Here is a 66,338-nt window from a genome sequence, read left to right on the forward strand (position 1 = left end):
CGAAAAATCATCTTGATCTGCGGCGCCCTCGTATCTCAAACTTGTTGTCAGTCAACTGGAGGAAAGGATCAAGACGGTGGTTGGCGCTTGCTGTTGAGTGAGATGATTTTTAAAAACATCACAACATCCGGAGAGGCAGAAGTAAGTAAACCAAGCTTGGGGTCGTCATAGATATAGATGTGGGATTTGTTCATTTTCATAAATTAGAGTTACAGCACGTTGCTTGAATCAGCGGAGAGTGCAGGGCTTTGCTTGACTGAATTTCCCGGTGTTCCGCGGTTTTCTCTATTCATTGTCCGCCGTTTGCGACACACTTCTCTTCATGTTGTAGTGTCCCGTTTCTAATTTAAAATCCCCAGACACATCGCCATTCCTTGCAGTATACTTGTTTTCTTTTGCCATGGCCGAATAATTTTAGTTTGAGTAAAAGGCGATTTCACCTGAAGCTAAAAATTAAAAACTAAAAGTTCCGCTCAAATAGAAGAAGTATTGTTACTTAGACAAAAATGTTCTTAAGTAAAAGTAACTGACATGGAAACTACTTCATTAAAAGTTGGAATGTACAGTCTTGGGGGAGAAAAATACTCAAGTAAATGTACAATACAAGTACTATAGGAATAAAAATAACCTAAATAAATATCCTCGGGTATACACGTTGTGATTTGGAAAGCATAAACAGAATATACATAGCAGCAATACAATAGATTTTATTTATCAAAAGTCATGTCATATCCATCCATCCATCCATCCTCTTCCGCTTATCCGAGGTCGGGTCGCGGGGGCAGCAGCTTGAGCAGAGATGCCCAGACTTCCCTCTCCCCGGCCACTTCTTCTAGCTCTTCCGAGAGAATCCCAAGGCGTTCCCAGGCCAGCCGGGAGACAAAAGTCATATTCATGACACAAATGCACATACACACAGAACTCGAAGTAGTGTTCTGAATATGGGAATTACATTTCAAAGTCTAATTATCACGTACATTCCTAGAAAAAAATGTCACAAGCAAGCAGCTAGTCTTAATTACCCGTAAATTAACAATCTGGTGAATAGCTATCCATTAAAATAATAATAATAATAATAATAATAATTTGAGACAGCAGAGACTTCAGTGGAGAGAAAGGAAAAGCTTACAGTCTTGCAAATAAAGTCTTGCAGTAGGAGACCAAAGAAGTGAAAGCTGCATTTACATATACTGTAAACATATAAAAGGCTTTTTAAGTTTGTTGACATTAGACTAGCAGATTCGACACAGCACCAGCATACAGAAGCAAATCTGAAAAACGCCTGTGATTGTACCACAGTCCGTCAAATACATGAAAGTACTGAAAAATAAAAAAATAAGCATGTAAGCATCTGGAGCAGAAGTTTTCTCAAACACACTGCTGATCTGAAGCACCTGTTTACAGGTCCTGTAGAGTTTGTCAGGTATTACTTTGATGGACAAGTCCAGCGTGTGTGGGCTGCTGATGATGTGTGTTGTCAAAACAAATTCACTTTTTAAGACAATGTGGTTGTTGTATTTGCTAAATGCACCTCACTTATGCATTACGCACTAAAGGGGGGGCATCTTTTTTTTTTTTTTTTTTTTTTTTAAACGGTGCCACCTATTATCATAACTTATCCTTTCATACAACTGGACACTAATTTAATCGCAGCAATACTTTATATGTCATGAGGGCCCATGTTCAGACCTTGTTGAGCCCTTTTACTAAAATAAATATTTTAACAGGTAAATTACTGGCAGCTAAGCTGTCAATCATTAAACATTCAAAAAGGGGGCAGAAGCAGAGATGACCAAATGTTTTAAATCAATACTCTTGGTTGGGAATTGGGATGCGATTTTTAAGATTTAGACATTTTCCATCATACTGCATCAAGTAATGTTAAAATCAGTTGTTTTTCTCCGATTTTTGTACAATTGAAATGACTTATATATGGAAGTTTGATAAGTTTTTTAATAGCAATATAAAGCATAATACCTTGCACTTAATGTGATTTGTTTTCATTAACTTTAAAAGGCTCAGATGTGTCAATTTTATTTTCATTTCTGCATTTAAAGCTGTTTTTTAATGTTCACAAATTTCAGTTGTATAACAAATATCCATTAAAGTGCATCGTGTTAATCTTGTTTTTTTTCTTCTTTTTGATTTATACACCTGAAATTGTTTAGATTACATAAGTTTAAGAAAATACACTAAAGATATTTTTATTATTTAATGAACATATAACAAATATGCCACACATTTCTATTCAAATAGTTATTTATAATGTATCAGTATAATTACAAATATAGAAGGCAATTTTATTTTGGATGATTGTACTTTCTGTGCAGTCTTAGTATTGCTTACTCTGTAATATAAACGGCAAAGAAAAAGATGTTTTTATAATGTGGGGTGGGAAACAACATCAGGAGAAAAAAAAAGTATCATAAATGTGCTTTCACACCCACATATAAACGACAATTTTAAAAATCCTGGTTCTCTGATGGCACTACATGATTCTTTATTGGGTTGTATGGTTTCATGTGGAATGATTGCTTGACCAAGCACCATTTCATTCTAGGAAGGGTGCTTTGCATATGAAGCTGATTCTTTGCGGTTTACCAAATTTCCTAATATGTAGAAAGAAAAAAAAATCTTAAACAGGACCCTGACAGATTAAGAAAACCTGAACTTAGCCTGTGATATTTTATGCAGTAAGTATGACCCATTGGTATTTCACCCATCTGTTCTTACTTATTTAATGTATTGAGCCAGCTACAGATCTAACTTAAGAACGGTTCTTTACGGATGGGTCTTTAGGGAACTTAAAATGGCTCCCCTATGGCATTGTTCTGAAGAACTGCTCTGACGAGTTTTATTTTTAACAGTACAAGTTTTGTAACAGTCACCCCTTCAGTCTCTAAATTCCGCACATTTCCATTTTTAAATCTAAAATCCGTTTTTATGCGTTAATTCCGTGATTCCGTCCGTGTTTTCCACATCTCAGAAATCATAGGACCCTACTTGTCGACCCCAAGGAATTGGTCTAATCACGGTGATTTCATCCACAAATTTAATAATGCTGGTGTTTTGCTGAGAGGCAACACACACATGAGTGAAGAGCATGTAGGACTCCAAACGCATTCTTGTGGGGCTCCTCTATTTATGGTTATTGTTTTGAAAATGTTGATCCCCCAGCCTGACTGACTAGAGTGGAGAGCTTAGCTGGTATCCGTAAACCGCAATCGGACATAGCAGTCCTTGTTCTGTAAGTGTGGAAGAACTGTATGAAATGTTTGGTCTATATGGAAACTGTAGGGGGTCCGTTGTGTCGGGTGTGACTGTCTGAATGTGGCTCATAATGATTCTCTCGAAGCATTTCATCGCTATAAGAGTCTGTGCAACAGGCTGGTAGTCATTTAGACAGCTAGCTTGGCCCTTTTTTTTGGCTGTACTGGTTTTGTAGCAGGTGGGGATTGTGGCTTGTAGAAGGGAGATGTTAAATATGTCCACAAGAACATCAGCCAGGGTTTGAAGCACAAGCTTTGAGTGCACGTCAGGGCCGGCTGCCTTCCGGGGGTTTATCCTCCTCAGAGACTTTGATATTGTGAACAGGGCAACTGGCCCCCATCCTGCCCATTGACTTGTGGGGCTCAAAGCAGGCATAGAATTTGTTGAACTCATCTGGAGAAAAATGGCTGTCTCTGGTCAACCCTGTACTTCTGTCTCTATAGCCTGTGATGTTTACCAATCCCTGCCACATACTTCGAGTGTCAGCAGTAGTGTAGTGACCTTCTAGTTTAAGTCTGTATTTCTTCTTGGCTCCTCTAATAGCTCTGTGTAGATCGTATTTGTTTTTTTTTTTCTCTGCTCACTGTCATTGCCTGAGGCATATGCCTTGGAGCGAGCATAAAGTGGTGAGCGGACCTCTGAATTAATCCATGGTTTACTGATTGGATATGACCAGATCTATTTGAGAGGCCCAATAAAGTCAGTGCAAATGCTTATGCAGCCGGAAACTACTAAAGTGTATTCCTCCAGATTAACAGTGTCACCCTCATTCATAGCAGCTGCCTTGAAAACATTCCACTGAGTACACTGAAAGCAGTCCTGTAACATTTTTTAAAGTTGCAAGCCACTATAAACAGTGCATCGGAGTGTTTTGTTTTCTTGTGCATTTAAAACCTCATACAGTAATCCCTCCTCCATCACGGGGGTTGTGTTCCAGAGCCACCCGTGAAATAAGAAAATCAGCGAAGTAGAAACCATATGTTTATATGGTTATTTTTATATTGTCATGCTTGGGTCACAGATTTGCGCAGAAACACAGGAGGTTGTAGAGAGACAGGAACGTTATTCAAACACTGCAAACAAACATTTGTCTCTTTTTCAAAAGTTTAAACTGTGCTCCATGACAAGACAGAGATGACAGTTCCGTCTCACAATTAAAAGAATGCAAACATATCTTCCTCTTCAAAGGAGTGCGCGTCAGGAGCAGAGACTGTCAGATAGAGAGAGAGAAAAGCAAACAAATCAATAGGGCTGTTTGGCTTTTAAGTATGCGAAGCACCACGTGGCACAAAGCAGTTGAAGGCGGCAGCTCACACCCCCTCCGTCAGGAGCAGAGAAAGAGAGAGAGAGACAGAGTTTGTTTTTCAATCAAAAATCAATACGTGCCCTTCGAGCTTTTAAGTATGTGAAGCACCGTGCAGCATGTCGTTTCAGGAAGCAGCTGCACAAAAGATAGTAACGTGAAGATAATCTTTCAGCATTTTTAGACGAGCGTCCGTATCGTCTAGGTGTGCGAACAGCCCCCCTGCTCAATCCCCCTACGTCAGGATCAGAGAATGTCAGCGCAAGAGAGAAAGAGAAAAGTAAGCCGGGTAGCTTCTCAGTCATCTGCCAATAGCGTCCCTTGTATGAAATCAACTGGGCAAACCAACTGAGGAAGCATGTACCAGAAATTAAAAGACCCATTGTCCGCAGAAATCCGCGAACCAGCAAAAAATCCGCGATATATATTTAAATATGCTTACATATAAAATCCGCGATGGAGTGAAGCCAAGAAAGGCGAAGCGCGATATAGCGAGGGATTACTGTATAACGTACCTAGTGCTGCTATTGGGTTTGCATACAGAGGAATGTAAACCACAATGAACAGAGTGGTAAACTCCCTCAGTAAATCAAAGGGTGTGCATCACAGCATTTGGTACTCTGCATCACGCCATCAGTGTTTTCTGACAGTCTACATGTCTGAGCACCATCAGCCATTAATTTAAATACAATGTCTTCAGCTTTGATTTTGCCAGATGCTGCTGTGCAGTCCCCGTGATGAATGGAGTGAGTGTGAAGCTGTACAGCTAATTCTGGGATATTGTCTGATAAGCTTGTTTCACTGAAAATCAGGGTGCAGCAGTTGTTTCACTTCTTGCTGGGACTAAATCCTGGTTCTGAGTTCATCCATCTTATTTTCAAGAGATCAAATGTTAGCAAGCAGATGGCTATGGAGAGGTGGTGTGCTCATCCGAGCATCTAACCCTGCAGCCCCACCCCGACTCCCCCCAGAATTTTGCTCCTTCCTCAGTGTTTTGTTAAAAGAAAATAGCAAAAGTATGTGTGTGTGTGTGTGTTTATTTTACTTATTTTTTTTAAAGAATTTCAACAAATACAAAATGGATGTCCTTTTCAGTGAAGTGGAGACACAAAAAATGTAGTAATTGTTGGCTTAAGCAGAGGTGTAAGTAACAAAAGGAAACTGATGGAGTGGTATAGCGTGGTGAAGGTTCTCCAAGTTCAGAAAGTCGCATAGTGCCCAAAATAAAAAAAATAAAAAAAGTGGTCAGATATCAAAGTTGATGTGAGAAGGCGAGTCGCAGCCCACCGTCTGAGTGTCGTAAGGAAGCGTTTTAGGGTCACAGAGAAGAAAAAAAATAAATTTTAAACATGTAGAGGAACCTCAGGTCATGACCGTAATTCGTTCCAAAACATTTGATCATGACCTGAAGTAATTTCCCCCATAGGATTGTATGTAAATACAATTAATCCATTCCAGACCTTACGAACTGCATGTAAATATATTTCTTAAAGATTTTTAAGCACAAAAAATAGTTAATTATACCATAGAATGCACAGCGTAATAGTAAACTAAATGTAAAAACACTGAGAAAACCTTGAACAGAGAAAAGTAACATTGCAAGAGTTCGCGCTATAGCGCTATGAACCGCTTGCTGTAAACACTTTTTTTTTAATGAGTTTTAAGCACAGGGAAAACAGGAACATTTGAAAAATCCGTAATTTAATCAACAGCCAAGAAAAGTAACATTGCAACAATGCACGCTACGAACCGTTTGCTGTAAACAGAAGTGAAGTGGAGGTTAAAAATCCAATAGAAAAAAGTCTTCATTAAATACAACGAGGTTAAAACAATGCTTGAATCAGTCTCTTTAAAAGCAAGCCTGATTCATTCTTTAAGTGCCTTCTCGGCCTTACGCGGCCAGCCCTCTCTCGCTGTCTCTCTCGCTCGCTGCACAAGGAGAGACTGAACACGTGCGGAAATCATCGGCACGTACGAACCGGAAGGGAAACTTGCTTGTTCGTCAACAGAGTGTGTGGTCGTGAACAGATGCAAAAGTTTGGCGAACTTTTTGGTCGTAACCCGATTTGTACGTAGTCTGAGACGTTTCTGACCCGAGGTTCCACTGTATAACAAAGATTTTTCTGTGTTTCTTAAAATTTTTGAACATTTAATGTTCTAGGTTTATAGCTAGCTTTACTATCACAAATACGCTTATTGTGTGGTGATTGGTTATGTGGAGAAAGAAAAAGAACTGAGGTTTGGTACATTTGATAAAGACAGCACAGCTGCAATAAAGAAAGCCCACTCAGAAGAACATCCATTGAAGTCTGTGTCTGTGATCTTGACCACTAACTAATGAACCAAACATTTACACATTATTTCAGTTAAGCTAGTGGGATGCTCATACATCTAGCCTGTTGGAGCCTTGTCACAACTGCCATAAAGGTTCTCTACATTGGAGGTAAAGCACTTTTTAAGAGATTTTGTGGTAAGGTGTCCTGGGAATTTTGCAGCAATACTGTGTCTGTTAAACATACCAACCCCCACTTCCTGTGCTTCTGTTTTTTTTTTTTGCAAGCAAGCAATCGCCACACAATAAACTCTGTAATAAATGTCCAACCATCTGTAAGCTTAAAATGCAGATTCTTCAAAACTTTTAAGGAACATTGAAAAGTGTTTATTATACCTGTTTGATTATTCCATCCATCCATCCATCCACCCTGGGTTGCACCTCTTCCAGCAAGCATCCAACATGAGGCAGGAACAATTCCTAACTTGCTTTATTTTGTAAGGAACTCGAAGCATGCAGATGAAACCCACCAGGAAAACCTGCAAATTCCAGGCAGAATACATCCTGGACGTGACCCCCTTACTACAAGGCAGCAGCACTTCTGCTCGGTATCCTTCAATAAGGGCGGCACAAAAAGGCGAGCTTCAAAAGGGCGACCTCAATTAGAAGCGGCGAATAAAGGCATGCGTAAATAAAGGCGAGCTTCAAAAGGGCGACCTCATTTGAGCGAATGTTTTAATATTCTTGCTTTCGCCTTTTTATACGTTCAATCATTGCCTTTATCTAGTAAATTTTCTGTAATAACTTTGTTGCGTTTGCCTTTATTTGCCGTGCCAAATTGAGGTTCCCCTTTTGAAGCTCGCCTTTATTTAAGCGCCTTTATTCGCCGCGCCCAATTGAGGTCGTCTTTTTGTGCGCGCCCTTATTGAATAGAACCCTTCTGCCCTACGTGTTCAATTATTAACAGTATGCGTTATTTAGGAAAAGTTGACAATGTATCTGTAAAAAACCTTAATGCATTTAAATCATAAAAATGATATCAAGTATTCATCCTTGTATTCTAACAGCACACGGCTCCAAGAGGATAGCGCCTAGAAATCTAAATCGACTCACACGCCAGTCATCATCAGGGGACAAGAAGTCTGTATGATCTATAAATACGTGCTTTCTTCTGATTCTTCCACTTGCGATGTCTTCTAACAACACTAAAGCAGCCATGGTAGTTGGAATAGTTTGGCTATTCCGTGCACCATATTATTGTTACAGATTGATTGCAATCAATTGCTTTAAATTTGTAAACAATATGCAGTTAATTTTGGTGTATTTGATAAAGCCCACAACATGGGTGCAAATATGAAATGGAAAGGGAAACCAACACAGAAACGGCAGCACTACTTTGACGCTGGGTGCTGCCCATTTACAAAACCAAGTAGAAATGTGCATAGGCATAGTGTGAGGCTGCCATGAAAATGTGCGTGGGACTACGTCAAGTTTTGTTTTTACACATCTGGATGTGAGCGTGGAAACTGGAGTACACTGCATTTTTTTGTGTACGCACCGTTTATACATGAGGCCCCAAGTCTTTAATTGAAAGTCACGGTCAATGAGGTGAATTGTCAGGCTTATGTTGGGCTCTGTTGTGCTGCTTGATCAAAAATTGGTCATGCATGTGGAAAAAAATCCACGTCTTTCAGTACCTCTTTGCAACACTGCTCATAACGGCCTGCATTATTTTTTTGACGTTTGGACCCAGGCCCGTATGATGATGTGCATTCAAAACTTTTGGAAATCGGTGGCTGCTTTAGATGTGGTTCAAATTCTCTGTCTGGCCATGCTGCTTGCCCCCTTTTTTTTGTGCTGCTGTATTTCAATTGGTGGAACAGGCTTGTTGTGTCTCCTCTCAAAGAAACCACCTCCCCTCGACTTGATTTACAAAATACCTGAGTTTGTAAAAGGTCTTCCCATATAAAACCAAAGTACTGCCATACGACAGATTTACTGGCTCATTTGGAGACCAAATCGGCTATATCCATGCTGTTGCTGCTTTTGCCAATAAACAAGTTGACGGACACTGAGCTGCTTTTGTGTCTCTTATGCATATGACGCACGTGGAGCATAACTGGTAGCATCAAAGAGTCTCTACTCTCAGCCGTTTAGTTTGTAGTTCAGTTACTTTCCTAATTTAATTGCAGTTTAAATTTATCACGGCCGTTTTATTTGCAGAAGTGATAAGTTTACCATAGAAATGACTCAATTAATTGTTCAGCATTAATTTATATGTTAACTTCATTTAAGATCTTTTTTTAAGGGAAAAGTAATGCAGTAAACAATTCAAATTCTATCATTGTTCTCACTGGATTAAACTAGAGACTGGCATATTGGCTTAGTAGTCACTACATTTAAGTACGGTAAAAATGTATAACATTTTTCTTTCATTTATAGACACAATTACTGAAATATAGAAAAATGTTTAGTAAATATTTTTTTAATAAACTGTAAAAGAAAAACTAAATTAAATTAGGTGGATTGGAATTTTTACAAAAAATGGGTACTGTGATATTTTCATACTGCATGCAATATTTTCGCAAGCACTCAGTGTTTTACTACTTGATCACCGTGAGTCTATGGCAATACAAAAATTATCCATAAAATATTTTTGCACTCTGAAAAAAATTAATTGAGGCTGGCAGCTAAAATGCCGCTTAAAATATAAATTTACAGTGATCCCCCGCTATATCGCAGTTCAGCTATCGCACCCCCGCTACATCGCGGATTTATTAATACTATTATTATCACTAGGGGGCTCCGCCTCCTGCTTGCCCTGCCCTGCTTTGCTCGCCCACCCCCAGGTTTGGTTTACCGGATAAACAATTTAAAGAGATTGTTATTTTCATGGGAATTGTTACATATGCGTTATTTTCATTTTTACTTTAAAACTTTTGTAAAAAAAAACAAAAACAATATTTGTCCTTTATTTCCTGCCCCGGGCGTGGTTAAATCTCTTTCTCGCTGCACTTATAACGCTGCTCGCGTTGTGAAGAGGGGGTCTGAACGTACGTTAAAGAGATGAGATCGGTTCAGCTGGTGTCTTGCTGCTGCTGTTAGCCAGTTGTGTGTTGTGCTTGTCGCGCTTTGCGTCAATCACTTAAAAGCCTGTACAGCGGCCGTCCTTTTGCCAGTTTGCGTCTCTGCCGCTTGCTTTGTGAAGAGGGGGTAGGAGCTGAACGCACGCTAAGCAGAAGTGGACAGATCAGCTACTGGCTTTGTGCTGCTTCTACCAAGATGCCTGTTCTGCTTGTCGCTTTGTGCGTTCTGTGGGGGGTGAGGGCTGAACGCATGCTAAGGAGAAGTGCTCGGATCATCTGCTGGGTTTCTGCAGCTGCTGTTGGCAAGCTGCGTGTTCTGCTTCTCGCCAAAAGCATTCCAACAACTGCTAGGTTAGATGTCAATGAACTTGTTTTAAATTGTAAGTAGGGCGTGTAGTCAAAGTGTCTGTTCGTGATGATCAGGTTTTGTTCTCTTTGCTCAAACCAACCTCCACCCCCAAAGCTCCACGGATGCATGCTACGCTCCTGCCACTTTGTGTTATGAAAGGGGGGAGCTGAATACACGCTAAGGACTTTGTGCTGCTTCTGCCAAGATGCTTGTTGTGCGCGTCAATCATTTAAAAGTGTGTACAGCAGCTGTCCTTCTGTCTCACTGCCTTGTCTTGCATGACATTAAACTGTTTTATAATAAAGAGATGTTACTCATATCCTTAGCCTGACATCTACATATTATATTAAAACACACTTTGTAAACACATACTAAGTTTATATGTGTTTAAAGCATGTGGGAGGGGTATTTTAAGGCTTAAACTATAAAAAAAAAATGTTTATTTATATGGTCTTTCTATATCGCAGATTTTCACTTATCGCTGATGGGTCTGGAGCATAACTTCCACGACAGGCGGGGGATCACTGTATATGCCTTTATCTTTTAAAAACAGTTGTGTCTTTAATTGTGGAACACTTTTTACTGGCAAAATATAAGCAGGTCATCTTCATCGCTTGGTGAATATGATTATTATTCCAAAATGGCACCTGCAGTGCTCTTTTCATTAGCTGCTGAGAAGGCTTTCAAGAGGCTGACCTGGCATTGCCTGTGGAAAGTTTTGTAGGTCATGGGTTTTGCCGATCCTTTTTATTAACATGATTAAGTCTTCTTACTCCACTCCCAATTCATCAGTTCTTTTCCAATTCAAACTTACCTTGCCCCTTTCCAGTCTTCAGGAGTGGGAGACGGGGCTCCCCCAATCTCTCCTGTGTCCATTTATTCACTTGAGCCCCCTGCTGCTCTGTTGTGTGGTTCACAGCTGTGTAATCATTAGTAATTCATCCCACTAAGTCTCCCTCTATTGTTCTGTTTTTTGGGAATGTCTCAGATAATTTACTGTTTATCTTAAAATTGTTTTATACATATGAGGAACTCTCTGGATGTAAAATGGACTCCTTTCTACCCCTGTTGTAAAAACCCTTTAAATATCTTGGCATCACTATAACATCTACTTCAAATGTTCGCCCTGTTCTGGGAGAGGTTAAACAATGTCTTGTTTCATGGACTAATCTTACTCTTTTGTTCCCGTCTGTCCATTATGAAGATGGATATATTACTGCGTTTACTTCTGCCGCTTTGCTTTTAGAACGAAGTTTGGTCACATCTGTCATCCCTCCTATGGAATGCTAATCGCGGGAGGATTAAATTTCATTACTCACCTTGCTCAGGTTTGACGGAGGCGTTTCCTTTCCCAACTTTGTGGTTTACATGTCAGCCTTCATGTTGCGTTCCTTATCTCATTGTTTTTTCCTTCCTTTTCACCCTCTTCATTGTGGATTTGGTGGAATGGGGACTTTATTCCCTTTCCTTATGTTGCACTTTTTTTATCCCATTATTACCCTTTTTCTGTGGTTTTTTTTAATTTTTTTAATTTTTTTATTATATAAAGTATTTACAAAAAAATCAGTCTGCTAAATGGCAAGTTTTATTTATATATATATATATATATATATATATATATATATATATATATATATATATATATATATATATGTGTGTGTGTGTGTCAAATAATGCAAAGAGTACGGGACACATGTTTTTCCCTAATTTGGGCTCATCAGGCATACACATTCATCTGCACCCCTCTCGGGGATTGAACCTTGGACGTCAGCATCAGAAGCAAAGCCTCTTTACACTGCGACACGGCGGGTGGTTCGTTTATTTGACAGTCTGGATTACATTCATAGCATCCATTGTCTGAGTCCCGTACTCTTTGCATTATATTATAGTAAAACTTTGTAACATTCTATGATCTGCTTCTCACAACTGAGAGGGCACCCGTGGTGGATGTTTGCCGGCTGGCAGACCAACCACATGTGTTACCTGGTAGGTAACCACCCATACAATCAGATCGGGACTCAGACAAAGTATATATAATATACACAAAATACACACACACACACATACAGTGCATCCGGAAAGTATTCACAGCACATCACTTTCTCCACATTTTGTTATGTTACAGCCTTATTCCAAAATGGATTAAATTCATTTTTTTCCTCAGAGTTCTACACACAACACGCCATAATGACAATGTCAAAAAAGTTTACTTGAGGTTTTTGCAAATTTATTAAAAATAAAAAAAATTGAGAGAGCACATGTAAATAAGTATTCACAGCCTTTGCCATGAAGCTCAAAATTGAGCTCAGGTGCATCCTGTTTCCCCTGATCATCCTTGAGATGTTTCTGCAGCTTAATTGGAGTCCGCCTGTGGTAAATTCAGTTGACTGGACATGATTTGGAAAGGCACACACCTGTCTATATAAGGTCCCACAGTTGACAGTTCATGTCAGAGCACAAACCAAGCATGAAGTCAAAGGAATTGTCTGTAGACCTCCGAGACAGGATTGTCTCGAGGCATAAATCTGGGGAAGGTTACAGAAAAATTTCTGCTGCTTTGAAGGTCCCAATGAGCACAGTGGCCTCCATTATCCGTAAGTAGAAGAAGTTTGAAACCACCAGGACTCTTCCTAGAGCTGGCCGGCCATCTAAACTGAGCGATCGGGGGAGAAGGGCCTTAGTCAGGGAGGTGACCAAGAACCCGATGGTCACTTTGTCAGAGCTCCAGAGGTCCTCTGTGGCGAGAGGAGAACCTTCCAGAAGGACAACCATCTCTGCACCAATCCACCAATCAGGCCTGTATGGTAGAGTGGCCAGATGAAAGCCACTCCTTAGTAAAAGGCACATGGCAGCCCACCTGGAGTTTGCCAAAAGGCACCTGAAGGACTCTCAGACCATGAGAAAGAAAATTCTCTGGTCTGATGAGACAAAGATTGAAGTCTTTGGTGTGAATACCAGGCGTCACGTTTGGAGGAAACCAGGCACCGCTCATCACCAGGCCAATACCATCCCTACAGTGAAGCATGGTGGTGGCAGCATCAGCTGTGGTGATGTTTTTCAGCGGCAGGGACTGGGAGACTAGTCAGGATAAAGGGAAAGATGACTGCAGCAATGTACAGAGACCTCCTGGATGAAAACCTGCTCCAGAGCGCTCTTGACCTCAGACTGGGGCGACGGTTCATCTTTCAGCAGGACAACGACTCTAAGCACACAGCGAAGATATCAAAGGAGTGGCTTCAGGACAACTCTCTGAATGTCCTTGAATGGCCCAGCCAGAGCCCAGACTTGAATCCGATTGAACATCTCTGGAGAGAACTTAAAATGGCTGTGCACCGACGCTTCCCGTCCAACCTGATTGAGCTTGAGAGGTGTTGCAAAGAGGAATGGGCAAAACTGGCCAAGGATAGGTGTGCCAAGCTTGTGGCCTCATAGTCAAAAAGACTTGAGGCTATAATTGCTGCCAAAGGTGCATCGACAAAGTATTGAGCAAAGGCTGTGAATACTTATGTACATGGGATTTCTCAGTTTTTTTATTTTTAATAAATTTGCAAAAATCTCAAGTAAACTTTTTTCACGTTGTCATTATGGGGTGTTGTGTGTAAAATTCGGAGGAAAGTAATGAATTTAATCCATTTTGGAATAAGGCTGTAACATAACAAAAGGTGGAAAAAAGTGATGCGCTGTGAATACTTTCCGGATGCACTGTACTAGCTGTGTAAGCCCGGGCTCCAAGAAACTATTGAAATCATCAGAAAAAAAAATTGTAATGCAGAGTCGGTGGTTTTATTTTGCGGATGTGCTCACCCCACTTGTCAATCGGCGGCTAAGCGAGTTTCTCTGTCCTCCTGAGGTTTTGTTCTGCAGATGTGCTCGCCTCGCTTGTGTATTAGCAGCTAAGTGAGTTTGTCTTTCATCTGTGGTTTCACTTTGGTGACAGTCGCTTTCTTTGAGCTTCAAGCTAATTCTAGAAAAAAACCTGAAGACCCCAAGGCTGGCGTGTGAGTGAGGAGGGCTCCACCCCCCTCCCTTCGACCCATTATATGTCTCTCGGATTTGCGCAAATAAATTGGTACCGCAAGTTAACTATGATACATAGCACAATGAGAGAAGTCGTGAAATCAACCAGAATGTTCAAACAAATTATAGAAAAAAACAAGATCAAAATCCATTAATCGGTTCCCTCGTAAAAAGTGGACAGACATATAGACAGACATCAGATTTAAAGTGTGACATGCGAGTCCCTGTCTTGCACCTCAAAACATGAGGCTGAGTCTCAGTTTTTTAGCAAAACCAACTTTATTCAGCTTGAAACAGGAACAGCACGGTTATTTATTGTAGCGGGATCTACCGCTCTCCTATACACAGACACAGCAATCAGGCAGAGTTGTGGCCAGGTCAGTGGACAAGATATACTGTTCCCTGCCTTTATAATGTCCTTTGCATTACCCATCGGTGACAGGCATGTTTAGTGCAGTTTTGATTGGCTTATAGTTGTTTTTGTACTGCTGCAAACCTGTGGTTCCCTCGGCAATGGATAAGCAGTCCTTCACAGACGCGGCAGGTGTGCTTTGGCGTTCCATCCACTTGGGGGGGGGGTCGGGTTCTAAAAGAGGTCAGAAACCTCATACTTTCTGTATGAGGTTGCTCCTCTGACACTTGTTAGACCTTCACTTCACTGCTAAGTTTGTTTTACATTTGATAACATGTTATGAAGAGTGATGAGTTATCAATATGCTTTAGTGTGACTTCTCTAGATGTCTGACTTGACATCGGCCTTTGCTGGTAGTGTGCTATAATAAAATGAAATATTTTTAGAGCTCTGTGATGCAGTTTTGATGGAATAAAATTCTTTTCTTTCAACAACAAGGAAGAAACTACTGTCATTAACTGTAACATCAAGATGGATGTGAAAGAGGAGAGCTGTGAGGCTGACATAAATACCGTGGAGGTAATGACTGCAAATATCAAGAAAGAGGACTGTGAAGGGAGATCCTCCCACCATAACCAGGAGAGTCTCTGCCTTAAGGGTGAGAACTGTGAAGTGGAAACTGCAGGCATTAAATAAGAGGCAGAGGAGACGACTGTCAGCTTTGAGATGAACCAACATAAAAGTCTGAAGTGTGATGACCCCGAGGTGAAGTCTGTATCATTGCAGGCTGACGTAAAGAGGACTGAGGAAATATCATCTGTTACGATGCAGGATGATCAGCCATCCCCTACACATCCGTCTGGAGAGAGTAAGTTCAAGATAAAAATACTTTTTAGGGTCAGCAGTATGTGCCTGAAAAGACAGCCTCATACTCTTCATGTGAAACGTGAAAATGTGGTGATGTTTAATACTTCATGTTGAAAGGCGGGGGTGGGCAGTTTGTGTTGATTTTCTTTCTTTTAGTAAATTACTGAATTAGCTAGTGTAATAAGAATCCATCCATCCATCCATCCATTTTCCAACCCGTTGAATCCGAACACAGGGTCACGGGGGGTCTGCTGGAGCCAATCCCAGCCAACACAGGGCACAAGGCAGGGAACCAATCCTGGGCAGGGTGCCAACCCACCGCAGGTAATAAGAATCATTTTGTATAATTTAAGAGCTCAATTGTTGTTATAAAAAAAAAAAATAACATCACTAACTCTGGGACCCTGTGATTCAACAGTGAAAGGATTCAAGCTGCTGCTTATTAGAGTTTCCAGAATGTATTTATAGTACTGGAGAATGTTTTGGAATGGCTAGGGTAGGATCTCCCCTTCTCAGGAACCCCCAAATAGCCTCTTTTTTTCCCCCCACTGCTCGTCAACCATGTTTTAGCACTTTTTGGCACTCACTCAGTGCTTTACGATGGGAGAACCAATCCTGTATTTCCTCATGGCGCTAGATGCTTCGTGGGAGACGCGTGTTGTTGCTCTGTGGCACTATAACCTTCATGGGAGTATCTCGACACTCTCAGACTGCGCTGAATGGTGGAATCCATGTTAAATCTGAGCATACGTTATTCACATCTGCTCAGCAGTTAAAAAAGAATAAAAAAAATGTATGGGGTCATCAGATGTTCGACTCGGCCTGTTAATCCCCCTCATAGTTTTTTCTGCAGGATTGCTGTCAGATGGAGTGTTTAGTTTTCTCTTCGTTGCCAGCTGGCTGTACGTCTGTTACCAATGTGAGGGACATTTCTGTGGTCTGCTTGTTAACTGTTGCTGTTAATTTTGCTTTCCTACAGGTGTAACTTAAACGTTTTCTTTGAATGGTGCTATGCATTTCTGCATAAAGGCTCCTTAGTTTACTAATTTATTGGTAATGCATTATGCAGTAGTTGTAAATGTGTGTAAGCTTTGGGACCCTGTACTCCAATGAGGAGGATCATGTAAAAATAAACTGGTTGTGGGTTCAGCTTCATGGTGGTGGTGTTGTCTTTAATTAGATGGGCTCAGTTTTCTTTAGACCCTTATTCATCATTCTTTCAGGAGCTATTGTGTTCAAGGGGATATTCATTTTGTGAGTGTGGGAGAGTGAGGAGATCCTTAACCCTGTCATTGTACAAAAGTCACATCTCGTGTGGAAAGGCCACATCCAACATTTTGTGCCATACAATATAATACAATTTATTTTTGTATAGCCCAAAATCCCACAAGAAGTGCCGCAATGGGCTTTGACAGGCCCTGCCTCTTGACAGCCCCCCCAGCCTTGACTCTCTAAGAAGACAAGGAAAAACTCCCCAAAAAAAAAGCTAGTAGGGGAAAAAATGGAAAAAACCTTGGGAAAGGCAGTTCAAAGAGAGATCCCTTTGCAGGTAGGTTGGGCGTGCAGAGGGTGTCAAAGAGAAGGGGGACAATACAACACAACACAACACAATACAACACACAGAACAGAACACAAGTAATCCTCCATACAATATAATAGTGCAATAGAAATGTTACAAGTACAGAGCAGAATTCAACAGTAGATGATACCACACAGTAGGATTTGGATTTGTTGAGTAGTTGAGTATAGCTGCCCCTTTCAACAGTCACACCCAAACTCTACAATTTCTGAAACAGAAGTATAAGTTTAGCTGTGGAGGATCAGAAGAGAGGTTAGCTATGTTTTTTTTTTAGTTTTAAGACATTTTTTAGTTTTTATTTAGTTTTTGATTTTATTTTGTGGTTTTTATTCAGGTTTAGTTTTTTGGCCATTTACATCTTGCCTGAAGAAGGGGCCTGAGTTGCCTTGAAAGCTTGCATATTGTAATCTTTCTAGTTAGCCAATAAAAGGTGTCATTTTGCTTGGCTTTTCTCTACATTCATAATGGCTAACATGGTACAACACCCTAGTACTACTTGGCCATTTTCTAAATTTAGGTTTTATTAAGTTAGTTTTTCAACGATTAACTTTTAGTTTTTGACACATTTCAACAACAACAACAACAACATTTATTTATATAGCACATTTTCATACAAAAAGTAGCTCAAAGTGCTTTACATAATGAAGAAAAGAAGAATAAAAGACAAATAAGAAATTAAAATAAGACAACCTTAGTTAACATAAAAAGGAGTAAGGTCCGATGGCCAGGGTGGACAGAAAAAACAAAAAAAAACTCCAGAAGGCTGGAGAAAAAAATAAAATCTGTAGGGGTTCCAGGCCACGAGACCGCCCAGTCCCCTTTGGGCATTCTACCTAACATAAATGAAATAGTCCTCTTTGTAGTTAGGGTTCTCACGGAGTCACTTTATGCTGATGGTTATACAGACTTCTGGCTTTTAATCCATCCATCATTGTTGGAACATCATGGTGCTTTGGGTAGATGGTGGTGGCACAAGCCACCACCAATAGGACACCGGAAAAGGAAACAGAAGAGAGAGTAGGGGTTAGTACAAATTTTGAATGAAAGTTTAGTATTACTCGCCAAAAATGTCCTCGCAAGACAAAGTTTTGCAAGTGCAAGAACAAAGTTTTCTTTACAGTTGTCAAATTGTACAGCATGCAAGTTGTACCTGCCTCCTTAATCCATACAATTTGACTGTCTGATAATGTGACAATTCAAGACTTCCAGTATAACCAAAAAAAGATGCGAGAATTAAATAACAAGTGTGCTCTGATGTCATTTGTTACTTTAAACTGCAGCTCGTTTAGGGAAGTGGTTATTTAATTTCAACAATGTTTTCTTTTTTTATTTTTTGAGATTCCCCTTGTGAGCGGTAAGATGGCCATATACATACAGTAAATTATTTATTTTTGATATTTCCTGAGGCTGACTGTATGTCGTCTGTCCATTTCTAAGCTTTTAAAGTGGTTTTTTTTTTCCCCAGAGAATTCTTACTTTATTTTTTGAAATACCGTTGAAGTTACTACTTGATCTGTGTCATTAACAATAGCAGACATGGAAATGATTTTTTCATTTATATACTGCATTTCTACAAGCATACCATTCTAAATATATTAATATTATTGTGGTCTGATCATTTGCTATTGATGGATCATTTCACATAGAGAAGTTCATCACCATAGTGTGATAGCATGTGCTCTAAAACACAGCACCGCCCATGTTCAAATAACGGTACTAATAACCGGATTAAAATTTAACAACATTTATTTCTATAGCACATTTTCATACAAATGATGTACACTATATGAAGAAAAGTATTGGGACGCCTGACCATTAAACAAACAGGGACTTTAATGACAGTGCATTCAAAGTCCCCCCCCCCCCCCCCCCCCCCCTTTGCAGTTATAACAGTTTTCATTCGCCTTGGAAGGCTTTCCACAATATTTTGGAGCATTTCTGTGGAAATGTGTGCCCATTCATTCTGTAGAGCATTTGTGAGGTCAGGCACTAATGTTGGAGGGGAAGGCCTGGCTCGCAATCCCCACTCCAGTTCATCCCAAAGGTGTTCAATGGGGTTGAGGGCAGAGTTCTGTGTGAGCCAGTCATGTTCTTCCACACTGAACTCATCCAACCAGGTCTTTATGGAGCTTGCTTTATGCACTGTGGCACAGTCGTGCTGGAATAGAAAGGGGCCTTCCCCAAACTGTTTCCACAAAGTCTGGAAGCATAGTGTTGTCCCAAATGTCTTGGTATGCTGATGCATTAAGATTGCCCTTCACTGGACTGAAGAGGCCTACCCTAAACCCTGAAAACAGCCCATTATCCCGCCACCAAACTTCACAATGCAGTCAGGCAGGTAAAGTTCTCCTGGTATCTGCCAAACCCAGACTCCCCCCATCTGACTGCCAAACAGAGAAGCATGATTTGACAATAAAGGGTGTCATTTTGCTTAACTTCTCACTATATCCATAATGGCTAACACTGTACAACACCCTAGTACTATTTTGTTAGTATAAAATCTGTGGAGGGGGTTATAAAGTGAGTTTTAAAGAATTCACCCTAAATGTATGGAAGCTTGTGGCTTCAACTGTATGTGACTGTCACCCCATATTAAAGTATAGAACTACAAGCTAGCTCAGTAGTTCTTGCACAACTGACTTATTTCTGTAGAGCGAAGTTAACCACAAGTTCTCTTTTCAGCCTAGCAGAACCTATCAGCAGGAAAGTTACTTAACCACAATCGTTTCAAGAAGCGAGCTTTCGAAAACTATATGTTCATACTTTATTACTTACATATTTTGAAGCTGTGCTTGTTTCTGACATAACTAGGGGGCTCCGCCCCCTGCTCGCTTCGCTCGCCAACCCCTGGTGTTGGGAATGACAAAGAGCGTGATGTATGAATGAGATATAGAATAGTGTGACGGTGTAGATGATGCAAATAGAAAGCAAACACTAAAGTGTGTGGCACAGTGTAAAGGTTTATTTGAAAATTTCTTTGTACACGCTGTGTAAGTGTAAAAGGTAATTCCAGGTCAGAACTTGTAAGGTCATTTAAGATGGTTATTGTTGTGATCAGAGTCAAGTTTGTCAGAGCTTAGAAAGAGTTGTGTCTCTCCAGGAAGTAATGGAATGACTTGGGTATTTATGTTTTCCACATTAATATTTTTTGGACATAATATAGTGCGTTGTGTTAAAAGGGGCATTTGGTCTAATGAGATTGCTGTTCCAAATGTCTCTGTAACTAAGTCGTCGCAGATAAAGGCTTGAGGAATTGTAATAATATGTGGCTGAAGTCCATCTGTATTGGTGAGTGTACCATCTCTCAGTTGTAATAAGCAATTGTTATGATCTGGTTCTGGACATCGTATCTTTTTTACTAACTGTATCTTTTGAAAGCAATGCCAATTGTCTGCGTATTTTAAGGTGCACTGAACAATAGCTGAGTGCATGGCATCTGGAAGAATAGCTAAGCACTGTGTAAAATCTCCTCCTCATAAAAGTACCTTTCCTCCAAATCAAATATTATTATTCATAAACGTTTGTAGAAGTTTATGAATGGTGTTGAGTAAGTGACTTCATGCCATTGTACATTCATCAATAAACAACATTTTTTCAAGACGGATGTCACGTGCAGTGCCACCGTTAATGTTCATAGTGGATACCGATTTGTAGGATCTAATGTAGTTGATAAAGATTTCACTTTCAGGTACATCGTCAGTTATAAGCTTCTGTAGATATTCAGTATATGAATGTAAAGAAGGCAGTCTAATTTGACCCTTTTGACAACAACGTGTAAATGTATAACTTGTATTGCCAGTTGTTTCTTCAGGGAAGTGAACTGAATGACAATGATTGCAAATGACATTCATTAATCCGAATGAATTTTCCTGGTGTATGTTTTCCTTGTGCCGTTTGAGAGGCGCGTTGTTGCATGTGTAGTATTTGGGACGTGTTGTTTTGGAGCTGTAATCGATGTGCCTGTGCTGTGTGAGAAGCCTGTTGTAGCCTTCGCTGCCATTAACGTATGTCTGAGACGGGAGGTGTTTCTTTTGAATCCGTGCCTGTTGCGATGCAGCACTTTGATTGATAGATTGCGTCATGTGGATCTAGGATGTAGATTTGTGCATATTTGCGTTGTTGATTTGTTTCAGGGTGCACTGTTCCAATGCGATGCAGTATCTGTGCACATATGCGAACGCAGTATGGGCCATTGCCTTTTGGTGGCCTGATATTTACTCCGGTATATGCAAAAGCAAATGAACTATTGTAGGATCTAATGCAGTTCATAAAGTTTTTACTTTTAGGTACATCGTTAGTTAGAAGCTTTAGTTGAGCTTTGCGTTTTTGGAGTCGAGACATTTTTTCTTTTAGAAATATGGATAAGTAATAAGGAGTATTGCACTCACTGTTAATATGGAGACTTTTCTGCGGTTGAACGGTTAATAGTGCCTTATTGTAATGAGATCCACCTATGCTGCATAGCCGTCTATGTTGTTGTTTCTTTCGTGTTCGTGTGTTTGTTCCTGTTATCATTTCCTTTTCGTTTTGTACCCGTGACCGTGTATTCATGACTTGTTTCTTTCTCAGCATGCGAAATATGGATAACTAATAAGGAGGGTCGCAGTCACTGTTAATATGTTTCCTTTTCTGCAGTTGAACGGTTAATAGTGCTTTATTGTAAGGAGATCCACCAATGCTGACACCTATGCTGTCTAGTGTGAAGGTGCTGACGTTCACTTTAGAATATGTGGCTTTGGGTGTCACTTCTTATGGATGTGGGTGGGGGGGGATTGTTGAGGATTGTTGTCACGCGAGCGTCTTCTTTCTTTTTGTGTTCCTGTGTCTTGTTGAATCCCCCTCTTTGTGTGTGTCCCGTCCGTTGCTTGTAGGGTCTGTGGGGTGGTTTTGTGTTCTTTTTTTTGTGTTCCATGGGCTTGTTGAATCCCCCTCTTGGTGTGTGTCCCGTCCGGTGCCTGTAGGGGGGGGGGGGTGCCTTGCTGTTGTGCGCGAGCCTCTTTTTTTTTTTTTTTGGGTCTAGTTTCGTGTGCAATGTGTTTCGTGCTTTGCTTGCGTTTGAATACTTTTTTTATGTGCCTTTTCCTTTTTTCGGTGCTCTTTGCGCCTCATTTCTCCATTTTTCCTGTGCTCACTCCTTTTTTCTGTGGTCTTGTCCGCCTCTCGCGGCCCCTCATCCGCCTCTCTCGCCCTCTTTTGTCCGCCTTTCTCGGCTCCTCAGCCGACTCTCACGGACTCTTTTTGCGCCTGCGCAGTACGTCTTTTTGCAGCTACGGCCCATTGCCGGATGTGCCTGCGTCCATCATCTGGTTTAGCATTCTCGGTTAGTAATATGGATACAGGGTGGTCCAGATCTAATTATGCAAGTATTGCATTGCATTGCATTAAAAGTTGCACCCTATATATATTAAAGCTAAATAATATGCAACTAATTTTCACTAAACCAAAACCTTAAAACATACCTTTCAGTAAATATCTAATGCATTCTTTCTAACAATATTAATAATTGCTACAGTCAACTTATCTATCAAGACACTATATAAAAGCGGTCGGGATTGTTCTTCCGTCCCGTGAGTGCAAAGCGTAGCGGTATTCCGCTTATCACAGACTTACTGTTTGCGGCTTGCGGTACGAAGCGACGCGATGTGAGCAGAGTTCTGGTGCTCCCATCATTCTCTTGCTTTTGTGCGCGATGCGCTGGAAAAATAGACAAAATTATGTCTCTACTGTATTTTAACCGATGAAGTTTGGACAACATCATCTGTATGTGTGTATTTATAAAGTAACACGGTCTAACATTATGAATCCTGTTTGATCCAGTTTAGACCGCATACATTTACTTACATATGGAGACGGTGGCACTGACCAGAAAGCAGGAGACAGAGCTGGAGGTAGCAGAGTTAAAGATGCTAAGATTTGCATTGGGTGTGAAGAGGATGTACAGGATTAGAAATGAGGACATTAGAGGGTCAGCTCAAGTTGGACAGTTTGAAGACAAAGTCAGAGAGGCGAGATTGCGTTGGTTTGGACATGTGCAGAGTAGAGATACTGAGTATATTGGGAGAAGGATGTTAAGGATTGAGCTGACAGGGAAGAGGAAAAGAGGAAGGCCTAAGAGAAGGTTTATGGATGTGGTGAGAGAGGACATGCAGGTGATGGATGTAACAGAACAAGATGAAGAGGACAGAAAGATATGGAAGAAGATGATCCGCTGTGGCAACCACTAACAGGGGCAGCTGAAAGAAGTTTTTTTTTTTTTTTTTTTTTTTTTTTCAACTTTGTCAAACGTGGTACAATCCTGTATTTGAATGGTAAAGCCCAATCCAATAATAAATACTGATTAAATTTAATGGCTGGAGTAGGCAGTTGATTTATTTGACAAATCCTGCATGGTTCAAATTTTCAAGCCATTTAACTGGTGGCGTGTTTTTAGTGCCTTTTCCTTAATGTTTGGGGGTTTAAATAAAATAAAAAAAATTTGCTAATGGGACATCTGACAGCCTATTATGGCTAATGAAATCCACTGCAAAGGTCATTGGAAAGTGTGAGGTTTCTAGAACGGAGTGTGAATATTAAAAGGAAAACTGGCTAATAGTTGAAAATGACCATTGAAATTGTCATACTATGCTGATTGATGGCGAGGAGTTGGTGCTCACTCCTCGCTGTAAGGAAGTTAAAGATGAGATTTATTTCATTGTAGAATCAACTGTCGGCAGCGGGTGGTAGTGCTGCGGCGCATGCGTATGGGTGCCTTTCTTATCCCTCCCACCTTCGCCGTCACTCCCTCTAGTTCTTCATATCTTAAATCATTCTTGAGGCAGATTGAACACTTAAGTGAAAAATTAAGAAAAACATACTAAGTAATTCCAACATAAAAACTGACTTAATCAGTATTAACATGAAAAGATCCCGATGAAAGAAGAGACGAATCGGGCAGCTATGGTGAAGAAAACAAGCTGCTCACAAATCAGCAAGCGTATCAACCTCTGATCAAACAGATCCTAAACGTACAGAGAAAGAGTAGGAGAACTATAAGTCAAGTGTATTCACTGCACGGTATCATGCAGTCCGCCGTTACTGGTTTACTTAATATTTACATTTGTATTGCTACATTTTACTAGATGATGATGCCAGAGAAGGGGTTTAGTAATCTCGCGGGAACTGACACACCTGTGTTGAGGTCGGGGCTCAGCATAAAAGCGGGTGATTGGTGATTCACCAGATCAGTGTTCTTGTCTAATCTAACATTACGGCCGAAAGTTTTTTTTGTTTAGTCCTCCTGCTCCCTTCCTGTTTACTACTGTTGTGCCATTTGTAGAATTATGAAATATGTATGTACACCTCAATATATTATGTAATTTTGGTGGTCCCTACATCGCTATCTTCTCATCTAATCTTCTGAATTTCCTTTCCTGGTGAGGGTTGAGGTTGTGGCAGACCAAGCAGGTCAATCAAGACTTACCTGTCCCCAGCAGCAGATTCCAGCTCTTTCTGAGGGATTGCCAGGTGTTCCCCAGCCAGCCAAGAGATAGAATACCTTCAGCATGTCCTGGGTCTGCTGCAGGGTTTCTGCCCATTGAGCACTCTAGGGATAGAAGCAGCCCAGGTGGAGCATTCTTACAACGTGCACAAAATGACCCAGAAGAGCAGCGATTCTATTCTGTGGTTTCCCAGAGTCACTGAGTTTCTCACCTTATTATGTAGAGAAAAGCCAAGCAAAATGACCCCTTTTATTGGCTAACTAAAAAGATTACAATATGCAAGCTTTTGAGGCAACTCAGGCCCCTTCAGGCAAGATGTAATTTTAGGTATGTACCTAAATGTATGATTACATCTTGCCTGAAGAAGGGGCCTGAGTTGCCTCGAAAGCTTGCATATTGTAATCTTTTTAGTTAGCCAATAAAAGGGGTCATTTTGCTTGGGTTTTCTCTACATTCATAATGGCTAACACGGTACAACACCCTAGTACTCACCTTATTATGGAATGTCATTTCAGTCACCCTGCGAATAAACCATGTTTTGGCCACTTGTATTCACAATCTCATTCTTTTGGTCATTACCTACAGTCCGTGAGCATGAGGGAGGACAGAGATGTAGATCAACTGGTAAGCTTAAAGTTTTATTTTTCCCCTGATTCGGAAAGTGCAACCAGGACCTTAGACTTGGAAATGCTGATTCTGATCCTTGCAGCTTCACAATCAGTAGCAAAGCACTCGCGTACATGCTGAAGGTTACTGTCAGATTGGGCAAAGAAAACAACAGAATCTGCATAAAGCAATAGTGCTACCCCTAGCCTCCCCAATTGGACATCCTTACATCCTCAGCTGCTCCTTGATATCCTGTTTGTGAAAACCTTGAACAGGAATGGTGACAAGACACAGCCATGATGAAATCTGACACCCACGGTAAACAAATTCTGATTAATGTCAAGTATTTGGGCACACCTCTCGCTGTATTCTTTGGGAACGAATAGCATACAAGAGCGCCCCAGTTAACCAATATTCCTGCAACTCCACCCACAACACATGTTAAGGGACACAATCATATGCTGCTTCCATATCTACAAGATGCATGAGCCCTCCAACAACTGTGCCAGGTAGAAGGGCTGGTTTACTGTTGCACAGCTAGGACGAAACCCACATTGTTCCTTCTGTATTTTTTTTAGCTGAACCATCAGATGGAGTCTTCCCTCCAGCACACTTAAGTATTTGGGAGGGTGAAGCATGTGATCGCTCCAGAGTTGGAAGACACTTACTGGTCGCCTTTCACCAAACCAGTCTGCTATTGCAAGTGTGCTTTGTCTGCCTTTTGTGAGACATTGAACAGATAAGTTAGCCATAGTATCCTAACAATGTCATTTTCAGCGCTTTCATCATCTGGATTGAGAAAACACAACTAATAATCTTATGAGTTTATATACAGTGGGGCAAAAAAGTATTTAGTCAGCCACCAATTGTGCAATTTCTCCCACTTAAAAAGATGAGAGAGGCCTGTAATTTTCATCATAGGTATACCTCAAGTATGAGAGACAAAATGAGAAATAAAAATCCAGAAAATCACATTGTCTGATTTTTGAAGAATTTATTTGCAAATTATGGTGGAAAAAAAGCATTTGGTCAATAACAAAAGTTCATCTCAATACTTTGTTATATACCCTTTGTTGGCAATGACAGAGGTCAAACGTTTTTTGTATGTCTTCACAAGGTTTTCACACACTGTCGTTGGTATTTTGGCCCATTCCTCCATGCAGATCTCCTCTAGAGCAGTGATGTTTTGGGGCTGTCGCTGGGCAACACGGACTTTCAACCCCTTCAAAGATTTTCTATGGGGTTGAGATCTGGAGACTGGCTAGGCCACTCCAGGACCTTGAAATGCTTCTTACGAAGCCACTCCTTCGTTACCCGGGCGGTGTGTTTGGGATCATTGTTATGCTGAAAGACCCAGCCACGTTTCATCTTCAATGCCCTTGCTGATGGAAGAAGGTTTTCACTCAAAATCTGACGATACATGGCCCCATTCATTCTTTCCTTTACACGGATCAGTCGTCCTGGTCCCTTTGCAGAAAAACAGCCCCAAAGCATGATGTTTCCACCCCCATGCTTTACAGTAAGTATGGTGTTCTTTGGATGCAACTCAGCATTCTTTCTCCTCCAAACACGACGAGTAGAGTTTTTACCAAAGAGTTCTATTTTTTTCTCATCTGACCATATGACATTCTCACAATCCTTTTCTGGATCATCCAAATGCTCTCTAGCAAACTTCAGACGGGCCTGCACATGTACTGACTTAAGCAGGGGGACACGTCTGGCACTGCAGGATTTGAGTCCCTGGCGGCGTAGTGTGTTACTGATGGTAGCCTTTGTTACTTTGGTCCCAGCTCTCTGCAGGTCATTCACTAGGTCCCCCCCGTGTGGTTCTGGGATTTTTGCTCACCGTTCTTGTGATCATTTTGACCCCACGGGGTGAGATCTTGCATGGAGCCCCAGATCGAGGGAGATTATCAGTGGTCTTGTATGTTTTCCATTTTCTAATAACTGCTCCCACAGTTGATTTCTTCACACCAAGCTGCTAACCTATTGCAGATTCAGTCTTCCCAGCCTGGTGCAGGTCTACAATTTTGTTTCTGGTGTCCTTTGACAGCTCTTTGGTCTTGGCCATAGTGGAGTTTGGAGTGGGACTGTTTGAGGTTGTGGACAGGTGTCTTTTATATTGATAACAAGTTCAAACAGGTGCCATTAATACAGGTAACGAGTGGAGGACAGAGGAGCCTCTTACAGAAGAAGTTACAGGTCTGTGAGAGCCAGAAATCTTGCTTGTCTGTAGGTGATCAAATACTTATTTTCCACCATAATTTGCAAATAAATTCTTCAAAAATCAGACAACGTGATTTTCTGGATTTTTTTTCTCATTTTGTCTCTCATAGTTGAGGTATACCTATGATTAAAATTACAGGCCTCTCTCATCTTTTTAAGTGGGAGAACCTGCACAATTGGTGGCTGACTAAATACTTTTTTGCCCCAGTGTATGGGGAAAAAAATCTAGATATCACAAACACATTCTTTTACTTGCTCTCTTTCAACTTGTATTTGGCTTTTGATGATCGGTTTCTTGACTTCTCTCCAGTATTTAGACTTTATTACCTACCCATAACCTAGTCTCTGCTTTGCCATGCATTTTGTCAAATGCCTTCGTATAAGAAGAATCTAAAACAAGCTTCCAATAAGACTTTTATCGCTAGTTCCATTCACTAAGACCGTGGTATTTGATTCATTAAAGTCGGCTCATCTTCTGCTGTGTCCTAAAATAAGACTTCTGTCTGTTTTCAGTCACATTTGGTTGTGACATCACCTCTTTCGATCTCATTGAGATCACAACATGTGTGTACATTGTAATAAACTGATGGGAGCTCCAACAGATTGGAGATGAAACGAGAGACAGGCAGAAAATATGAAACCTGAAGCAATGCAGTGGCTTCAGACAGTTGGAGAGGAAACATTACATGTTATCTTGGTTACCATAAAGAGGGTCAATGAAAGCTGCAAAAATGTTCCATTTTATTTTCACAACCTATATATACAGATTTGTGAAGTGCTTGGTTAGAAAGACAATGTCATGGTTGTAATTAATTGGAGTCTGAACCATTTTAACGCAAAGTATGAGGCCTTGAAAAAGCTTCCAGGACAAACCAGGCCATGCCTCTCTTGCCTGCCTGAAAACGGCCTCAACTCAGTGGGCTTAATTCCAGCTCCATTGGCCAGCTTTGGCCCATGCAGGTCTGAAAGGGTTAAAGCCTCAAAAATAAACTTGTATGTGTTGAAGTATCAAAATGGCTTGCAAAGGTAAGGAAACCGTAAAACCATGTGGTTTGCGAAGACAAATCCACAAAGTAATGCTTATAAATAAAAAATAATAATTTGAGTGAAACAAAAATGTTTCAAGAGTAAAACGCAAGTCATCTTCAGTTGAACGGTGAGCCCCGTCTTAGTGAGGACATGTGGCTTCACCTGAAAAGAATTAGGGAAAGGGACCTTATTTTAGGGGTGTTATAGACCACCCAATGCAGACAGTAATTTCAACATAGATCCTTTTAGTAATATTAAAAAGGCAAGTTAACAGGGGGATATTACTGTCATGGGGGACTTGAACTATCCAAATATTAACTGGAATAACCTTGTAAATGAAGGAGCACAAGAGTGGAATTTTTAGAAGTAATCAGTGACTGTTTTCTAACACAGCATGTTAAGCACCAGCATGGGGTGAAGCCTGTCTGGATTTAGTATTTTGTAATAATCAGGATAGAATTAAGGGTGGAGAGGTGATTGGACAACTAGGGTCAAGTGACCATAATGTAATACAATTCTCAGTGTTTTGGAAGGATGCAGATACAATGACTAAACAAGTCAAGTTTAACTTTGGTGGGACAAATTTTGAGCAAATGCAGCAAAGTCTAAGGAGGATAGACTGGGATAAGCTGTTAAGTGTCAAGACAATTGAGGAGCAGTGGAACAGGATTAAAAATATTTTATATACAGTATAATGCAGGGCAGGTACATACCTAAAATTGAAATCAATAGGAAATTTAAAAACTCAGCAGTGGGTTAATAAAGAGTTAAAAAAAAAAAAAAAAAGAAGCTGCAAAGGAAAAAAAAAAAACAGCTTTATAAGGCATATAAGAGTAATAACTCCAAAGTGAATCGTAGAGTGTATGAGAACATGAGGGCAACCATTAAGAAGGATATCATGAAGGCTAAAAGACAGTTGGAGAGGAATATAGCAGATAAGGCCAAAGGCGACCCTAAGAGATTCTTTCAGTATTTTAGCAGTACAAGAACAGTCAATGAAGAGGTCAAGTGCATCAGGAATATCCATCCATTTTCCAACCCGCTGAATCTGAACACAGGGTCACGGGGGTCTGCTGGAGCCAATCCCAGCCAACACAGGGCGCAAGGTAGGAACCAATCCCGGGCAGGGTGCCAACCCACCGCAGGACACACACAAACACACCCACACACCAAGCACACACACGGGACAATTTAGAATCACCAATCCACCTAACCTGCATGTCTTTGGACTGTGGGAGGAAACCAGAGCGCCCAGAGGAAACCCACGCAGACACGGGGAGAACATGCAAACTCCACTCGGAGGACCCGGGAAGCGAACCCAGGTCTCCCAACTGCGAGGCAGCAGCGCTAACCACTGTGCCACCGTGCCGCCGTGCATCAGAAATAGTAAAGGGGAATTAAAAGATACAGACAATTTAATAGCAGACACTCTAAACTTGCATTTTTCTGAGGTCTTCACAAGTGAGCAAGTGGATAACCTCGCAGCGGTAACAGGGACTACTAAGGAGGTACTGAGGGATTTGGAAATTGTAGAGAGAGAAGTGCTGCTCAGATTAAATAAGCTGAAATCAAACAAACCTCTGGGACCAGATATTTACCCTCCGATATAAGTACAGATATAAATCCATGACACATTTTTAGGAAGTCACTGCCCACTGGAGAGATTCCAAAAGACTGGATAATGGCAAATATTATTGCATTATGTATGGGCAGATTCTAGCAACTATAGGCCAGTGAGCTTAACTTGTATCACAGGAAAATAAATGGAAAGAATTATTAAGGATAAGATTGAGCAACACCTGGGAAGCACAGGAGTTTTACTGAATTGTGTATGTGGGTTCAGAAGAGGGAGGTCGTGTTTTACTAACATGATGGAATTCTATGAGGAAGCAACAAATGGATATGATTAAAGTGGAGCTTATGATATTGTTTATGTGGACTTTCAGAAAGCATTCATCTCACTCTAGCCAGAAGAATTAACATTGTTAAGATGAATATCCTTCCTAAACTTCTCTTTTTATTTCAAAACATTCCAATATATATCAATAAATCGTTTTTTAAACAGTTAGATTCAATAATAACCTCATTCATTTGGAACTCAAAACACCCACGTATCCGAAGAGCGACCCTACAAAGACCTCAGGCAGAAGGTGGCATGGCTTTACCTAATTTTCAGTTTTATTACTGGGCAGCAAACATACAAGCCATAAAAACCTGGACACAAATAAATGAACATACACAGGCTTGGTCCGCAATAGAAGTAAAATCCTGTAGTACTTCTTTATACTCCCTGCTCTGCTCTCCAATAAATGAAAGTTATCACAAATATACTAATAACCCAATTGTGCTTTACTCACTCAGAATATGGAACCAAATTAGGAAGCATTTTAAGATGGAAAATCTTTTATCAGTGGCACCTCTGCAAGGGAACCACCTCTTTCAACCTTCGCAAGTATATCCAGTTTTTAATACCTGGAAAAGTTTTGGGATTAAAATGCTCAGAGATCTTTATATAGACAACATATTTACATCTTTTGAACAATTACGTTCAAAATTCAACCTCCCAGCTACACATTTCTTTTACTATCTTTAAATTAGAAATTTTGTTAAACAGAAATTGCCCGATTTCCCCCACCTTGCTCCCTCCACAATGCTGGAAAAAATACTGCTCAATTTCGAGGAATTAAACACCATTTCCGCAATATATAAAATCTTATTAGATTCCCTACCTTTCAAAGATCCAAGAGGACATTGGGAAGAAGATCTCTTAATCAATATATCAGAAAAGGAGTGGAAGGTAGCAAAGCAGAGAATTCACTCGAGTTCTATATGCGCAAAGCATAGAATAATTCATCTAAAAATTATATATCGAGCTCATCTGTCTCGCTTAAAACTGTCCAAAATGTTTCCAGGGCAGGATCCAACCTGCGAGCGCTGCAACCAAGCTCCTGCCTCACTGGTTCACATGTTCTGGGCCTGCACCAAACTAACATAATTTTGGACAAAAATTTTTAAGTGCCTTTCAGACAGCCTTGGTATCACAATCCCTCCTAACCCACTAACAGCTGTGTTCGGTGTTCTTCCAGATGAACTTGAATTGGAGAAGGACAAGCAAACGGTGATTGCATTCACTACACTCTTGGCACGCAGACTTATTTTGTTAAATTGGAAGAATCCTAATTCTCCTCTTATAAGTCAGTGGGAAACCGATGTTTCATATTATTTGAAATTGGAAAAAATCAAATTTTCAGTTAGAGGATCTGTACAAAATTTTTTCAAAACATGGCAGGATTTAATCAATATTATTTTAGAATAAGAGAAATAACTATTATCACATTTAACTCCCTTCTTCATCTCTTATTTACATAGATATTTACTTCTCCCTTTCTTTTGTTTAATGTTGCCTTATTAAAAAGCCTTAAGCAATTTTCCTTTAGCTAAGCTCTCCTTCTCAGGGGTGGGGTTTGATTTGTCTTCAAATTTGTTGGGTTATAAATTGATCTCTTTGTATGGAATGATTACAATGAAAATTAATAAAATAAAAATATTAAAAAAAATGAAAAAAAAAAAAAAAAAGCATTTGATAAGGTGCCATATGAGAGGTTGGGCATCAAACTAAAAGAAGTGGGAGTTCAGGGTGATGTTTGTAGACAGGTGCAGAATTGGCTCAGAAACAGGAAGCAGAGGGTGATGGTGTGAGGAACCTCATCAGATTTGTCCGATGTTAAGAGTGGTTACCAGCAGAGGTCAGTGCTAGGGCTGCTGATATTTTTAACATATATATAAATTATTTGGATAGGAATATAGGTAACAAGTTGGTTAAGTTTGCAGATGATACCAATATAGGTGGATTCACAGGTGATCTAGCATCCATTAAATCATTACAGAAGGACTTGGACATCATACAGGCTTGGAGCAGATTTGTGGCAGTTGAAATCTAATGTCAGTAAATGTAAAGTATTACACATAGGAAATAAAAATGGTGGGTTTGAATACACAATGGGAGGTCTGAAAATCGAGAGTACACCTTATGAGAAGGATTTAGGAGTCGTAGTGGACTCTAAGCTATCGACTTCCCGACAGTGTTCAGAAGCCATTAAGAAAGCTAACAGAATGTCAGGTTATATAGCGCCTTGATGTGTGGAGTACAAGTCACAGGAGGTTCTGCTCAAGCTTTATAACACACTGGTGAGGCCTCATCTGGAGTACTGGGTGCAGTTTGGGTCAACATAAAGGACATAGCAGCTCTAGAAAAGGTCCAGAGAAGAGCAACTCGGCTGATTCAGGGGCTACAGAGGATGAATTATGAGGAAAGATTAAAAGAGCTGAGCCTTTACAGTTTAATCAAAAGAAGATTAAGAGGAAACATGACTGAAGTGTTTAAAATTATGAGGGGAATTAGTCCAGTAGATCAGGACTGTTATTTTAAAATAAGTTCATCAAGAGCACGGGCACACAGTTGGAAACTTGTGAAGGGTAAATTTCACACAAATATTAGGAAGTATTTTCGTTACACAAAGAACAATAGACACTTGGAATAAGCCACCATGGAACATGATAGACAGTAAGACGTTAATGACTTTCAAATATACTGTAGACTTGAAGTTTTTATAGAAGAATTACGACGATAGGACTGGTGAGCTTTGTTGGTCTGAATATCCAGTTCTCATCTAGATTGTTCTAGTGTTCTTAAAGTTTAGATAAAAACAACTAAGACTGAAAAGCTGCATTATTTCAAGAAGGGCACTTCAGAGCCTTAATTCATTTGCTAGAAATAGTAATGCTGTTGTCTATGAAGGTGCAGAGGACGCAACAAAGCCTAACACAGAGTTGAGGAAGATGGCTTCACACCATACCACAAAATAAAGGACCATGTAGCCAAAAGAAAAAAAAAATCGAGTGCATTCAATCGTAAAATAGAAAAATCCTCGACTTTATCCTGGAACAACAACACTCAACTCTACACAACATTGAACATGAGTCTTGGTAGTGAGCTGTTTAACTGTGCCAATATAAATTAGAACTCTAAACACTGAAGAAGCTAGCTATTTACTTGCTATTGTGGTTGTCTGTCTCGCATCCTGCCTTCTGTACTGATATATATATTCAATCATCATATTTCTATAATTCCTGTGTTTGTTAGAAAACTCTACTCTTCTGTTCCTTAAAATGAGTGAGCTTCATTTACCTTGGTAGAAGTCTAACAGCCAGAAAACCCTCCTAACTATGAAAGGTAAGGAAAATAAAGTGAGAGACTTACCAAATTAATTTTAGTTATTGTCATTGCCAAAGGCAGAACTGATAATGAACCAATTAACATCAATCAGTCAAATTGTCTCACACTTCTTTGCGGCAAAGTTAAACACCACTTTTCTTCTCCTTCTTCCCGACATCAGATTTTTAACACAATCATGTGGCTCTTTCTGTATAAACCTATAACCGATAAAACAATTCTATAACAATTCTGTATGCTTAACCCAAAGATTGAATACTGCTGACCTACTGCTGTGGGCAAAGGTTATGCTTTTCCAACCTGTTCCACCCTCACTACACTTCCAAATTTGTTTTACACATGATAATTTTATGTGAAGTTAAATTACTGTCGGGTTGCTCTTAAGTGTAAACCTTATCTGAGAGGGTGTTGCAAAGTGAAATAAAATGTCTTTGGATCTGCATGCTGCAGTTTTACTGGAATTAAATGCTGTTGTTTTCACAGAAAGACAAAGGAAGCTGCCCTGTACTGTAACATCTGCATAGATGTCAAAAAGGAGCCGTGTGAGGCTGACACAAATATTATGGAGATAATAACTGTAAGTATTAAGGAAGAGGACTGTGAGTGGGAGTGTGTCTTCCCTAAACAGGAGAACCTGGACATTAAGGATGAGTATTTTGAACTGGGATCAGTAGGAATTAAAGAAGAGACTGAAGAGAAATGGGTCAGAGGTGAAACGTGCAACCATACCATTGTGGAGAATGTCAAGGCGGATGGCCTTCTTTATGGGTGTCAAGATGGAGTGGTGACTGGCTTAGTCTCGTCTCAAAGCAGACCCTGTTCATCATCCCGATCTTCTGTGAACCTGAAGTCTAAATCATTACAGTCAAGCAGAAAAAGGTGTAAAAAAAATTCAACTTTTAGGACTCTGGAAGATCAACCACTACCTACAAAGACAACTAGAAAAAGTAAGTGGGGGGAAAAATAAATAAATATACAGTATATATGTAAGCTTTAGGTTTGGGGCTATAGGCCTGTACAGGTGTGTGTGTTTTTTTTTCTTTTGTGAGAAAATCAGTAAAATTGTGTTTAATGTAGTTTTGAGAGTTCATCAATGTTGTAAGGTTTAGCAATTTGCTGTTCTTTCACTACATTTGTAAATTTGAAAAATTCAAAAGACAGAAGGTATTATCAGAACAATGTACTGTAGATGATAACTGGCCATTCAGCCCATCAAACCTTGCCAGTCCTATCCACTTAATCCTTCTAAACTAACATCAAGTTGAGTTTTGAAAGTCCCTAAAGTCCTCCTGTCTATCACATTACTTGGTCACTTATCCCAAGTGTCTATGGTTCTCTGTGTAAAGAAAAATACGTAATGTTTGTGTGAAACAGGTTTCCAACTGTGTCCCCGTGTTCTTGATGAACTCATTTTAAAATAACATTCTCGATCCACGGGACTAATACACTTCATAATTTTAAACACTTCAGTCAGGTCTCCTCTTAATTTTCTTTTGCTTAAACTGTAAAGGCTCAGCTCTTTTAATCTTTCCTCATAATTCATCCCCTGTAGCCCTGGAATCAGCCTAGTCGCTCTTCTCTGGACCTTTTCTAGCGCTGCTATGTCCCTTTTGTAGCCTGGAGCCCTAAAACTGCACCCAGGACTCCACATGAGGCCTCACCAGGGTGTTATAAAGGTCGAGCAGAACCTCCTGTGACTTGTACTCCACACATCAAGGCGCTATATAACCTGACATTCTGTTAGCCTTCTTAATTTCTTCTGAACACTGTCTGGCAGTTGATGGCGTAGAGTCCATTACAACTCCTAAGTCCTTCCCTTTTAGGGTCTACTTTCAATTTTCGGACCACCCATGGTGTATTCAAATCTAACATTTTTACTTTCTACATGAAATACTTGCATTAAATGTCATATGCCACATATTTCCCTAGCCTGTATGGTGTCCAAGTCCCTCTGGAATGATTCAATGGATTTAAGATTATATGTCAGTCCACCTACCTTGGTATCATCGGCTAACCTAATCAACTTGTTACTTATATTCCCTTTCAAATCATTTTATATATACAGTAATCCCTCGCTATATCGCGCTTCGCCTTTCGCGGCTTCACTCCATCGCGGATTTTATATGTAAGCATATTTAAATATATATCGCGGATTTTTTGCTGGTTCGCGGATTTCTGCGGACAATGGGTTTTTTAATTTCTGGTACATGCTTCCTCAGTTGGTTTGCCCAGTTGATTTCATACAAGGGACGCTATTGGCAGATGGCTGAGAAGCTACCCGGCTTACTTTTCTCTGTCTCTCTTGCGCAGACTTTCTCTGATCCTGACGTAGGGGGATTGAGCAGGGGGGCTGTTCGCACACCTAGACGATACGGACGCTCGTCTAAAAATGCTGAAAGATTATCTTCACGTTGCTATCTTTTGTGCAGCTGCTTCCTGAAACGACATGCTGCACGGTGCTTCGCATACTTAAAAGCTCGAAGGGCACGTATTGATTTTTGGTTGTTTGTTTTTATCTCTCTCTCTCTCTCTCTCTGCTCCTGACGGAGGGGGTGTGAGCTGCCGCCTTCAACAGCTTTGTGCCGCGGTGCTTCGCATACTTAAAAGCAAACAGCCCTATTGATTTGTTTCCTTTTCTCTATCTCTGTGACATGATCTGCTCCTGACACGCACTTCTTTGAAGAGGAAGATATGTTTGCATTCTTTTAATTGTGAGACGGAAATGTCATCTCTGTCTTGTCATGGAGCAGTTTAAACTTTTGAAAAAGAGACAAATGTTTGTTTGCAGTGTTTGAATAACGTTCCTGTCTCTCTACAACCTCCTGTGTTTCTGTGCAAATCTGTGACCCAAGCATGACAATGTAAAAATAACCATATAAACATATGGTTTCTACTTCGCGGATTTTCTTATTTCGCGGGCGGCTCTGGAATGCAACCCCCGCGATGGAGGAGGGATTACTGTATATATATATAATATATATATAAAATTAAAAATAGCAGCATCCCTAGCTCTGACCCCCAGTGGGACACTTCTCTTAACATTAGCCGATTCCGAAAGGTTCCTTGCACCATGGTCCTCGGCTTCCTGTGTCTAAGCTAATTTTGCATCCATATGCAAATACCCCGAACTCCCACTTCTGACTGAAAACAAACCCTCCGAGCCAGTGGTCATAATTATGAATTATATAGATGCAATACTTATTCTCTTTTGTTATTTTTTTTAAACTATAACTGATTTTGTAAGGGATGTGTGATGTATTGTGGACTTTGCTATGGTTTTAGCCTCTTCCTAGTGATGACCTGTAGCTGTGGAGTGAGTGATAGATAGATAGATAGATAGATAGATAGATAGATAGATAGATAGATACGTGTTTCCTTTCCACATTTTGCTGCAGAGCTGTTACAGGATGAGCTCTGCTGCCTTCATGTACTTTGGGAAATGTGGGAAGTACAGGCTTTGTGGTGGGGAAATTTGACGTGAGCATCCTTCCTTGTGGTATCTCCCCCTGGGGCAGCTCAGAGGTCACTTTGTTACCTGAGGAAACTCCCCAGCCCTTAATCCCATTGAGAATTTGTGGTCAATCCTCAAGAGGCGGGTTAACAAACAAAAACTCACCAATTCTGACAAACTCCAAGCATTGATTATACAAGAATGGACTGCTGCCATCAGTCATTGATTTGGCCCAGAAGTTGATTGACAGCCAGCATGCCAGGGCTTGAAAAAGAAGGGCAAACACTGCAGATATGGACTCTTTGCATAAACTTAATGTAATTGTCAATAAAAGCCTTTGAAACGTATGAAATGCTTGTAATTCTACTTCAGTATACCACAGAAACATCTGACAAAAAGATCTAAAAACACTGAAGCAGCAAACTTTGTGAAAACCAATACTTGTGTCATTCTCAAAACTTTTGGCCCCAGATCGTATAACAGAAATAAATAGTGAAAGCCTCTGTTCAGAATTGGTTCAACTCCAGATGAGCTTATCCTGTATCATGGCTAATCAATGTGATTGGCATAAATAAATCCTGACACTGCACTATGCATCCATTAACATTATAATGGAGAATGTAAATGCCACTGGTGTGTTGTATAGCTGAGTAATCCTCCCCATCCAAAGCAGACAGATATAGCCACGCTGATTCAGTGTCTCATCTTCAAAATTTTCTTCCACTTGTACATTATTGCAATACTTTGTCAATTTCTCTGCTGATTTTAAATAAGTCATTTTGATATACATTTTGGAGTTCAGTGCCTTCGGTGTAGCTGTAGAGGAGTGGCAGGGCACAGATGTGATTACTAAAGGTACTTTTCACATTTTTGGAATGCCACTCTGTTTTATAAATGAAACTATTTTCAATGTTAAGATAACAGAAGATTATTACTTTTCACCTTTATTAACGTACAACAATTTTAAATATTTTAAAAATGACAATATGATGAGATAGTTCTGTATTATTACCCAAATGCAACCTGTAATCTTGTCAGTTGTGTCTTAAACATATGCTTTATTTATTTTTGTTTACTGTGTGAATGTCTTGGCTTATATGGTAAGAAGTTTTAATACAGAAAGGAAAATTATCAAGTTTAGTGGCTTTACTTTTGCAACCAAAGTTTTACAGTCACTTATGCTTATAAAAGGATGTTTGTTATTTCTGCCAGCTTTTACAGTATTTCATGTTATGAATTAATGCAAACAATAGAGAAGTAGATTGAAAATAAACATTTATTTTTCCTTTTAAACTTTATACAGGAGACGATCCTCACAGCTGTTCTGAATGTGGCAAACAGTTTTTTGACAGGAGCCATTTTGAGAATCACAAAAGAATTCACACAGGAGAAAAGCCTTATTCTTGTTCTGATTGTGGCAAATGTTTTTCACAAAGGAGCATTCTCACAAGACACACAAAAATCCACACGGGAGAGAAGCCTTATTGCTGTTCTGAATGTGGCAAGCGATTTGTACAAAGGAATAAACTTTATAGCCACCAAACAATTCACACGGGGGAGAAGCCATATTACTGTTCTGAATGTGGCAAGCGGTTTGCGCATAAGAGCAGTGTTCAGATCCACAAAACAATACACAGAGGAGAAAAGCTCTATTGCTGTTCTGAATGTGGCAAACGATTTTCACACAAGAGCACACTTCAGATCCACCAAAGAATTCACACAGGAGAAATGTTGTATTCCTGTTCTGAATGTGGAAAGCAGTTTTTGAAAAAATGCAGACTTCAGAAACACAAAATCATTCACACAGGTGAAAAGCCTTATTGTTGTTCTATGTGTGGCAAACGTTTTTTTTACAAGAGTGGTCTTCAGAGCCACCAACGAATTCACACAGGAGAAAAGCCTTATACCTGTTCTGAATGTGGCAAGCGGTTTTCACAAAGGAGCAATCTTTTGACCCACCAAAAAATTCATACTTGATAGAAGCAATTTTGTTTTTTTGAATGTGGCAAAAGGCTATCATAAAAGGAGGAAGCTTCAGGCATAGAAGAAGTCAGCAGCCCCACCACTGTTGAATAAAGAAAGACAACACATGTTCCAAGAACAACTAGAAACAGTCTAGTGATCAAATGAAGGTAAAGAAGAGCACCTCTGCTTAAGTGATCTTGAGTGTTCAGCTGAGAGGGGTATCCTGGGAGGGCTTGTGCAGAAATGCAGTGCAAAAATGTAATCTTCATTTTCAAATTAGGTAAGATAACCAATGCAAATTTAGGATACTTAATTTGAACAATTAAGGAAAGAAACAAACTAGAGAAGAAAAATTAGAATACCTCCAATGCCCAGGAAAAGTAGAAATGTTACAGGAAAGAAAGCCAGCATTTATACAAACAGGCAAATTTGCATCAAAAAGAGGTCATTTATATGTCCGAGAAAACCCCAACTATAAACCTAGACAACCAGAAAAACATTAGCCAAAAGTGGAATGTCCAACAACGTAACCAGTTCTCAAACCTGAAATGCCAGTAATAAAATGGAAAGGAAGAGGGAAGAAACGAAACGCTGGAAATCCAGTAGACTGAAAATAACAGCAGAAGTTTAATTTCAACAGAATCCACCTAAAAAGTACAAGAGAAGATCAATGAGAATTAGAAAAACTGATATTAGAAATGCACAAAAGTCGCACAGAGTAAACCAACATCTGAGAACACTTCAAGAGCAGGAAAGACATCGTCATTAGTGGACAAAGTCATCCAGGAAATTAAAGAGGAGCTTGTGGACTTAAGCAATGGACAAATACACAGAAAACATTTCAGGTGAAAGAAGTGACCAGGAATAGCAATAAACCGTAATGGACAAAATACTACAAGTAAGGTGAAAAAGACCACAACTGACAGCCACCGATCTACAGTAGAATGGGGTCTGCTTATGGTGCAATAAAACTCCTCACCACTAATGTAACAGCACAGAAGAAAATCAAAGTAAGGAAATGTCAACAAAATGACACCCCACCCTGTATTAAATGAATATTAAAATATTCTGTGAGGTGTGGTGTCCTTCATCAAATAGTATATGAAAAGCCCTAAAAATTGAACTGGTGAAGTTAGACAATTGCATATTAATACATGAAGACCTACAACTCAATAATCTGACAGAAGGCAAAACGTTAAGATATAAACAAACTCAAAGAACGTATGGAGCAAACTGTTGTAGGACAATCAGAATAAGTCCCAGAGAATGTAAAGTAACGTCATCGCCTGAACAAAAAAAGACAAACATTTTTAGAAAAAATATATCAGAAACACAATAAATAAGCAACTCGGAAAAGCAAACTTCAAACAGAAACCGGAAAAACAAAGCTGAAAGGAATGGAATGGCTTGAGGTAACAGCCGAAAGAACAAACTCGGAACTTAACTGCTGTTAACTGGAAAACACCTGGTGGTCCATATGCTGTACCCCACTTCTGGTTAGAGCAACAAACATCTGTGTACTGAGAAATGGCTAAGAAAATTCTGAACCGCCCAGTCTTCACATGACCTGCCTTACCACTGTGTATAAACTATTCTTCTTAATAGGAGAGACCAGCAAAATGGAAAAGATGACCCAAGAAAGATGGTTCTTTTAAAAAGCAAGTTTTAGATGGGGATGTTATCATGTAATATTTTCATTTCTAAAGTATTAAGTGGGCTAATATTACAAGTAGCAGAGTAATCGGTGACTTTTTTTTTAAAATGCATGTTAAAGAATCAACAAGAAGGGAACCCTTTCCAGATTTAGGCCTGGATTGAGGGGTTAGAGGTGAGCGAACCATTGAGTCGCTGTGACCAGATGTAACACATTTGAATGTTTGGGCAGAGCTCTGATACGAACACCCAAACTTAAGATTTTGATCAGATGCCGCTAGGCTTAAATGAGATGACTTGAGAGAGCCTTGTAAATGTGGGTACAGTTGAGATTCAGGAGAAGCATATCCCAAAATTTAGAAGAAGTCACAAGTGATGAATAACAGGAAATTACAACTGTATAAGACATCTGAGAGTAATATCTCCATTGATTAACTGTAGTGCTTATGAGAACAATCATTGAAAAGGATGTCAGGAAAGCTAAAGGGCAAGTGAGAAATATTGAAATAAAGAAAGATGACTTAAAGAGATTACTTCAGTTTTTTTAATTTGCACATATGAAGAAGGTGATAAACAACAACAATAATAACAGAGACTAATAAAGGGGGTACAAAGAGATTTAAGAATTGTAGTCTCCTCGGAACAGATAATATCTCTTCTGGAGGTCTCAAAGCAGTTGCTGGGTGCATAACACAACATTAATGATGAATTAATTAACAGAAGAAATTATGACGGAGAAGATCAAGCAGCATATGATGGAGAGAACAGGTATGTTATTAAACAGTCAAAAAGAGTTTAGACAGTGAAGGTTGTGTTTCACTAAAATGCTGAGGTTCTATGAGGAAACGACAAAAGAAGAGGTACTGTACACGTGATATTTAACTTTATTCTCAGAAGGCTTTTGATAAAGTACTACATGGAGGCTAGCAATAATAATAATAAAATACAGGAATTCAGGAAAATGTCTGTTGGTGGATTAAAAATTGACTTGCATATCAGAAACAAAGGGTTATGGTGAAGGGGATGTTTAGGAATTAGGTGATGTTAAGTGGTGTGCTTTAAGGATCGGTTTGGCGGCTGCTGCAAGATGAAGGGTGAAGGTTGGATGCAAGTCCGCCTTTGCCTGCCGAAAAACTGGAAAAGGCCCAGAGGGACTAGAACCTGGCAGTAGATCCTTCTTCTTTTTTTTTTTTTCTTTTCTGGAATTCTCCAGGAAGAGCTGGAATATCAAGCTGGTGAAAAGGAAATTTGGGCTATCCTGCTTAGCCTGATGCCACCATAACCCTCATCAGGAAAAGGAGTTTTAGAAAACCAGGTGAGATTCTTTTTTTTCTGCATTCCTTGATTGGTCCTTTAGTCTGAACACAGTAATCTATTACAATGCCTGGGGTTGGATTTTCCATTGTGCTGCACAGGGCTACATATTCTAAAATGGGCATTTCATATTTTTCTCTTTTGTGTAGAAGATACAGTTGAACACTTTTAGGTAATCTTGGTTGTCGCTGGGAAGCTGGGGCCTATTCCAGCATAAGCAAGATTAGAAAATATGGATAGCCATTGCCTTGACATTCCCATTCTCTTCTGTTGTAATCTATCCGACTGAATGGTGGTGTGCTTGTCCGGTATGCAAATCCATACCGTTGAAGTAGTCTCCACCAGATTTGTACAGAGGAACACTACAGGCTAGTTTTCAATTCCAAAATTGACTTGGTGCCTCCTGCTAGTGTTAAATAAAGATGAAGTTACTCGTCGGCCGTTTAGAGGTTCTGTGTGTGGCGTGTGACCGGGTGACACACACAGTCGTGTGGATGGCCTGTCCTTTGAGGTGGCTGTTGGTGCACATCTTCAACCTGCTGCCTACCCTGAGATTATATCAAAAAAATGTTCATGTTTTTGACACAAACTTTTATGCAGAGATGTATAGGTAGTTCATAGTGACTTTGTGCTACCTTTTGTGCCTTATTATATTCTTATGACAAATTAACCTATTTATCTTTGTGTTACAAATATCTACATTTGTTTTATATGTATTATGCTACAACAGTTATTCTGATTGAACTTATCTGGATGATACAAAATATTAAAGGCGAGAAAGAATAAATATTTGATTAGTTTTACCTCAGTCTTTGAGTATATAATTGTCCCAGTTGTTGTTATATATATTTTTATGTTGCTTTTTTTTAATATAAAAAAAGTTCCAATGGTTTTACAGTATTGTTAGAGGTTTTCTTTTTCAGAGCCACATTCTGACCATAGCAGATCTGTTCTTTTTTGCAGCTCAAGGAGTATCTTTGGAGTTGAGAATTCCAGTGCTTTAATTTAGCAGCCATTGCTGTGTTCCAGATATTATGGCGCCGCAATATAGAGGGGGCCATGTATAAAAAGTGTTGTCATTTCTAAATGTTAGTGACAGAAATACAGTTAGGTCCATAAATATTTGGACAGAGACAACTTTTTTCTAATTTTGGTTCTGTACATTACCACAATGAATTTTAAATGAAACAACTCAGATGCAGTTGAAGTGCAGACTTTCAGCTTTAATTCAGTGGGGTGAACAAAATGATTGCATAAAAATGTGAGGCAACTAAAACTTTTTTTGAACACAATCCCTTCATTTCAGGGGCTCAAAGGTAATTGGACAAATTAAATAACTGGAAATAAAATGTTCATTTCTAATACTTGGTTGAAAACCCTTTGCTGGCAATGACAGCCTGAAGTCTTGAACTCATGGACATCACCAGATGCTGGGTTTCCTCCTTTTTAATGCTCTGCCAGGCCTTTACTGCAGTGGCTTTCAGTTGCTGTTTATTTGTGGGCCTTTCTGTCTGAAGTTTAGTCTTCAACAAGTGAAATGCCTGCTCAATTGGGTTAAGATCAGGTGACTGACTTGGCCATTCAAGAATGTTCCACTTCTTTGCTTTAATAAACTCCTGGGTTGCTTTCGCTGTATGTTTTGGGTCATTGGGTGGCGTTTCATGATACAGATGGACAATCAATTTGACTGCATTTAGCTGGATTTGAGCAGACAGTATGTCTCTGAACACCTCAGAATTCATTCGGCTGCTTCTGTCTTGTGTCACATCATCAATAAACACTAGTGTCCCAGTGCCACTGACAGCCATGCACGGCCAAGCCCTCACACTGCCTCCACCGTGTTTTACAGATGATGTGCTATGCTTTGGATAATATGCTGCTCCATGCCTTCTCCATACTTTTTTCTTGCCATCATTCTGGTAGAGGTTGATCTTGGTTTCATCTGTCCAAAGAATGTTTTTCCAGAACTGTGCTGGCTTTTTTAGATGTTCTTCAGCAAAGTCCACTCTAGCCTTTCTATTCTTGAGGCCTATGAGTGGCTTGCACCTTGCAGTGCACCCTCTGTATTTACTTTCATGCAGTCTTCTCTTTATGGTAGACTTGGATATCAATACGCCGACCCCCTGGAGAGTGTTGTTCACTTGGTTGTCTGTTGTGAAGGGGTTTCTCTTCACGATGGAAATGATTCTGCGGTCATCCACCACTGTTGTCTTCCGTGGACGTCCAGGTCTTTTTGCGTTGCTCAGTTCACCAGTGCTTGCTTTCTTTCTCAGGATGTACCAAACTGTAGATTTTGCCACTCGTAATATTGTAGCAATTTCTCCGATGGGTTTTTTCTGTTTTCACAGCTTAAGGATGGCTTCTTTCACCTGCATGGAGAGCTCCTTTGACCGCATGTTGTCTGTTCACAGCAAAATCTTCCACATGCAAGCACCACACCTCAAATCAACTCCAGGCCTTTTATCTGCTTAATTGATAATGACATAATGACGGACTTGCCCACACCCGCCCATGAAATAGCCGTTGAGTCAATTGTCCAATTACTTTTGAGCCCCTGAAATAAAGGGATTGTGTTAAAAAAATGCTTTAGTTGCCTCACATTTTTATGCAATCGTTTTGTTCACCCCACTGAATTAAAGCTGAAAGTCTGCACTTCAACTGCATCTGAGTTGTTTCATTTAAAATTCATTGTGGTAATGTACAGAACCAAAATTAGAAAAAAGTTGTCTGTGTCCAAATATTTATGGACCTAACTGTATATGAAAGTCTGCAATGTGCAATTTAATTACGTCTGTTTGATTTGTAATTTTAAACTGTGGAGCGGAGCATGTAATCAAGAAATATGTCTTTGTCCCAAACAGTATAGAGGGCACTGTGTATGTGCTTCTGTTGTTTGTTTTTGTGATGATTTATTTAATTAACAAAAAATGGGGAAAACTTGGATAAAGCAAGCTATCCAAGTTGTGATGGAAGACTGACCTTTCCCCCTCAATCACTTGCTGTTCATTGGTGTCGCCGGTTCACTTTTCGTCATTGAGTCCCATTTCTACACCATAGTGCCCAGACCCATCAAAGATGGCCCCTTCAGTTTGTCCCTGTCTATATTTTCTTTCAGTCCTGTTCTCCTCGTATCTCCAGTCTCAAGGAGGTGGTGATTCTGCGCACACAGAGCTTTAATTTCTTTCTTCCTTTCTTCATTTAATCCATCAAGGACCATTGTGGAGGTGGTGACGGGTCACCCATTGAAAAAGTATCAAGGGTTTTACGTTTCTGATTAATGAAAGAGAAAAACTAACAAACAAGTTGGAGTGTCCATGACCGTGAGTTAGAGATGAAATGGACACGAGCTGAAAACGAAAACAACTCTATAGAGTGAAAGAGATGACCTGTGGCATACATCAGAATCAGAATCAGCTTTATTGGCCAAGTATATGTACACATACAAGGAATTGGACTCCGGTTTTACCTAGTATTGTCCCTGATGCTGTGAGATTGACTTAAGTGTTCATGAGAGTGATGGCCTGAGGAAAGAAACTGTTCACATGTCTGGTAGTTTTGGCGTACAGTGCTCTGTAGCGCCTACCAGAGGGAAGAAGTTGAAAAAGGTTGTAACCAGGGTGTGATGGGTCTGCAATGATGTTTTCTGCCCGATTCCTGACTCGAGATCTGTATAAGTCTTGAATGGAGGGCAGATCAACACCAATGATTTTTTCTGCAATCCTGACTGTCCGTTGAAGTCTGTTCCTGTCCTGTTTTGTGGCTGAGCCAAACCAAACTGTGATAGATGAACAGAGAACAGACTGGATTACTGCAGAGTAAAATTGGATGAGCAGCTCCTGAGGCAGGTTGAACTTCATGAGCTGGCGCAGGAAGTACAACCTCTGCTGGGCCTTTTTAACAATTGTGTTTATGTTTAGTTCCCACTTTAGGTCCTGGGAAATTGTGGATCCCAGAAACCTAAAGTTTTCCACAGCAGACACAATGCTGTTGAGTAGTGTGAGAGGGGGCAGCACTGGGGGGCTCCTCCTGAAGTCCACTGCCATCTCCACAGTTTTAAGCTTGTTCAGCTCCAGGTTGTTTTGACCGCACCAGAGGGCCAGCTGTTCGACCTCTCGTCTGTATACAGACTCGTCACTGTCCTTGATGAGGCCAATGACTGTCATATCATCTGCGAACTTCAGGATTTTAACAGACGGGTCTCTTGAGTTGCAGTCATTTGTGTAGAGGGAGAAGAGCAGAGGAGAGAGGACACATCCCTGGGGGGGGGCGCCAGTGCTGACTGTTCGTGTGCTGGATGTGATTTTTCCCAGTCTCACTTGCTGCTTCCTATCTGTCAGGAAGTTTTTGATCCACTGGGAGATGGGAGCTGGTACAGTGAGCCAAGTGAGTTTGGTGTGGAGGACTTCTGGAATGATAGTATTGAATGCCGAGCTGAAGTCCACAAACAGGATCCTAGCATATGTCCCTGGAGAGTCGAGATGTTGCAGGATGTTGAATGGTAAGTGATTGTTTGTGTGTATTTATAAAGTAACATGACGTACATTTGGTGTAAATTACAGGAGTGTGTGTGTGTAATGTACTCATCATCTCCATCAGTAACTGGAGGGTGAACAATGGAAGCTCATCAAAGTGGAAAGGTGGGAGAAGAGGACAAGGAACAAATTGAATTGTACTGTTAACTGCTGGAGGCTCCTCAGTAGATTTAAAAAAAAACAAAAAACGCCAACACAAACGTTTAAGACCGCACATTATTAATAAAACACATGGGCCCACACAAAAAGCAGTAGGATTTGAAATATTTCCCTCCTCTAGAATGGTATAGATGAAAACCAGTTGCAAAGAATACCAATTGAAGGTCCGTTATTTGTCCTTCTCTTAAGCTATTAACACAGTCTGGTCTCCTCTTACTTATTGTTCTCTACTGTTCTCCAAAATACAATGGGTTATTTTTGTCTGACATGGCTGAACTGCTAACTCCAATTTAAGTTGTCTTTCTCAGACCGTAATTCTTGTAGGTGTAGGTGGATGAGTTGAAATACTTGGGATCAACAGTACAGAGTCACGAGGAGTGTGGAAGAGAGGTGAAGAAGAGAGTGCAGGCAGGGTGACGTGGGTGGAGAACAACAACATTTATTTCTGTAGCACATTTTCATACAAAAGATATAGCTCAAAGTACTTTACAGGATGAAGGAAGAGAAAAAAAATAAAATTAGACAATAGTAATTAACATACTGTAGAATAAAAGTAAGGTCCGATGGCCAGGGAGGACAAAAAAAAAAAAAAAAAACCCAGAAGGCTGCAGAAAAAAAAGCCAAAATCTGCAGGGGTTCCAAGGCCACGAGACCACCCAGCCCTCTCTGGGCATTCTACCTAACATAAATGAAGAGTGTCAGGAGTGATTTGTGACAGACGGATATCAGCAAGAGTGAAAGGAAGGTCTACAGGACGGTAGTGAGACCAGCTATGTTATATGGGCTGGAGACGCTGGCCCTTACCAGAAAGCAGGAGACAGAGCTGGAGGTGGCAGAGTTAAAGATGCTAAGATTTGCATTGGGTGTGACAAGGATGGACAGGATTAGAAATGAGTACATTAGAGGGTCAGCTCAAGTTGGACGGTTGGGAGACAAAGTCAGCTTGTTATTACCATTTACTGTCCGGAGCAGTTGATGTGGGTGTTTCCAACAGGGCATAAGGGTGCCCTTTCTTTGGAACATCAGTACATACACGAAGCCATCTGCTGAAAAACAGTGGCACGATGTAGAAGGAGGCTCCTGATCTAAGGGGCAGTTCAAGGCTTTAGTTAGTGCTACACAATAGTTATGCATTGGAGAGTCAGTGGGACTGAAGGTGGATGGAGCATCAGCCAGTCCATTAAAATTTCATGAGGAGATAAACTGGGTATTCTCTTGGGAGGGGATACTGCACTTCAGACCAGCTTCTGTAGATTAGTTGTTTTGCTTGATTTTCATAATTTGGTCCAGTCCTGCTAACTGAGGATGATAGGATTGGATCAAGTTATGCTTGCTTTGTAATTCTTTGCAAATGCCTTGCATGATGCCGCACACGCCACTTGTTCCATGACCATTTGCAGTTACCCTTGTATAGGCAAAGGCTTTTCATGTGCCACTGTGATTTGTAAGGGTTATTCAAACACACCACTTTATTTACAGTGAGAATCTAAGTGACAGGGTGAACCTGACAGGATGATGAGATGAGTCCAGTGTGACAGAAAGCTGAAGTGCTGATGTCCCCTGTTTGCCCAGAGTGAACGGCTATTTCAAGGTTTCCCAAGCAAGCAAACTTTGCAGTCAGCAAACCAATTGTATTTGGAAGTTGGATGTTCAAAGAGAAGGTATAAAAATCGAACAACCGGATGGAACTCCAGAGCTCAACTACAGATGGATGGAAGACATTACTGCTGCCCCTGCCTAGGACAATGCTTTCCCAACACTCTGTCAAAGACTGGACAAGCCGATCTCAGGAAACCCTGACTGCATCATGCTTTGGTCAAGTATAGCACTCCTTTGATTAGGCAAGTATCTTCCATTAGTGCTACTAATTCTTTTGATCACCACCTTACCTTTAGGGAATGGTATCTATCTATCTATCTATCTATCTATCTATCTATCTATCTATCTATCTATCTATCTATCTATCTATCTATCTATCTATCTATCTATCTATCTATCTATCTATCTATCTATCTATCTATCTATCTATCTATCTATCTATCTATCTATCTAATCCATCCATGCATTATCCAACCTGCTATATCCTAACTAGAGGCTCACGGGTGTCTGCTGAAGCCAATCCCAGTAAACACAGGGCGCAAGGCCACTGCAGTGCGCACACACACTAGAAACAATTTAGGATCGCCAATGCACCTAACCTGCATGTCTTTGGACTGTGGGACGAAACACACGTAGATACGGGGAGAACATGCAAACTCCATGCAGGGAGGACCCGGGAAGCAAACCCAGGTCTCCTTACTGTGCGGCAGCTGCACTACCCACTGTGCCACCGTGACGCCCTTATATATATAATATATATTATAACACACACACACACACACACGAGTCTCGCTTATCCGACATAAATGGGGTGGCAGAACGTTGGATAAGTGAAAATGTCGGAATAATGGGAGGTGTTAAGAAAAAGCCTATTAAACGTCAAACTGTGTTATAATTTTACACATTATGAACCTAATAATCATGTTTTACAACAAAACAACAGAAAAAGTTAACTGAAAAAATGAACTTACAGTTACAGAATTGTCTGAAGTTAAATACAGTATGTACTGTACTTAAAAAGTTCAGTCCTGTGATGATTTAAAGAAATTTTTGATCGTAGTCTGCTTTCCTGACGAGTGTAGTTTCTTCGCTGCCGAGGCTCACCATCTTTGCAACATCATTATGTCAATTCCCGTAGCTTCTTCTTGTTGCTCAATGTATTTAACTGCAGTTTCTAGAGCCTTAACTCCGTCACTCATATAGTCAACATCCGTACGAGTGTATACTTTTTACTACAGAATTGTGACTGACTGTGTGTGTGTGTGCTGTGACGTGCGAGTCCCTGTCTTGCACCCCAAAACACGAAGCTGAGTCTCAGTACTTTAGCAACACCAGCTTTATTCAGCTTGAAACAGCAACAGCGCAGTTATTTATTGTAGCGGGATCTGCCACTGTCCTATACACAGACACAGCAGTCAGGCAGGGCCGTGGCCAAGTAGTACTGTGCCCTGCACATTTATAATGTTCCTTGTTCCTTGTATCACCCATCGACGGCAGGCACTTACAGCATGTCCGCGATCTTTTCGGATTCGCTTTTACGGTGAACTGCTACAGAGCTGGGAGACTGTGATTGCTTTGGGACGCTCTTCCGCATGTCGTCCCGTTGGGTGGAATCCCGCAACAGCTCAGAAACTCACTCACACCGGCCATGATTCTTTTCAAAGGTAAAGTGCAGGTTAATTTGTTTTATGTATTTTTACTTTATATTTTGTATTAATCATTTTTAGTCCTGCGGTGGGTTGGCACCCTGCCCAGGATTGGTTCCTGCCTTGTGCCCTGTGTTGGCTGGGATTGGCTCCAGCAGACCCCCGTGACCCTGTGTTCGGATTCAGCGGGTTGGAAAATGGATGGATGGATAATCATTTTTATATGAATAGTTTTGGGTTGTGGAACAAATCATCCGAGTTTCCATTATTTCGTATGGAGAAATTCACTTTGATATACGAGTGCTTTGGACTATGAGCGCGTTTCTGGAACGAATTTCAGTGCATCCAGAAAGTATTCTCAGCGCATCACTTTTTCCACATTTTGTTATGTTACAGCCTTATTCCAAAATGGATTAAATTCATTTTTTCCTCAGAATTCTACACACAACACCCCATAATGACAACGTGAAAAAAGTTGGAGATTTTTGCAAATTTATTAAAAATAAAAACATTGAGAAAGCACATGTACATAAGTATTCACAGCCTTTGCCATGAAGCTCAAAACTGAGCTCAGGTGCATCCCGTTTCCCCTGATCATCCTTGAGATGTTTCTGCAGCTTCATTGGAGTCCACCTGTGGTAAATTCAGTTGACTGGACATGATTTGGAAAGGCACACACCTGTCTATATAAGGTCCCACAGTCGACAGTTCATGTCAGAGCACAAACCAAGCATGAAGTCAAAGGAATTGTCTGTAGACCTCCGAGACAGGATTATCTCGAGGCACAAATCTGGGGAAGGTTACAGAAAAATTTCTGCTGCTTTGAAGGTCCCAATGAGCACAGTGACCTCCATCATCCGTAAGTGGAAGAAGTTCGAAATCACCAGGACTCTTCCTAGAGCTGGCTGGCCATCTAAACTGAGCGATCGGGGGAGAAGTGCCTTAGTCAGGGAGGTGACCAAGAACCCAATGGTCACTCTGTCAGAGCTCCAGAGGTCCTCTGTGGAGAGAGGAGAACCTTCCAGAAGGACAACCATCTCTGCAGCAATCCACCAATCAGGCCTGTATGGTAGAGTGGCCAGACGGAAGCCACTCCTTAGTAAAAGGCACATGGCAGCCCGCCTGGAGTTTGCCAAAAGGCCCCTGAAGGACTCTCAGACCATGAGAAAGAAAATTCTCTGGTCTGATGAGACAAAGATTGAACTCTTTGGTGTGAATGCCAGGCGTCACATTTGGAGGAAACCTGGCACCATCCCTACAGTGAAGCATGGTGGTGGCAGCATCATGCTGTGGGGATGTTTCTCAGCGGCAGGGACTGGGAGACTAGTCAGGATAAAGGGAAAGATGACTGCAGCAATGTACAGAGACATCCTGGATGAAAACCTGCTCCAGAGCGCTCTTGACCTCAGACTGGGGCGACGGTTCATCTTTCAGCAGGACAACGACCCTAAGCACACAGCCAAGATATCAAAGGAGTGGCTTCAGGACAACTCTGTGAATGTCCTCGAGTGGCCCAGCCAGAGCCCAGACTTGAATCCGATTGAACATCTCTGGAGAGATCTTAAAATGGCTGTGCACCGACGCTTCCCATCCAACCTGATGGAGCTTGAGAGGTGCTGCAAAGAGGAATGGGCGAAACTGGCCAAGGATAGGTGTGCCAAGCTTGTGGCATCATATTCAAAAAGACTTGAGGCTGTAATTGCTGCCAAAGGTGCATCGACAAAGTATTGAGCAAAGGCTGTGAATACTTATGTACATGGGATTTCTCAGGTTTTTTATTTTTAATAAATTTGCAAAAACCTCAAGTAAACTTTTTTCACGTTGTCATTATGGGGTGTTGTATGTAGAATTCTGAGGAGAAAAATGAATTTAATCCATTTTGGAATAAGGCTGTAACATAACAAAATGTGGGGCGGCACGGTGGCGCAGTGGGTAGCGCTGCTGCCTCGCAGTTGGGAGATCTGGGTTCGCTTCCCGGGTCCGCCCTGCGTGGAGTTTGCATGTTCTCCCCGTGTCTGCGTGGGTTTCCTCCGGGCGCTCCGGTTTCCTCCCACAGTCCAAAGACGTGCAGGTTAGGTGGATTGGCGATTCTAAATTGGCCCTAGTGTGTGCTTGGTGTGTGGGTGTGTTTGTGTGTGTCCTGCAGTGGGTTGGCACCCTGCCCAGGATTGGTTCCCTGCCTTGTGCCCTGTGTTGGCTGGGATTGGCTCCAGCAGACCCCCGTGACCCTGTGTTTGGATTCAGCGGGTTGGAAAATGGATGGATAGATAACAAAATGTGGAAAAAGTGATGCGCTGTGAATACTTTGCAGATGCACTGTGTGCTCACAAACTGAGGGTTCCACTGTAATTAGCTGTGGTAGAGTTGGGAGCAACAAAAAATAGACTACGCTCACACTCGCAACTTGCAGTTCTTGTTACCGATTGAGGTGTTTTTTTTTGCGGTGGGACGTCTGATAATACAGAATGTCAGATAAGCGAGACTCTACTGTATTTATATAGGTTTAGTAATGGCTGCAATCCTTAATGAACCTGCATGTGCCCCCAGATGGAAATACACCTTAATACCACCAAGTTTGGAATCCATTAGATGTATCCACTATTACATCTCAAACAAGTATATGTAGATCCATCCATCCATCCATTTTCCAACCTGCTGAATCCGAACACAGGGTCACGGGGGTCTGCTGGAGCCAATCCCAGCCAACACAGGGCACAAGGCAGGAACCAATCCCGGGCAGGGTGCCAACCCACCGCAGGACACACACAAACACACCCACACACCAAGCACACACTAGGGCCAATTTAGAATCGCCAATCCACCTAACCTGCACGTCTTTGGACTGTGGGAGGAAACCGGAGCGCCCGGAGGAAACCCACGCAGACACGGGGAGAACATGCAAACTCCACGCAGGGAGGACCCGGGAAGCGAACCCGGGTCTCCTAACTGCCATGCAGCAGCGCTACCACTGCGCCACCGTGCCGCCCCAGTATATGTAGATGGTTCAGCAAAATCCATTTCAGTGATCACCATAGGATGGAATAGGCCAGATCAATCACTTTTGCTTATATTAAATTGTTGACATGTCTCACAATGTTTGCAGTGATGTGAAGAAACTCATGAAGTCCTCACAGCAAGGCATGTCTGCTGTATCAGCAGAAACGTCTCTGGGCATGTTGGAATGTCTAATCAAGGTCTCATTATGTTGCTTTATGCAGAATCTAGAAAAGTAGTTGTGCTTCTGTGATGATTGTTCATTCAGGAAGGGGTACAGCGTTTATGAATACTTTGTCTGCTTTTTTTGCAGCTGGCACACATTTCTGAGAGGACATTTACAACCTTTGATCTTATGACTGGATGCTCTGCTACTTATTTATTGCGACCTCAAATCTTAATGTTAATCCTGCTCTTTTGCAGGTTAGTTTCCGAGCATTGGTTGCCCCAGTAATTGAGCTGGATTTTGTCAGATCTTTCTTTCTGGAACAGTCAAATCCCGATTCCACAAAGCAAGCAGGATTAGTGAGGTGTCCACATCTTTGGCCTCATGGATTATGTAATTCTTACTTAATCTGTTCCAACAGTTTTCGCTAAATCCAGGTTTTCTGGAATGGAATTAGCCCCATTTATGTGAATATGAGCATAGGGCTTGTTTATACTGTACTTCACGCTCAGAATATGCATCATGGGTGCCACGCGTTCCCAGCGTTCATTTGACGCGTCCTCTGAGCAGGTCTTCAGAAATTAAGTTGCAGTACCAGCAAAAACTTGGGGGGGCGCAGTGTGATAAAAGTCGGAACGTGACGTCAGAGTCTCTGGTTACTATCTACATGTGACAGAAATCCTCTATGCGGATCCTACGGGATCGATGTGCGCACTTCGATATTTAATGAATGGTTCGATGTGGTGAAGGAATATACCGACATACAGATGCATTTGTGGTGCTTTTATATTCAAGTGTTGCATATTCCCGATCGTAATGACAAAGTCTCACTTAGCATCTTTTGTGCCGTCTTTTTTGTGGCTTCCTTCTGACCTGACAGCAATAGATCACCACACAGAACACATTAAATGTACGATAGTCCAACTCTGCACATTTAGAATCTTTAGATTTATACTTGATATCACTTTCATGATAAAATGCATTGAAGTATGTATGTTACATTGTAAAGATAAATCGTTAATTTCGTTTAAATAATGAATACTGTTAATAATTACACACATGGGGGTGACACATTGGCGGAGCGTTAGTGCTGCTGTTTCGCAGGGAGTCACGTCGCTGGTATTCCCTGCCTGGAGTTTACATGTTTTCCTGCTGGGTATCCACATTGTGCTCCGGTTTCCTTCCAAAGATATGCAGATTTGGTGCCGCTAAAATGACGCTAGTGTAGGTGTGTGCTTGTGTTCACCTTGCAATGAGCTGAGGCACCGTCCAGGGATTGTTTCAGCCACGTGCCCAATGCTAGCCGGAATGGACACTTCCCTGGATTGATGGATTTAATCATTAAACATCCTTTTCAGAGATATTGTGGTAAGGTGTCATCAGAATTTAATGGGTGTTCCAGGCAATTCACAACACAGAGAAGCCGAACCTGTTCTCACCGTGATAATATCTCACACTGCCACCTGCTGGATTCCTCCAGATGTACGTAAAGTACGCGCGCAAGTATAAACAGTAAAAGGCTAGCGTAGCAGAAGCGTCCACTGGAGCATACGTCGCATGGTGTGAAGTATAAACCCGGCCTTACTGTAAGTAGATTCTGCACTAATTCCACTTCCTTGAAGAACACTCTATTGCTGTGCTAAGCTAGAATATTGAAGAAGCTGGACACCTTCAGATGTATTTCAGACGAAAACTTCTGGATTGACGTGTCTGGGGATTGACAGGAACATTCTTCCTATCAAATGGCCAATTTCTCAGCTCAAATATTATCTCTTAGAAAGGCATTTTATCCTGGTGACCGACCACGCAGCACTTCAGCAGTTGTGTTCCTAAAATGATTCCAACCCTTTGGTGAGCAGGTGGTTTCTGGACCTTCAATCCTAAAAATTCACCATCCGTCATGTACAGGAGGTCACTTCATGCCAAAGCTGATCTCCTGTCCTGAGTCTGTGACCTCCCAGCTGGGTCTGCCTGCCTTCTGGGGTTGGGCTAAGCAGGTCCTGTGTCATGCATGCATGTTAGAGGTTCACCTTCTGGGCTCAGCCAAGGTAAGCGATATCACCCTGAGGTGAAAGGGAGTGCAGTTGCTAACAGTATCATCTCTTTTCTCATCTTCAGTGGAGAGAAAACACACAATGAGGACAACTAGTGGAACCCTATAAGAGTGCAGAAGCCCCAAAGAGAGAAAGACCTGTCAATCTGGACTGAACTTCAAAGAAGATGGAGACCCCAGTCAAGAAACACTCTACCAAGCTGTTCGTTCCTGGAGCTGAGAAGTGTGCCATTATTTTATTATTTTTTATTGGCTGTTTTGTATCATCAAGTGCCTATTATCTTTGGAAGTTATCAAAATAGGATTAAAAGGTGTGACTTGGTTGGCACCCCAACGCTTCTTTGGAATCCTCTTGTGTTCTTCCATCCATCCACATGCAAAATTTTACTGGAAAATGAGAGAACTGGTTGACCTAATAAAAGTCGTACAGCTGAACCAACTGCAAGCACAAGTAGCAACCCAGTAGGCCAATCTGGCTGAGGTTGAGGAACACTACAATGGCACGGATATGAACCTACTTGCTCCAAAGTTCTCACCGGCCTATGTAGAAACCTACTTCCTGATCTTTGAGAGCACCTCTACTCACCAGAGCTGGCCAGCATGGGACTGGTCACACCTCATTGAGCCAATTTTGTCAGGAAAGGCCTTGCAGCTGTACGATGATGGAAGAACACGCTGCCGTGGAATACCTCACACTTATGTGGGAGATTTTACTCCGCTATCGACTTGTATTGATATGCCAAGCAGAGTACTGTCAGGATTGGTGAGTTGATCTAGACTGAGCTGTCTGGTTGAGTGGATGGTAAAGATGGTAGCAGCAAACTGTTTGATTCACTCCCCGACTGAACACCTAACCTGACCGATCTGCTGCCAGTCTTGGGTCACCACACTCAGACCTTTGGTGCACAAAGACCAGAGACAAGCGTAAAGGAGGCCGAGGCATCAACCTGAGAGAATGGATGGCCACTCCACGGTGACCCTCAGATGTTACTTCTCCAGTGAGATGGGTCACATCGTGACTAAATGGAGGAGGAGTATAGGAACCTAATCAAGCACTTTGTTAAATGGTGCGACTCAAACCACCTACACCTGAACATCAGCAAAACCAAGGAGCTGATGGTGGATTTTAGGAGGACCAGGCCCCTCATGGACCCCATGATCATCAGAGGTGACTGTGTGCAGATGGTGCAGATCTATAAATACCTGGGAGTGCAGCTGGATGATAAATTGGACTGGACTGCCAATACTGATGCTCTGTGTAAGAAAGGACAGAGCTAACTATACTTCCTTAGAAGGCTGGCGTCATTCAACATCTGCAATAAGATGCTGCAGATGTTCTATCAGACGGTTGTGGCGAGCGCCCTCTTCTACGCGGTGGTGTGCTGGGGAGGCAGCATAAAGAAGAGGGACGCCTCACACCTGGACAAACTGGTGAGGAAGACAGGCTCTATTGTAGGCATGGAGCTGGACAGTTTGACATCTGTGGCAGAGCGACGGGCGCTCAGCAGGCTCCTGTCAATCATGGAGAATCCACTACATCCACTAAACAGTATCATCTCCAGACAGAGGAGCAGCTTCAGCGACAGACTGCTGTCAATGTCCTGCTCCACTGACAGACTGAGGAGATCGTTCCTCCCCCAAACTATTCGACTCTTCAATTCCACCCGTCGGGCTAAACGTTAACATTATTAGTTATTGTCTGTCTGTATACCTGCATTGTTATCACTCTTTAATTTAATATTGTTCTTTATCAGTATGCTGCTGCTGGAGTATGTGAATTTCCCCTTGGGATTAATAAAGTGTCTGTCTGTCTGTCCGTTCCCACCCACCTGGGTGATGTAACGGAGGGCTGATGGGTGCTGTGGTGCCTAACCTTCTTGCTCTTTCCTTTACAGTTGCAGCCCATGTGAATTGACACCTTACACATGCCCTGTTTGATTCTGGCAGCAGCACCCTGCTGTATCCTGTTACAACAATATGACAGCAAGCAGGCCAGCCAAACCAGTATTCATAGTGAGACTCGACACTGCCCCACTGAAGTCTACTGGTGCTGTGTTGAAAGTCAACTCCAATCGGAAGTGGTAGTGTTGCCGCAGCCTCCATACTCTGTAATACTGGGTCACAACTGGCCACAAGAAAGTGGTGATGGAAATCCACTACTCCTATCTGAAGGGATGAGCCTGACTATATAAGGAATCTGCCAGATTGAAGGTGATTCCCAGTGATGGTAAGGCCATCGGTGGCCATTATGATGCTGTGGAACTTGCCAGGATGGGCATCAATGAGCCTACTTCACTGCCAATCTTCCTGACCTCCAACTCGATGCCATCATTGGGAACCATACCTGATCCCATTGCTTCCCTGCAAATTCAATTTTGCTCCCTGCCAGGTTCTTTTAAGTGTGAGTAGTAGAATGTCGACTCCTTGGAGTTTGCAAGGAATGCAGTCACCCTACTGTTAGGTCCCTACTGCTCTCCAAACCCATCTTCATTTTGTAAATCGATTCGTTGTACCAGGTGGCAGAGCTTCAGGGTGAGCCTAAGATCCATCTCCTCATTCTACACCCTTCCTACCTCATTTAGGAGCTGAGAAAACCCTGGAGTTCGTCACTGCACGTTTCTAATGACTCATTGTGCATGAGGAGGTACACCACTATTGCCGGCCCAATTGACACAAATTAACCAGCAGGACCCTCTCTAATCCCCTTGCCAATTAACGACATTCCATTTGAATGGATCAGAGTAGACCTCGTCGTCCCACCCAAACCATCAGCAAGAGGTCATAAATGTATACTTGTCCACATAGACTAGGCCACCTACTACCAGGAGGCAAGATGCTTTATTGATTTCCCCTAATTTTTCTCTACCCTTTATTGTCAGACTACCACCTTGGACACTGGTCTGGGTGCTTCACTGAGCCAGATTGTTAAAGGAGCAGAACACCTTGTGATATATTTTACATCTGCTGGAAAGTGCTGGAGCAGGATTTGAGGTATGTGTCAAGTGAACAGGAGGCCCTTCCAGTAAAATGAGCAATTTCTCAGCTCAGATAGTACGTCTTGGGTAGGGAGATTTACCTTGGTGGCTGACCATACACCTCTTCAGTGTTTGTGTTCCCAGGAGAATTCCAACCCTTGGGTTACCAGACCAGGTTACCAGTTGATTCTGGGTGTGTTTTTGCTCCTACTCTGTTCTTGTATGGACTGGGTGTTGGGCAAGATCGTGGGCTTCAGTGGCTGTGGGGCATCTGTTGGTGAAGAAAGATTCATGGATCTTGACTTTGCTGGCGATGCTGTGATCTTTGTGGAGTCAATGGAGGCTCTGATCAGGGCTCTTGAGAGACTGAGCGAGGAGTCTGAGTTTCGGGGCTTGTGAGTGTCCTAGATAAAAACCAAGATCCAGGCCTTTAATGACCTTTTGGGCACGGCCATCAGCAGTGTGTCTGTTTGCAGAGAGCGTGTCGACCTCATTGAGAGGTTTACTTACCTTGGCAGTGACATTCATGTCTCTGGTGACTGTTCCTGTGAAGTCAGTAGATGGATGGGGAGAGCATGGGGGGTCATGAGGTCGCTGAAAAGGGGTGTGTGGCGCTCCCGATATCTACACAAAAGGACGAAGGTCCAAGTCATTAGAGTCCTGGTGCTTCCTGTCTTGCTATATGGCTGTGAGACATGGACGCTCTCCAGTGACCTGAGACAAAGACTGGACACCTTTGGTACTGTGTCTCTCCGGAAAATCCTTGGGTACCATTGGCTTGACTTTGTGTTGCTCACAGAGTCCCGAATGAGGCACATTACCTGCATTGTGAGGGAGCGTCAGTTACGGAACTACGGCCATGTGGTGCATTTCTCCCCCGAGGGTGATCCAGCTCGTAAGATTCTCATTGTTGGACCAGACCAAGGGGTCACCCACTTAACACCTGGCTGTGGCAGATAGAGGGTCATTTCCGGAGGGTGGGACTGGACTGCGTGTCTGCCTGGGGGGTTGCCAACTGGGATCCTGAGTTGTTTCATCGGCTAGTGGATGTGGCATCACACTGTACCAGTGCATGCTCCCCAACGTGACTTAACTTGGTCACCAGATGGTTTCTAGGCCTTCAGCTCTATAAATTCAACATCTTGCATGGACAGAGAGTCTCTACTTGCCAATGCTGATGCCTCATGGCTAGGTTTGCCTGCCCCTGTTGGGGGGGGGCGGGTGGTTTCACCTTCTGGGCTCATCTAATGTAAGTGATCCCACACTAGGCCAAGTAAGGATACTGTCGCTAATAGCATCTCTTTTTGCACAGAGAAAATGCCAGACGAAGGCAACTGACTCTGCCTCTTCTGATCTAAGATTGTGGGAGTCCCAGAGAAAGAGCTCTCAATCTAGACCTGAACGTTGTAAAAGACAAAGCTCCCAGTCAAGACCCACTCTACGGAGCTGTTATTTCTACAATTTTTGGCTGATTTGTGCTCGTTTTCAATAGAAATGATCAAAATACGATTAATAGGGGTGAGCCACCTGGCACTCCAATACTTCCTTGGAGTGTTCTTATGTCCTTCCACCCATCCAAAATTGGCGTAGTCAGCGAGATTCACCAAAAAATGAGTGAACCAGGTGACCTACCAAAAGCCATACATCAGGCCAAGCATTTGAACCAAAATAATAATAATAATAAGACTATTGATTTACTGTATGCAAACGTTAAAGACGCATACAGCGCCACCCCGCTGCCTGCGCTTGGGAAAGGAGATCATAACCTGGTTCTGCTTCAGCCTCACTATAAACCAAAAGTGAGAGTCCTACCTGTAACCACACGATCATTCAGGAAGTGGACCCCGGAGGCTGAGAATACTCTGAGAGAACTTTTTGGAACTACAGACTGGGATATCCTGCAGGGATCTCATAATGAGAACATTGAGGAAGTTGTTGACTGCACTACTGACTACATCAACTTCTGTATGGACATTGTAGTTCCAGTAAGAACAGTACGCTGCTATGCTAACAACAAGCCATGGATTACAAGTGACATCAAGGGCCTTTTGAATCAGAAGAAAAGGGCTTTTAAAGACGGTGATCAGCATGAGCTCAAGCGCGTGCAGAAGGAACTCCGAGTCCAACTCAGGGCGGCGAAGGAGCAGTACAGGAGAAAGCTGGAGCAGAAGTTGCAGAATAACAGCATGAAGGAAGTGTGGGATGGGATGAAGATCATCACTGGCTGCAGCTCGAAGCGGGGTACCACCATTGAGAGAGATGTGAAGAGAGCAAACCAAAGGAACAACTTTTTTAACAGGTTTGACCACCCTGACCCACTCTCACTCTCACCTCGGAGTACTGCACCCTCCACACATCCTTCTGCTGATACCAGCATAGGAAAAACATCCCCACCCATAATAACAACAGCGCAAGTGAGCAGAGAGCTGAGGAGACTTCGTGCCAGCAAAGCAGCGGGTCCAGATGGAGTATCGCCACGACTGCTGAAGGTCTGTGCATCGGAGCTGGGGGGTCCTCTACAGCGCATCTTCAACCTGAGCCTGGAACAGGGGAGAGTCCCGAGGCTTTGGAAAACATCTTGTATCACCCCAGTCCCAAAGGTATCACGTCCTAGTGAGCTGAATGACTTTCGGCCTGTTGCTCTGACATCACATGTGATGAAGACCATGGAGAGGCTGCTGCTTCACCACCTTAGGCCACAGGTTCAACACGCCCTTGACCCTCTGCAGTTTGCATATCAGGAGAAGGTGGGAGCGGAAGATGCCATCATCTATATGCTACACCGATCCCTCTCTCACTTGGACAGAGGCAGTGGTGCTGTAAGAATTATGTTTCTAGACTTCTCTAGCGCCTTCAACACAATCCAACCTCTGCTCCTTAGGGACAAGCTGACAGAGATGGGATTAGATTCATACCTAGTGGCATGGATCGTGGACTATCTTAAAGACAGACCTCAGTATGTGCGTCTTGGGAACTGCACGTCTGACATTGTGGTCAGCAACACCGGAGCGCCACAAGGGACTGTACTTTCTCCGGTCCTGTTCAGCCTATATACATCGGACTTCCAATACAACTCGGAGTCCTGCCATGTGCAAAAGTTCGCTGATGACACTGCTATCGTGGGCTGTATCAGGAATGGGCTGGAGGAGGAGTATAGGGACCTAATCAATGACTTTGTTAAATGGTCCGACTCAAACCACCTACACCTGAACACCAGCACAACCAAGGAGCTGGTGGTGGATTTTAGGAGGCCCAGACCCCTCATAGACCCAGTGATCATCAAAGGTGACTGTGTGCAGAGGGTGCAGACCTATAAATATCTGGGAGTGCAGCTGGATGATAAATTAGACTGGACTGCCAATACTGATGCGCTGTGCAAGAAAGGACAAAGCCGGTTATACTTCCTTAGAAGGCTGGCTTCCTTCAACATCTGCAATAAGATGCTGCAGATGTTCTATCAGACAGTTGTGGCAAGCGCCCTCTTCTATGCGGTGGTGTGCTGGGGAGGCAGCATTAAGAGGAAAGACGCCTCACGTCTGGACAAACTGGTGAGGAAGGCAGGCTCTATTGTTGGCATGGAGCTGGACAGTTTAACATCTGTGGCAGAGCGAAGGGCACTCAGCAGGCTCCTATCAATTATGGAAAATCCACTGCATCCACTAAATAATGTCATCTCCAGACAGAAGAGCAGCTTCAGCGACAGACTGCTGTCACTGTCCTGCTCCACTGACAGATTGAGGAGATCGTTCCTCCCCCAAACTATGCGACTCTTTAATTCCACCAGGGGGGTAAACGTTAATATTTAACATTATACATAGTTATTGTCTGTTTTTCACCTGCATTATTATCATTCTTTAATTTAATATTATTTATTGTATCAGTATGCTGCTGCTGAAGAATGTGAATTTCCCATTGGGATTAATAAAGTATCTATCTATCTATCTATCTATCTATCTATCTAACTGCAGGCACAGGTAACAACCCAGCCGGCTGAAATGGCCGAAGGTGAGGAGCACCACATTGGCACAGACAAGCACTGACTTGTAAGAAGCCAAGGCCGGGACCAACTACTCACTCCAATGTACCCACAGCACAACGCAGAAACCGACCTCCTGATCCTTGAGTGCACTCCCATGCACCAGTGCTTGCCAGCGTGGGACTGGGCACAACTCACGGAGTCATTTCTGACAGGGGAGTCCCTGCAGGTGTACTGTGATATGGAAAGACAAGCTGCTGTGGACATCTTCACAACATATTAATCATAATACAATAAAAGGTATTTCATTTCAAGCATATTTGTCACCTGAACAGTCCTAAAAATGAAAAGTAAAGATCTTGTTAATGAAACAGTAACATTTCTTCTAAACAAGCACGAGATTCCTGAGGCCGATCACTGCCAGTGTAAATGCTTTGTGTAATACAGGGGTGCGCCAAAATGAAGTACCACATTTCTCAAGGTCATTACGTGAGGTAGAGGCAGCCGAGTGGGTTTGGGGTGGGGGGGTCCTTTGATAGGCGACCCCTTGTAGTTTTCAGTCGGCACATGCCTTGGTCCGGTGTGGACCATGCTTTCACTGTCGGAGCATTCATCAAAAACAACAAATCCATCATCACTACGCAAGCACCTTCCTAACACACTTCAGCATTCCTCCTAATGGTGACATCCCAAATCAGAAAACAATTCTTCAGTGGTTGGCTAAATTTAGACAGACGGGAACAACATTGAAAAGAAAATCTCCAGGCCATCCTCGGACTGTACAGACGCCTGAAAATATCCAAGCTGTAAGGGCATCCATTTTGCAGTCTCCTAGACGTTCAGCGCTCAAACCTGCTTCTGCCTTAGTCATTTCCAACACGTCTTTGAGGAGGATTTTGAACGAGGACCTTAATTTCCATCCATACAAAATGATGGTAGTGCAGGAACTCGCTGAGGGAGACAAGGAGAGCCATAGAGAGTTGTGAGCAAACCGTTCGTCGAGATGCGATCATCATGTGGCATCACCAGATGGCTACTCGTTCCTTCATAAGTCTAGAGATTCAGGTCGAGGAGGGGGCCTTGGAATAATTCATTGTAACAAAATGCAAATCACTTCTAAAAATTTAGGCAACTTTACATCCTTTGAGGCATTCATTTTAAATATTAAAACAGATTCCAACACAATTATAGTGCTAGTCTACAGACCACCAGGGCCGTATTCATTGTTCATGTCTGAATTTAGCAACCTTTTATCCGACTTGGCTATAAATTATGATCACGTAGTACTGATGGGAGATTTTAATGTACACATTGATGTGGAAACTGACACTTTTAGCAAATGTTTTACTTATTTGTTAAATTCAGTAGGATTTTGTCAGAATGTCAAAGGTCCAACTCATAATCATAACCACACATTAGATTTAATTATAACTTACAAAGTTGAAATTCAAAATTTAATTATTACTCCATTAAATGAAGTTATTTCCGATCACTAATTACATTTGATTTAGTCCTGCCCTTGCGAACACACTCCCAGATTAAAACAAAGACAGTGCGACATCTAGATTGTAATTCTGCTTCAAAATTTATAGATACTTTGAGTAAGTCGAGTGTAATTGTGGAAAACCATTTAGATCAGTTAACATCAAATGTAAACACGGAAAACAATTTAGATGAGCTAACATCACATTATAATGTGACCTTGAGAGATGCTCTGGACACAGTGGCTCCCCTTAAAACAAAAGTGATCAAAGCACATAGAAACTCTCCCTGGTTTAATGAAAACACTCGAGCTCTTAAATTAGAGTGTCAAAAACTGGAACGCAGATGGAGAACAACAAAGCTACAGGTCTTTCAAATTGCATGGACAGAGAGTGTTAATAAATATAAAAAGCCCTCTTTAAAGCTCGGTCAGAATATTATTCTACATTAATAGATAGCAATAATAAAAATCCTCGGGCACTGTTTAGAACAGTGGCTAAATTAACAAATGGAAATTCAGATCAACAGTGCAAAATACCAACAGACATTAGCAGTACAGACTTTATTAACTTCTTCAATGAGAAAATTAAAAATATAAGATCCCAGATCTCAGCATCACAGTACAAACCGCATACTAGCTTAGCAGACCCTGTCTCACATTGCACTCAGCACTTTAGTAATTTTAATCCTGTAACTGAGCAGGAAGTCTTAAGTTTAATTTCTAAAATGAAGCCCACTACTTGTTCCCTAGATCCAGTGCCAACAAAACTAGTAAAAAGTGCAATGGATGTTCTTGCAGCGCCTATCCTAAACATTATCAATAGTTCATTATTGCATGGTACAGTACCTGATACACTAAAAGTGTCGGTCATTAAACCATTACTTAAAAAGTCAGACCTTGACCCACATATACTAAATAATTATAGGCCAATTTCAAATTTACCGTTTCTCTCTAAAATACTAGAAAAAGTAGTCGCCAGTCAGCTTCAGACACACCTTATGCATTACAATTTATTTGAGAAATTCCAGTCTGGTTTTCGCACTGGTCATAGTACAGAAACGGCACTAACGCGGGTTGTAAATGACATTCTGATATCCTCTGATGAAGGAAACTCAACTGTAATTATGTTGTTGGACTTAAGTGCAGCATTTGACACCATTGACCATTCTATTTTACTGCACAGGCTAGAAAATGATGTTGGGCTTACAGGCACCGTGCTCGCTTGGTTTAGTTCTTATTTATCAAATCGATTCCAATATGTACAGAAATGTGCTGACAGTACTCCATCATTATACACAGAAGTTCAATATGGTGTCCCACAGGGCTCAGTACTGGGACCTTTACTGTTTTCACTTTACATGCTTCCACTGGGATCTATCATTAGGAAACATAATGTTAATTTTCACTCGTATGCAGATGACACCCAGTTATACCTTTCATTTAAATCAAATGAAGTTTCTCCAATGTGGTCTTTAATTAGTTGTGTTAGTGAATTAAAGGAGTGGATGAATAAGAACTACTTGTCTTTAAATACAGATAAAACAGAGATGTTAATTGTTGGAGGGAATGACGCTGATCACAATAATATTTTGTCATCATTTAACTCAATGGGAATCCCAATTAATTTTACTGAATCAGCCCGCAATCTAGGAGTTATCTTTGACTCTAGCATGTCATTTAAAGCACATATTACAAAGTTGTCCAAAACATGTTTCTTCCATCTTAAAAATGTTAGGAAATTAAGGCGCTTTTTAAATAAACAGGATTCTGAGAAACTAATTCATGCATTTATCTCTAGTAGGATTGACTACTGCAATGCGGTGTTCACTGGATGTTCAAACTGTTCTTTATACAGCCTCCAGTTAATCCAAAATGCGGCTGCGAGAATTATTACAAGAACAAGAAAATACGAACACATAACTCCAGTTCTTAAATCCTTACACTGGCTCCCGGTTAAGTTTAGGGCAGATTTCAAAATCCTTCTTTTAACATATAAAGCATTAAATGGTCGAGGTCCGGCTGACTTGTCTGAACTTATCATGACTTACAAACCTGAGCGCACATTAAGATCTCAAGATGCTGGTCTGCTTATGATTCCAAGGATTAATAAAATAACAGTGGGGGGTCGAGCTTTTAGTTACAGGGCCCCTAAACTGTGGAATGGTCTGCCTGCTACTATAAGAGATGCCCCTTCGGTCTCAGCTTTTAAATCCCGGCTGAAGACTCACTACTTCAGTTTAGCATATCCTGACTAGAGCTGCTGATTAACTGTACAGACTGCATCTCTGTTGTTAGTCATTAGCACTTAAACATAAGTAACATGACAGTTATAATTGTATACTAACCCTCACTTATTCTGTTTTTCTTCTCGGTACTCAAATGTGGCACTTGGTGCCACGGCCCACCTGCCAAGTTGTTTTGCCTGCCTAAGGAAAAGTCATCCCAGATGGAGGATCGCAGGAATCATGGGAAAGAGGGGTCCTTTCATCGGATTGGCTGGCCCAGCACTGTTTCAGCCGTGGAATGGCCAAATGGGGGAGGCAGCTTGAAGGATGAGGTCTCCAGGACTCTATACAAATACAAATCTTATTATGGGATATATCATCTACTGTTAAATTCTGCTCTGTACTTCTAAAATTTATATTTTTTATTTCTTACTATATTGAGAAATTGTTCTGTGTACTGTACTGTATTGTATTGTATTG

The 66,338-nt window shown here is 41.5% G+C and overlaps 1 protein-coding gene across 1 annotated transcript; it reads left to right on the forward strand.

Moving 5' to 3' along the window:
* Window positions 1–14,792: 14,792 nt before the first annotated feature.
* On the forward strand, window positions 14,793–42,882 carry LOC127527664 (zinc finger protein 484-like). Its single transcript, XM_051927148.1, has 3 exons — window positions 14,793–15,517; window positions 34,151–34,614; window positions 38,422–42,882. Exons 2-3 carry the CDS (start codon window positions 34,230–34,232, stop codon window positions 39,093–39,095), a joined length of 1,059 nt encoding a protein of 352 aa, XP_051783108.1. The 5' UTR covers window positions 14,793–15,517; window positions 34,151–34,229; the 3' UTR covers window positions 39,096–42,882.
* Window positions 42,883–66,338: the final 23,456 nt, after the last annotated feature.

This window comes from Erpetoichthys calabaricus, chromosome 1 (assembly GCF_900747795.2).
Source record: "Erpetoichthys calabaricus chromosome 1, fErpCal1.3, whole genome shotgun sequence".
NCBI lineage: Eukaryota > Metazoa > Chordata > Cladistia > Polypteriformes > Polypteridae > Erpetoichthys > Erpetoichthys calabaricus.

Bases quoted from the DNA above. Each gene is read 5' to 3' on its own strand.
- LOC127527664 (XM_051927148.1), top strand. From the start codon at position 34,230: ATGGAGATAATAACTGTAAGTATTAAGGAAGAGGACTGTGAGTGGGAG. The intron at 34,615-38,421 runs GTAAGTGGGGGG...AACTTTATACAG, and splicing joins TACAAAGACAACTAGAAAAA to GAGACGATCCTCACAGCTGT.